The sequence below is a fragment of the Coregonus clupeaformis genome, chromosome 29 (genome assembly GCF_020615455.1).
Source record: "Coregonus clupeaformis isolate EN_2021a chromosome 29, ASM2061545v1, whole genome shotgun sequence".
Taxonomy (NCBI): Eukaryota; Metazoa; Chordata; class Actinopteri; order Salmoniformes; family Salmonidae; genus Coregonus; species Coregonus clupeaformis.
The window spans coordinates 23,983,263-24,053,938 of NC_059220.1; the positions used below are offsets into that span (position 1 = coordinate 23,983,263).

Genomic DNA, 70,676 nt, shown 5'->3' on the forward strand with positions numbered 1-70,676 from the left:
CGCTTTGTGCACGGGGTCATTATCATGCTGAAACAGGAAAGGGCCCAAACTGTTGCCAGAAAGTTGGAAGCACAGAATCGTCTAGAATGTCATTGTATGCTGTAGTGTTAAGATTTCCCTTCACTGTAACTCCTCCGACACATTGGTGTGGCTGGCTTCCGGGTTAAGCGGGCGTTAAGAAGCGCGGTTTGGCGGTTTCGGAGGACGCATGACTCGACCTTCACCTCCCGAGCCCGTTGGGGAGTTGCAGCGATGAGACAAGATCAAAATTGGGGAGTATATATAAAAATATATATACAAATATAACCACTTACACTGAGCTCTTCAGTAAGGCCATTCTACTGCCAATGTTTGTCTAGGAGATTGCATGTCTGTGTGCTCGATTTTTATACACCTGTCAGCAACGGTTATGGCTGAAATAGCCAAATCCACTCATTTGAAAGGGTGTCCACATACTTTGGTATATATATATATATATATATATATATATATATATATATATATATATATAGTGAATAAGAGGGAGGGATATGAGAGAAAGCGAGAGAGAGAGAGACTAAGAGATCGAGATGGTGGTGGTGAGAGTAAAGTAGATTCCTCTGGGTGTTCTCTATGAGGGGTGGCTGTTTCCAGTATGCAGTCCTGTCAGGCCTGAGCTATGCAGAGTTCAACCTTCCCTTTACAGCAGCTTAAGAGTCTGTTCCTGTGCACAAGTGCAGCCACAGAATATATATTTGGCACAATCAAAACAAAACGTCTCTTTATTTTAAAGTAGAAAGCTTGAAAATCAAGGTCCATCTTACCGGTAATATGACAATCTTCTACGGTGGTTTGGTGGATTAGTATTTAAAAACAAGAGAGCTCAGTCAATATATGTTTGAGCTTCTTTGCATTGCAGAAAAGGGCAAAATTCAGGTAGCCCAACTGTGAAGGCGGTGGTCTTTCTTGGCCTCTAAGATGGACAAACAAGCAAAAGGTGCTACTGCAGATGAGAATGAAAGACTAAGTCTGAGAGCAAAGAAGGTTGGCTAAATTCATCCAGGTTGGCTGAATTCTGTTTCCATGGTGAATCTTGTGAAATCATAGGGCGTGGTGATTGGATGGACGGACAGAGGGCTGGACGGTGACCCGTTGACCGGGCCATTAGCTGAAGTGGCGTCCCAGTCTGGCCTGGCGGTAGTCCACTCTCAGCTGGACGAAGGCGTGCAGAAGGTTCCGGTCCAGGTTGGTGAGCTGCTCGCCAGAGCAGACCTGTTTGAGGTTGTCGGGGGCAACCACCAGTAGGTTACACAAGGCGTGGAGCGTGTCAAAGAGCTGCAGCACCAAAGGAACCTGGGGGACAGACAGTCAACCATACACAGAACTTTTACAACATGTTAATCCAAGCCAGTATGCTAGCTAGCATTAATTCAGTAGCATTACTAGCTCTTAATAATATGATGTAAACTGTTGCTACAGTTGTAATGCCTGTGTGTGACCTGTGTGTGACCTCTCACCTGGAAGTCCTTGGCACTTTTGCGGTACTCTGCCACGTCGCAGATGGCTAGCATGCCTCCCATGGAGCTGTAGCTGTACTGCTGCAGGTGCTCGTGGATGAGGCGGTGGAAGCGCACGCCCAGTTCTGTCAGCACTGTGTCCACGTTCTTACCGTCCATGGACTTCCGCACTCGCTCCACCTGCCGACTCACGTACACACACACCTTGGAGCAGGCCTGGGGAGCACAGGGAGGAAGGGGGATCAGACCGTGTAGGTTGGGAGTCACAGGTCGAGTGAAACATAATGGCACTGATTTCTTACTTTTAAAAACTCATCCGACTACAGGATAATAGCGGATGATATTGCCACTCCTATTTGCCATATCTTCAATTTAAGCCTACTAGAAAGTGTGTGCCCTCAGGCCTGGAGGGAAGCGAAAGTCATTCCGCTACCTAAGAATAGTAAAGCCCCCTTTACTGGCTCAAATAGCCAACCAATCAGCCTGTTACCAACCCTTAGTAACGTTTTGGAAAAAATTGTTTGACCAGATACAATGCTATTTTACAGTAAACAAATTGACAACATACTTTCAGCACGCTTATAGGGAAGGACATTCAACAAGCACAGCACTTACAAATGACTGATTGGCTGAGAGAAATTGATGATAAAAAGATTGTAGGGGCTGTTTTGTTAGACTTCAGTGCAGCTTTTGACATTATCGATCATAGTCTGTTGCTGGAAAAACGTATGTGTTATGGCTTTACATCCCCTGCTATATTGTGGATAAAAGGTTACCTGTCTAACATAACACAGAGGGTGTTCTTTAATGGAAGCCTCTCCAACATAATCCAGGTAGAATCAGGAATTCCCCCGGGCAGCTGTCTACGCCCCTTTTTTCAATCTTTACTAACGACATGACGCTGGCTTTGAGTATGTATGTGGATGACTCAACACTATACACGTCAGCGACTGATATGACTGCAACACTTAAAGAGCTGCAGTTAGTTTCAGAATGGGTGGCAAGGAATAAATTAGGACTAAATATTTCACAAAGCATTGTATTTGGGACAAATCATTCACTAAACCTCAACTAAATCTTGTAATAAATAATGTGGAAATTGAGTTTAGTTGATGTGACTAAACTGCTTGGAGTAACCCTGGATTGTAAACTGTCATGGTCAAAACATATTGATACAACAGTAGCTAAGATTGGGAGAAGTCTGTCCATAATAAAGCGCTGCTCTACCTTCTTAACAGCACTATCAACAAGGCAGGTCCTACAGGCTCTAGTTTTGTCGCACCTGGACTAAGGTTCAGTCGTGTGGTCAGGTGCCACAAAGAGGGACTTAGGAAAATTGCAATTGGCTCAGAACAGGGCAGCACAGCTGGCCCTTGGATGTACACAGAGAGCAAACATTAATATGCATGTCAATCTCTCCTGGCTCAAAGTGGAGGAGAGATTGACTTCATCACTACTTGTATTTGTGAGAGTTATTGACATGTTGAAAGCACCGAGCTGTCTGTTTAAAGGACTAGCACACAGCTCAGACACCCATGCATACCCCACAAGACATTCCACCAGAGGTCTCTTCACAGTCCCAAAGTTCAGAACAGACTATGGAAGGCGCACAGTACTACATAGAGCCATGACTACATGGAACTCTATTCCACATCAGGTAACTGATACAAGCAGTAAAATCAGACTTAAAAAACAGATAAAAATACACCTTATGGAACAGTGCGGACTGTGAAGCAACACAAACAGTCACAGACACATGCTAACATACGCATTATACACACACGCACATATGGATTTTGTGTTGTAGATATGTGGTACAGGAGTAGGGGCCTGAGGGCACACACTTAGTGTGTTGTGAAATCTGTTATGAATGTATTGTAATGTTTTAAAATTGTAAAACTGCCTTAATTTTGCCGGACCCCAGGAAGAGTAGCTGCTGCCTTGGCAGCAGCTAATGGGGATCCATAATAAATACAAATACAAATAGAGACCAGGGGTGGAGGTTGGATGCAATGCACTCCTTACTGTGGTGCACTGGATCATGACATTGTTCTCGTCTTCAGGCCTGAAGTCTGTCTTCTTCTGTTCCGTAGCTAGGATTTGCTTCATCTGTCCCACCATGCAGTTCAGCGTTCTGCAGAGGACAACACCATGACAACCACCCCTAACACACTAATAGAATACATTCACTAATTTCCCATGATGTTGTTAACATTAAAACACTGTAGTTTACTGACCTGTCTATGCCTGTGTCCAGTTTCACCTCCATCTGTTCAATCACCTCCTTCTTCTTGTGCAGGCACTCTGTCAGTTTGGGTGAAGAGCTGGTGGAGAGAGAAGGTCCATGAAAGGTCAAAGGTAATAAAAACACAGAACAACTGTATCTGGAAAACATGAAGCTTGCTACAGAGTTGCTACCTTTTAGTGTATAATAACAGTAACTGGAGGTTATCAAACCATATGAGGCAATAATAGTGTACAGTATGGGAAGGGTGGATAGGTGTGATTGACAGGTCAGGCCCTATGCTAACCTGATGAGAGGCATGAGGTGGTCGTTGAACTGCTTATCAAACAGGTGGAAGATGGTGTTGGCCTGCTGAACTACATCCAGGAAGTAAAGGTTGGCATTCTTGGCATCAGCTGATGGAATGGCTGTAGAGAGAGAAGAGAGAGAGAAACAAACACTTTCCATTTAAAAAGGCACAAGAGAAGATTCATACAGTGGGGAAAAAAAGTATTTAGTCAGCCACCAATTGTGCAAGTTCTCCCACTTAAAAAGATGAGAGAGGCCTGTAATTTTCATCATAGGTACACGTCAACTATGACAGACAAAATGAGGGGGAAAAAATCCAGATAATCACATTGTAGGATTTTTAATGAATTTATTTGCAAATTATGGTTGAAAATAAGTATTTGGTCAATAACAAAAGTTTCTCAATACTTTGTTATATACCCTTTGTTGGCAATGACACAGGTCAAACGTTTTCTGTAAGTCTTCACAAGGTTTTCACACACTGTTGCTGGTATTTTGGCCCATTCCTCCATGCAGATCTCCTCTAGAGCAGTGATGTTTTGGGGCTGTCGCTGGGCAACACGGACTTTCAACTCCCTCCAAAGATTTTCTATGGGGTTGAGATCTGGAGACTGGCTAGGCCACTCCAGGACCTTGAAATGCTTCTTACGAAGCCACTCCTTCGTTGCCCGGGCGGTGTGTTTGGGATCATTGTCATGCTGAAAGACCCAGCCACGTTTCATCTTCAATGCCCTTGCTGATGGAAGGAGGTTTTCACTCAAAATCTCACGATACATGGCCCCATTAATTCTTTCCTTTACACGGATCAGTCGTCCTGGTCCCTTTGCAGAAAAACAGCCCCAAAGCATGATGTTTCCACCCCCATGCTTCACAGTAGGTATGGTGTTCTTTGGATGCAACTCAGCATTCTTTGTCCTCCAAACACGACGAGTTGAGTTTTTACCAAAAAGTTCTATTTTGGTTTCATCTGACCATATGACATTCTCCCAATCCTCTTCTGGATCATCCAAATGCACTCTAGCAAACTTCAGACGGGCCTGGACATGTACTGGCTTAAGCAGGGGGACACGTCTGGCACTGCAGGATTTGAGTCCCTGGCGGCGTAGTGTGTTACTGATGGTAGGCTTTGTTACTTTGGTCCCAGCTCTCTGCAGGTCATTCACTAGGTCCCCCCGTGTGGTTCTGGGATTTTTGCTCACCGTTCTTGTGATCATTTTGACCCCACGGGGTGAGATCTTGCGTGGAGCCCCAGATCGAGGGAGATTATCAGTGGTCTTGTATGTCTTCCATTTCCTAATAATTGCTCCCACAGTTGATTTCTTCAAACCAAGCTGCTTACCTATTGCAGATTCAGTCTTCCCAGCCAGGTGCAGGTCTACAATTTTGTTTCTGGTGTCCTTTGACAGCTCTTTGGTCTTGGCCATAGTGTGGTTTGGAGTGTGACTGTTTGAGGCTGTGGACAGGTGTCTTTTATACTGATAACAAGTTCAAACAGGTGCCATTAATACAGGTAACGAGTGGAGGACAGAGGAGCCTCTTAAAGAAGAAGTTACAGGTCTGTGAGAGCCAGAAATCTTGCTTGTTTGTAGGTGACCAAATACTTATTTTCCACCATAATTTGCAAATAAATTCATAAAAAATCCTACAATGTGATTTTCTGGATTTTTTTTCTCAATTTGTCTGTCATAGTTGACGTGTACCTATGATGAAAATTACAGGCCTCTCTCATCTTTTTAAGTGGGAGAACTTGCACAATTGGTGGCTGACTAAATACTTTTTTCCCCCACTGTATAACACCCACACATAAAAAGGATTTATCCAGGCCTCCTGTAGCTCAGTTGGTAGAGCATGGCGCTTGCACCGCCAGGGTTGTGGGTTCGATTCCCATAGGGGGGCCAGTATGAAAAATGTATGCACTCACTAACTGTAAGTCGCTCTGGACAAGAGCGTCTGCTAAATGACTAAAATGTAAAAATGTAAAAGGTTTTGCAACCTTTACTGTGTTAGTGACAGTTAGTGAGAGTTGTGAGTACCAGAGAGGCCGATCTCCAGTGCGTAGTCAATGTGGTCCACACACAGGTGCTCCACCAGCAGCAGGAAGATGGAGAAGGCGTTCTTGGGCAGGTCCGAGGGATCTGAGAGCTGGTTCACAACACACAGAGACAGGACCTGATTTACTGTCAGCGCTCTACAGGGATTTACTGCAAAGGCCTCATTTTATGATCACGGTGACCAAAAGGATACTGTTATTATAATTCAGTACAGACTGTGACATCAATGCATTCAGTGTTATTGTCTCTCCTGTAGGGGGCAGCGTAGCAGCCTCACCCTGTTGCACCTCTCAAAGGCATGGCGTGTCTCCTGCAGTAGGTTGACCACCACCTCCTGGGACAGGAAGGTCTCCCCGTGGGTGTCGATGCTGGGCCCCAGTGGCAGGTTGGTGCGCTGTCTGATCCGCTCCTTCAGCTCCTGGATACTGGGGGGAATAGGACAGAGAGGGTTACATTGAGGGAGTTTGATAAAGTGCACCGGGCTATGGCCCGTGACGTGAACGGAGGAGTGCCCTTCTCAAATCGAAGAGAAATCTGCGCCGCTCTGTCATGTCGTCAACAAGGCAGCATGGTGCATCATTCAGAAATATACAACATATTTTTTCCATAAAATATGTTTCAATTTTCAAACTAGTTTTAATTGGGAAGGCAGATAAAGCCTTTTCATCAAAAGCAATCATGTTTGCGTGTGAAAACACAGAATCCTACTCATTACTCCAAGTGCCTAACCTACGCCACTTTAGTTTTGAGCAGACTATGCCGTGGGCCAGAACGGGGCACCTGGCTCACGCCCGGGAGGCAGCCCGGTTGTAAAACGAATGCAATCAACACTAACCCGCTTCACCTGGGGCATACCCGGGTCATTAATAGAACTCCCTCACGATTACGCCATTAAGGAAAAGGGAGGAGTCTGAACTCAAAGACAGGACCTTGATATGATGAGTGGAGAGATGAGGGACATACTATTTAAATCCATTTAACTATTTAATACAACTGAGGTCTGACCCCAAGGATGACAAAGAAGTTCAGGGTAAAGGGAGAAGACTAGGGAGAGGGTCAGGTGGCTCTGGGGTAGAGGTTGTCAGTCACTTCCTACCTGCCCCCACCCAGTGGGCGTTTCTGGTGGTTCTTGGAGTCGTAGTAGCGCTGCAGGATCATGGCGCTGCGCGTGCGGAGATAATCTTTCTCCATTTCAATGTAGCTCTCCAGATAGGTGGAGAAGATGTTCTTGATGAGCTTGGACAGGAACGTGTGTTTGTCTGAGCCCAGGTTGAACTCTGTCAGCTTGGCAGCCAAGGCCGTCGTTCTAGAGACACAGGGTTACCAATGGTCAGACCGGAGGGTATGAGGTATTAAAGGCCAAGTGCAGTCAAGAACTTGATTTTCCTGTATTATATATATTTCCACACTGAGGTTGGAATAATACTGTGAAATTGTGAAAATTATGATAATTCCCTTTTAGTGTAAGAGCTGTTTGAAAAGATTGCCTGAAATTTCATCCTTTTGTGGTGGGATGGAGTTTTGCCCTGCCTGTTGACATCACCAGGTGGTAAATTAGTTAATAGACCAATAAGAAAGAGAGTTCCAAACCTCTCTGCCAATAACAGCTAGTTTTCAGTTTTCCCCTCCCTACTCAGACCACTCCCAGACAGTCCTAGCAAAATTCTTGCTTGAGAAATGTATCTTTGTTAAGAAGCTATTTCTGTTTATTTTTTACCATTTTAATTGAAAGCAATCACAGTAAGGTACTTAATGTTACCCAAAAATGATTTGGTATTGAGATAAAAACGCCTGCATTGGACCTTTACGAGTGAGAGGTCAAAGGTGAACAGACATATTACCTGGTGTAGAGGTCGTAGAGGTTTTTGAGGTATTGTTCTATGTCAGAGTGGCGGGTCTCGTCCAGTTTCTCTTTCACGTGAGCCTGGAAACACAAAGCTGCTCAGTCAGTCCAACAGAACTGGGTCAGTGAAGATATTGTCTGGCAACACTAGTGGCAGACATTGTCCACTGTACCTGTAGTTTGTTCTCAAAGATGTTCTGGATGAGTTTGGCCATGACGGTTTCTGGGCTCTGGAAGACCTCTCCCACCTGCTTGTTGACTCGCTGGCAGAGGAGGGCCGTGTCTTCAAACACATCACTACGCATGTACGCCCCCTGAACTCACGCAGAGAGTTAATTACAGACCTCAGGACTAAGACTTGTGGTGAGACTACAACAGAAGCACTCAGGTACTCTATACTGAGCTGTTATAAAGGGTTCAAGTGAACACTGCACACTCACCTCCTGACATTGCTTGATATAAACATCTACACAATGTGCATAGCCCTGTAGGAAACAAAGACATGTCACAATCACACCTGCATCACTACCACAATCCAACATCTCCAAAGAATAACAACAAACTGTATCCATGGTTGCATAGATGCTGCATGAGATACAAGTGCATATTTGTAAGTTACAATATTCACTACTACTGCTACACATACACAGCTCAAAAAATAACATTAATCTTTCTTTAATATGGAGACATATCAAAACGTGTCCAGTGTCTGTGGGTCACCTTGAAGTGTAAGAGGACCGCGGCGACCTCCCGCATGCGTCCAATCTCGCCCCTACGCTGGGCTGCTGTGAACTCCTGGATCAGCTGGCGCTCCAGGTCATGGTATTTACCTAGACCCACACACTCAGATTTAGTTGCCTTTCTTAGCATGGCAGTGCTATCATTTGTTGATCAATCAGCAACAAAGGTCATTGTGAATGCAACCACTCACTTGCAATCTTGGCCTTGACATCTGCAAACCTGTTAGAGGACAAGGATAGAGGCGTTCATCAGAGGATATCGGAGATTAAAAAGACTCAAACCCAAAATTATGTCAATGTAATCTTGTATAATGTGTGATATTTGTAGTTCCTCTGACTTGAAGTGAAATGTTTTCTCTCCCTCAGAAACAATAGTTAATGCAACATAACATTTACAAAACTAGTCTGGTTGGGCTAGAGGCACAGAGTAGCAGCACCTATACTGTTTACATTGTACCACAGAGCTTGTGTAAAGCTGCCTCCAGGACTACTCACCTGTCAAACGGCAGCTCCTGCGCTATGAGATGCAATTTCTGAATGATATCAGCAGCTTCCTTAATCTGGGAGAGGGAGAAATTGGGGGGAACGAGTGGGGGAGGGGAGGGAGAGAGGAACATAAGAAATGGACATCCAAACAGAGAGCAAACCAACAGTAGCAGCATCTCCACATAGGAGATCATGTTAAACGAGCCCTCCTCCACCTCCTCTCGGTACACCATGGAGCTGATAACAAGCAGCCGCTGCACACCTGGCTAACAGCATCCGCAGCAGCCCTGGGTTAGCAGCATATCCAACTCTTTATTGGCATGCCTCCTCTGAATGGGCTGTAATCCCACAGGAGCCTAAATCGCCTTCAATAATCTGTCCGGCCAGGGATATCGCTCAGAAAATGGGCCCTGTCGAGAACCCCCCAATCCCCTCCCCCTGACATACACGCTGGCTGAAAACCCCAGACCTAGTAAAGGCCCGCCGTCCGCAACTCCTCTGTTCCCGCAGATGCCTGCCTCAGCTAACATCATTACTCTGCTCCCATGAGGAGGATCCAGCCTTTCTGCTCTGCAAAGGTTTTCTAAGTATCTGTCCCCCAGCTAAGATTAGCTAAATCCCATGTAAGTAATGTAGCCGTCTCTCTGCAGTCAGGGTTTAGCAGCACTTGTCTCCACGCTGGCGGCCCAACCCTCCCTTTCAGAAGGATTAGCAGAGCCTTCCCCCTTCAGCTATTCACTCGCAGCTTTCCTCTTTCCCCCTCATCTGGAGGTATGCTCAGGAAAAGGGATCTGTCCGATATTCCCACTTCATGCCTCTCCGGAAGCATTCCCATCTCCAGCTCCCGTCTCTGAGATTGATTACAGTTTCCCCACTTGCCACTAAAAGGAATTAATTAAGAGAACCCCAAACTCTTCAAAAACAGCTCTGACAATCCCCTATCAAACTTTTGAGGGTTGATAGTGAGGTTGCTCAGATGGCTTTGAACCCCTATAGGAAACCTAGATAATTAGGTCCAGTTTTCTCCCATAAGAAATATATTTTGATGTGCTTTCCCATGCCACATTTAGCTGTAGTAGGACAAAATGGTGATGACCAAGACCGTCAACAGCAAGAAAAAGGGTCTACCTCACACCTTGCAATTAATTAATGCAATTAAGACACACATGAGCATGTTGACATCCATGGCAGTCAATCCTCTAGCTATTGTCAAGAAGTAAATGCCAGTTGATTAATCCAAATTAGCTCAGGGATCCAACTAAAGGGATCAATTCAACAAATTAAAAGTGTGTGGTTACCTCATAATCCTGTTTATTGACTTATTTCAGTTCTTAACATCTTTCACTGCTGTAGAGGTGTTATTTTCAAGGGTCAATCTCTTTATTTTTTAAAAACATAAAAAAGGTCAATCTCTTTAAGAATACATGAGGGTGGATGGTAGTGTATGTATCCTGACCTTCTCTGGGTTGTTGAAGACGTCACTGCGCAGGTCCCCATCCAGGAACTCATTGAAATAGGTCATAAGACGCTGTGCCTCCACCGCCCTCTGCCTGGGCGTGTTCACGCCCTCCAGCTGGTCGCCAAGGTGACACACCTTGGTGGCCACATAACTGATGTGCTCATCCAACTCCTGGAAGTGCTGGAAGGCTACCTGTATGGAGACAGAGAGTTGTGCAAAAAGAAGTCACATGTTTTGTGACATGATTGATGAATGGGGATAAGTTAATCTTTGCATGATGGCAGTGCTTTCAAAAGTAGCAAGGGTCATAATGCTTTATGGTCCTCTGTAGCTCAGCTGGTAGAGCACGGCGCTTGTAACGCCAAGGTAGTGGGTTCGATCCCCGGGACCACCCATACACAAAAATGTATGCACGCATGACTGTAAGTCGCTTTGGATAAAAGCGTCTGCTAAATGGCATATTATTATTATTATATTCTTTTATATTACACTGAATTCTGAAATTATCTTCAGAAAGTTCCTGTCTACAGGGAAGAATGCTGGGGACTTGAGGTTGTGGTGGGTGGTTTAAGGTCCAGTGGGCCTTAAAGCTGACCTGGTTGCTCCTCTGTAAATCCTGCACTTTGTGGGCAAACTCCTTGGCCTCTCTGTGACACTGGTGTTCCAGCTTCTCCACCCGGCGCTGGATCTTCTCATCCAGCTGCTTCAGCTCCTCTATGTGGTTCTCAAACTCCTCCAGCAGCCTGGGAGGGAAGCAGGACAAGGGCTTTAACAGACTGCAGGCCTACCTCACATTGGTCTAGACCAGGACTGCCCAACCCTGTTCCTGGAGAGCTACCGTCCTGTAAGTTTTTGCTCCAACCCTAATCTAGCACACCTGATTCTAATAATTAGCAGGTTGATCAGATTAATCAGGTTAGTAACACCTGGGGTTGGAGTGAAAACCTCCAGGAACAGGGCTGGGCAACCCTGGTCTAGACACTCCATAGCCATGAGTCCACTTATAAGCTGGCCTTCAACAGTACATTGATCTACAGCAAACAAAGGGTAGACAAAAATGCTTTACTATACTAACATGGGTGATTGACTAATGTAGGGTTAGATTTGTCCTACTAACCCAGTCGTCACCAACCTTCGAGTCAAGATCACTTTCGGAGTCAAAATGCAAGCCAAGATCTACCACTCAGATAAAAAATTAAATAAAAAGTAAGCCTATGCAACATTAACCTAATAAAAACAGTTCTGTAGGAATGAGGTTTGTGCAGTAGGCCTAATACATTATCACAGCATATTGGCTATGCTTGGCCTGCCAATATTGTTCTTCTCAGACCATATTACAGTGAGGGGAAAAAAGTATTTGATCCATTGCTGATTTTGTAAGTTTGCCCACTGACAAAGAAATGATCAGTCTATAATAGGTAGGTTTATTTGAACAGTGAGAGACAGAATAACAACAAAAAAATCCAGAAAAATGCATGTCAAAAATGTTATACCGTATTTTCCGCACTATAAGGCGCACCGGAGTATAAGCCGCAGCAGCTAAATTGAATGATGTGTACATATATAAGCCGCACTGGACTATAAGCCGCAGATGTTTTAATGTTTAATACCTAGGAGGTCTTCTAGTGGCCGTTAGCTGTAAAAATCCATAGATTAGCCGCACCGTTATATAAGCCGCAGGGTCGAAAAATTGGGAAAAAGGCGCGGCTTATAGTCCGAAAATTACGGTAAATTGATTTGCATTTTAATGAGTGAAATAAGTATTTGACCACCTCTCAATCAGAAAGATTTCTGGCTCCCAGGTGTCTTTTATACAGGTAACGAGCTGAGATTAGGAGCACACTCTTAAAGGGAGTGCTCCTAATCTCAGTTTGTTACCTGTATAAAAGACACCTGTCCACAGAAGCAATGAATCAATCAGATTCCAAACTCTCCACCATGGCCAAGACCAAAGAGCTCTCCACGGATGTCAGGGACAAGATTGTAGACCTACACAAGGCTGGAATGGGCTACAAGACCATCGCCAAGCAGCTTGGTGAGAAGGTGACAACAGTTGGTGTGATTATTCACAAATGGAAGAAACACAAAATAACTGTCAATCTGCCTCGGCCTGGGGCTCCATGCAAGATCTCACCTCGTGGAGTTGCAATGATCATGAGAACGGTGAGGAATCAGCCCAGAACTACACGGGAGGATCTTGTCAATGATCTCAAGGCAGCTGGGACCATAGTCACCAATAAAACAATTGGTAACACACTACGCCGTGAAGGACTGAAATCCTGCAGCGCCGCAAGGTCCCCCTGCTCAAGAAAGCACATATACAGGGCTGTCTGAAGTTTGCCAATGAACATCTGAATGATTCAGGGGAGAACTGGGTGAAAGTGTTGTGGTCAGATGAGACAAAAATTGAGCTCTTTGGCATCAACTCAACTCGCCGTGTTTGGAGGAGGAGGAATGCTGCCTATGACCCCAAGAACACCATCCCCACCGTCAAACATGGAGGTGGAAACATTATGCTTTGGGGGTGTTTTTCTGCTAAGGGGACAGGACAACTTCACCGCATCAAAGGGACGATGGACGGGGCCATGTACCATCAAATCTTGTGTGAGAACCTCTTACCCTCAGCCAGGGCATTAAATGGGTCGTGGATGTTTATTCCAGCATGACAATGACCCAAAACACACAGCCAAGGCAACAAAGGAGTGGCTCAAGAAGAAGCACATTAAGGTCCTGGAGTGGCCTAGCCAGTCTCCAGACCTTCCCATAGAAAATCTGTGGAAAAGCTGAAGGTTTGAGTTGCCAAACGTCAGCCTCGAAACCTTAATGACTTGGAGATGATCTGCAAAGAGGAGTGGAACAAAATCCCTCCTGAGATGTGTGCAAACCTGGTGGCCAACTACAAGAAACGTCTGACCTCTGATTGCCAACAAGGGTTTTGCCACCAAGTACTAAGTCATGTTTTGCAGAGGGGTCAAATACTTATTTCCCTCATTAAAATGCAAATCAATTTATAACATTTTTGACATGCGTTTTTCTGGATTTTTGTTGTTGTTATTCTGTCCCTCACTGTTCAAATAAACCTACCATTAAAATTATAGACTGATCATTTCTTTGTCAGTGGGCAAACGTACAAAATCAGCAGGGGATCAAATACTTTTTTCCCTCACTGTATATTTCAAAACTCGAGGTTTGATAACAAAATACACTGCTCAAAAAAATAAAGGGAACACTTAAACAACACATCCTAGATCTGAATGAATGAAATAATCTTATTAAATACTTTTTTCTTTACATAGTTGAATGTGCTGACAACAAAACCACACACAAATTATCAATGGAAATCAAATGTATCAACCCATGGAGGTCTGGATTTGGAGTCACCCTTAAAATTAAAGTGGAAAACCACACTACAGGGTGATCCAACTTTTATGTAATGTCCTTAAAACAAGTCAAAATGAGGCTCAGTAGTGTGTGTGGCCTCCACGTGCCTGTATGACCTCCTTACAACGCCTGGGCATGCTCCTGATGAGGTGGCGGATGGTTTCCTGAGGGATCTCCTCCCAGACCTGGACTAAAGCATCCGCCAACTCCTGGACAGTCTGTGGTGCAACGTGGCATTGGTGGATGGAGCGAGACATGATGTCCCAGATGTGCTCATTGGATTCAGGTCTGGGGAACGGGCGGGCCAGTCCATAGCATCAATGTCTTCCTCTTGCAGGAACTGCTGACACACTCCAGCCACATGAGGTCTAGCATTGTCTTGCATTAGGAGGAACCCAGGGCCAACCGCACCAGCATATGGTCTCACAAGGGGTCTGAGGATCTCATCTCGGTACCTAATGGCAGTCAGGCTACCTCTGGCGAGCCCAAAGAAATGCCACCCCACACCATGACTGACCCACCGCCAAACCGGTCATGCTGGAGGATGTTGCAGGCAGCAGAACGTTCTCCACGGCGTCTCCAGACTCTGTCACGTCTGTCACATGTGCTCAGTGTGAACCTGCTTTCATCTGTGAAGAGCACAGGGCGCAAGTGGCGAATTTGCCAATCTTGGTGTTCTCTGGCAAATGCCAAATGTCCTGCACGGTGTTGGGCTGTAAGCACAACCCCCACCTGTGGACGTCGGGCCCTCATACCACCCTCATGGAGTCTGTTTCTGACCGTTTGAGCAGACATGCACATTTGTGGCCTGCTGGAGGTCATTTTGCAGGGCTCTGGCAGTGCTCCTCCTGCTCCTCTTTGCACAAAGGCGGAGGTAGCGGTCCTGCTGCTGGGTTGTTGCCCTCCTACGGCCTCCTCCACGTCTCCTGATGTACTGGCCTGTCTCCTGGTAGCGCCTCCATGCTCTGGACACTACGCTGACAGACACAGCAAACCTTCTTGCCACAGCTCGCATTGATGTGCCATCCTGGATGAGCTGCACTACCTGAGCCACTTGTGTGGGTTGTAGACTCCGTCTCATGCTACCACTAGAGTGAAAGCACCGCAAGCATTCAAAAGTGACCAAAACATCAGCCAGGAAGCATAGGAACTGAGAAGTGGTCTGTGGTCACCACCTGCAGAACCACTTCTTTATTGGGGGTGTCTTGCTAATTGCCTATCATTTCCACCTGTTGTCTATTCCATTTGCACAACAGCATGTGAAATGCATTGTCAATCAGTGTTGCTTCCTAAGTGGACAGTTTGATTTCACAGAAGTGTGATTGACTTGGAGTTACATTGTGTTGTTTAAGTGTTCCCTTTATTTTTTTGAGCAGTGTAGATCAGTTGTTGTATCACTTGCGAGGCACAGCAGAGCATACATTTACATAATTAGCGTTTTTATTTTACTGGAGTGATGGTGCATGCATCCGATGGTCAGTCTCAGCGGAGGGAGAGAGCAGCAGAGGATCTGCCTCTCATGGTCCCTGCTCTCTCCTTTCCTCCGGTGAGACTGACTAGAGAGAGGGGACATCATATTTCTGCCTCATGCACAAATTCATGTTCTTCCTATGACCAGAGAAAGTGAAATATTCCTCGATATTAAAATAGACACGACGAGCTGCTAATAATAAAAAACGCAGGCCTATCGATACTCATTCATTGCATCTGCAGCGTGAGTGGAAGCAGGGAGAAGCACATTTATGTTTTGTAAAAGGGTTGAATAAAAACAGTGTTGACAGTGCTGAATAAAAACTTAAACATGAACTCACTCATAAAAACAGCAGCTCTTCGCTGTATTCTTTGACAGTCTCTCTCTGGTCATGGTTTTAAAAGTTATGAAATCTCACCTAGGTTAGTATCAAACTTTGTTGTGGGGTTGTGGAAGCTGTAGGCACGGTGATTTTAGCTATCAGACTGGACAGCGCAGTAGGCACACTTGATTTAGCTTTCCTGGTCTGCTGGGTAGGCAGTGTGTCCTTCCAGACAAATGAAATGGTTCAAAATGGGTACACTTTGCCTACCAGGCTTGCAGGGCTTCTGAATCAAATGTACCTACCGCCAACAGAGCAAGACAAAAAAAAATTTAAACATAGGAGCGCAAGGCTTTATCGTTGACTTTTCTACAGAAATGTTTGGTGATCGACTAGGAATGCCTTGAAGATTGCGATCGACCGGTTGGTGACCACTGTACTAACCTTACACTCATTCAGTTAATATTTATACATAGTATTGAGGGCTTAATTCTTGGGTCCCCAGATTTAAGAAGCTCTACAAACTGGGAGCTTCGTCAGCTGCATTTAAAGTAAGGACTGTGGAGCAAATGTTCTAAGTCAGCACCATATTTAACAGACTAGGAAACATCCCAAAATGATGAGTATATAATCTCTTAGCTAATTCCCGCAGCAGTGGCTACAGCTTAGGGACATCTCCCATCCCTTCCTAATGCACATTCATTCCCTTACTGTCAGTTACTGTATGACTCAGAGCTTGGTGGCCTCCCATTACGCACTGCCTCTGAGTTATCTTCACTGGAGGTTTAAATAGAACTTGCTGTATGGTTGGGACTAGAGCTTTAAGAAAGGGGGATAAGGCTGAAACAAAGGTAAGGGTCTTAAAAAGGGAAGCACAAGGACCTGCAAAAAGACAGGGGATTGGCTGCTGGTTGATCAAGATTAGGCTGGTGGTAGGGGTTTGGGTTAGTTAGTGTTTCGACAAGTGGTCAAGAGTCATGATTACGGTAACTTTCAATAAAGCCATGTCTTTAGTACAAGACTACCTTTTGGGGTCGAATGCCTCAGCTCCGCCTTTGGACCCTCCTCCAGGGGTTCTCCAGGCCAACCTCTCTATGTACTCATCTGCATCAAAGGGCTCCTGTGGATCAAGCACACACAGACAGTGTCAATCTCTGTCCTGTCAAGACTTTCTTAGATAAATGGTGAGCATGGGACATGACATTAGCAATATTGGACAATGGCTAGCCGACTAAACTCAACGACTGTATAATTGTGGGCTAATCTCTGGGTGCTGAAATCAGTAGTTTTTTATAAAAACTTAATTTTATGTCATGTCGGAGCTCCAGTCTGCCCACACTAGTCGCTGCTCAACTCCATTGTAAATCGTTGAGTTTAGTCGGCTAGACCATGGCATACATTAACCCTTGTTGTGTCAAATGGTCAATGATTGATTACAGGTGCACTCCAGTAGTTAGCTGGCTACATGGTTTCAATGCTTATAACTAGCAGTTTTGGGGAAGCTACTCTGAACATATAGTTTACCAAGCTACCAATTACTTCACACTGGAAGAAGTTAAGCTACACTAAAACTACCCTTAAGAAAAATATAGTTTACTTAACTAAAGTTACTGTGAAAAAAATACTTCGTGAAAAAATAACATCTAAATCTGAAATGTCATAATACAAATTGCAAGAACAGATCACTGTAGTCAGATGTTAACAGAATGTGTGATTTAGCCTATTTAACACAAAAAGTTAGAATTAGGCACAGTGTTTCAAGTGATAATTAGGCAGGTCTGAGGCCAAAAAAGAAAGGAAATTCTTTCCTACTTCACCCATCTTTTCTTTTTGCAAAAAAGTAGTGTGTAGTTACAGTAACGTTAGTTAGCTACACCAAAACATGGCAAAAAAGTAATAAACTACCAAGATTTGTATTTAGTTCAACCACCACCAAGCTATTGAAAAATGTAATTAAATTACTAGTTGAACTACATTGATAACTAGGGGCGTGAGAAACGACCTAGCCAATGCCACTGTAAACCAGTAATTTAAGCAATAACATAAGACATAGAGCCGCTAGAGGTAACGTTGATAACAATCACAAATCGGAAAGGTACAGCTGAGGGGTATAGTACAAAGCAGCTGCAATGAGTTAGCCAGCTAACTTGTCTAAATGTTCTGAAATAACTTTTTTTTTAAAGATAAGCTTGAAATGGGCATGGTCTCCGACTCAACAACCAAAAATACATGAGTTTAGCTTTCTTAATTAACCAACATAAATCGGTTATTTCTGGTTGTTTATCAACGTTAGCTGTTTAACTCACTGAACCTACTTTGTAGTATACCCCTCTGGTCAACATACATCATGATTGACAAATGATCACATCGTCAACATCTGCCTGCTGGGTGAACACTACAGTAGCTAGCTGGTTAGCTAGCTGTCAGTGCTAGCTGGCTAAAAAGTGGTAACGTAGCTAGCTAATGGACAGCTGGGCAACTTCCTAACCAGCAGATCCGACCAGCTTGCTTACAACTGCACTAGGGTCGGATAGGCTTCATGTGTAGGTTAAGACACCACGGAGCCGGCGCGAGATATGGTTCGGAAAACGTACCTCACTCCTGGGAAATGCATTGTACTCCGAATTGTATCGGTGTAACAGTTGTGATATTGGGACAATTTGGAGTATACCGCATTTATCATCCCTGTTTTGAAGTACGTTTTCCGAGCCTTATCTCGCGCAGGCTCTGCGGTGTCGTAACCTACACAGGAAGCCTATCCGACCCTAGTGCAGCTGTAAGCAAGCGGGTTGGATCTGCTGGCAAGGCAACTTCCTAGCTGAGGCACAATTTCCAATCCTTATAGCTATATATGGCTAGCTAGTTAGCCTAAAATAAGACATTTTACATTTCAACTAACGCTACCCAGCTAAGGTTTAAACATGGGGTTGGCTTGCTCTTACTTCTCCTAGCTAGCTAGCACCAATGTTAGCTAGTCCAAGGCCAAGGGAACATACAGTTTATTTTACCTCGAATAGTTGAGGAGTCGTTGCCATGTTCTACTTAGATCTGCAATGTACAAATTGCAGTTCATACAAACTAACAGTCGGGTATGACAGCCGACTAATTGATCAGCTGGATTTACGTTTTGCCCTTTGTTGATAAATTTAACAGCTCTACTTCCGGGTCGTCACTAGTTTCCACAGCCAAAAAGTCATAGGCCGTATTCGAGAGCGTCAAACCCGTGGTGTATCATGGGTAAATTGTGACTGACTGACTGATCGATAAATAATATTGAGTAGTTATTTAGGCTGCAAGGGGATTTGTAAATCAGTCAGGCTCGACTCGCCTTTAAAGTCGGCTGCAATGTCGAACGTGCCCATTATTATGACTAGACCCCGCCCATTTCTACAATTTAACTTCTTAAAATCTGATTTTAAACCTAACCCTAACGTTACCCACACTGCTAACCTTATGCCTAACCCTAACCTTAAATTAATACCAAAAAGCAACCAAAACAATTCTTGAATTTTTACAATATAGCCAATTGTGACTTTGTGGCTGTGGTAACTACCGACACCCCGGAAGGTACACTGCGTAAACACACATGCGCAAAAGTTTCCTGATTGGTTCAGGCTGTCACATGATTGTAAAAATAGGAAGTTCATGCTGCAACGAAAACAGAACAGAACATCGATGAAAACTCAGTCGTGGAAGTTTAAAATGAGGCAAAATGTTATAATGTCCCCCTTTGTTGGACTACTACTACTAAGATTTTCCTCATAGACCTATCACCGAAGAAACGTGGTTATCATATGTATGCATAACCTGTCAATCATAGGCATTTTTTTCTGGCCAAAATGAGTGTGAGGGCATTGTGGATTATATCTTACGAGAGGGCAGAATCTGTAGCAGTGCGCTTTTCCAGGTTTGTAATGTTTTTCCCTTCCATTGTCTGATTGTACGTAAAACGTTATGTCATCATGTTATATATATATATGTATGTATGTGTGTATATATATGTATATGTTACTTCACACCTGTCCTGTATTGCTGTTTTTGGCTATGTAAATAGTAGGTAAAAGTGTTGGCTTCTTCTCACACAGGCGATACCCAACAGTGGAGAAGCGTGCTAAGTGTATGGCCGGCTCATTGTATGTGTCTGTCCCAGAGGATGGCACTGTGCTCCAGCTCCTACTCACTGAGCTGGGCCTGTCAGACCCTGACAAACCCTACATGGCTCTACGAGATGACTGTCTCCACCAGCAGCGCTCACCAGCCTTGGAGCTCCATGTGGAAGGCCCCAGTGGAGGGGTCCTTTGGCCAGTGTTGGTCATCTCCCAGGGGCCTCTGATCCTGGCCTGTCTAGCCCTGGTGGATGCCCCCGCTGATCCACGGCCTCCTCTGGCCAGCCTGTTCTCTGTCTCCCAGGGCCTCACACTGTTGGCAGGCCTGCAGGCTTTCCTCTGTGGGTCTGGGAGTAAGCCTGACAGAGAGGGGCTCACCTCTCGCCTGGCCATGATGCCCTCTATCCTCCTGCAGGTCTGCCCCCTTGGGACCCCACAGGACATCCCTCAGCCAGGGGCCTCATCAGCATCAGCATTGCCCACTCCTGCAGGGACCCAGAAACAGCCAGCCTGGAAAACAGGGCTTCACCGTGGTCGGGCTGTGGTGAATGTAGCTCTAACGGAGATGGTGCGCTCCATGCAGTATGGAAACCGAAACAGGCAGGATCTCTGGGATGTCTACGGCACAGTGACTTGCAAGGTGAGCACAGTAATACTGTCTATGTCTATGGTAATGTAATGCTAAAGCTTCTTGTTACCTTCTGCTGTCTACTCATTTTCTCAAACCCATTTGTGCTTTTTCCCTTTGCGTCATCAGTGTGAAGTGGAAGGGGTTCTTCCCAATGTGACGGTCACTCTCACCCTGCCACCCAATGGCTCACCACTGATGGATGTCCTGGTCCACCCTTGTGTGTCTTCACTGGATGCCAGTATTCTGACCGCCATCAGTGTTGAGGACTGTGACAGCTCTGCTTTCTCTGGCCCCTACAAGTTCCCCTTCTCCCCTCCCCTTGAGCCTTTCAGGCTCTGCAGCTACACATCTCAGGTACACAAGTCCAGAGCTTGTAAACATAGCTAAATACATGCATTCACTCCTTCATACATTGCTGTCTTCATCTCATGTCAGATTTAATGCTGTATTTTCTCAGGTCCCCGTGCCTCCCATCCTAGGCACCTATCAGCTGAAGGAGGATGACAACCAGTTGCGTATGACTGTGAGTCTCAAACTTCACGAGAGTGTGAGGAACAGCTTTGAGTACTGTGAGGCACATCTGCCGTTCTTTAACAGGTAACCTATGGACATATAAACACAATACATAACATCTCACATTGATGATGCACTTCCTGATGTCAATATAGTAGCTTATTACACATAATCATCACTTGAAATGCAGTGTTTCTGTAATCTTGTAAAGAAACACATCTTGACTTGAGGTTAAGTTTAACCTCTGGTCCTCTGACCCCTGTGTCCTTGCAGGGACCAGATGGGTAGTGTGGATGTGAAAGTGAGCTCAGGACAGCTGGAGGTGTCCAAGGAGAAGAACCTGCTGGTCTGGGTCCTCGGTACGTCTCATTGGTCTGGCGACAACATTTACACTGTGCAATGACCCAGTTTAACACATATTTAAGTTTCAAATACCTTTTGTTTATGGAAAAACAACGTCCCTATTCTGCCCTGCCACTCTTAGGCCAGAAGTTCCCCAAGTCCCTTGAGGTGTCACTAGAGGGCAGTGTGAGTTTTTCAGGGCAGCTCCCAGGACCTACAGATCCTCTCTGCACAGACCTTACAGCCTACATCAAAGTAAGTCAGATTCTTTCTAGACAATGGAGATGCATCTAAAACCAAGCATACCAGAAAACGTTTCCTTAATGTTTTTCAGTTGTACTTCCGAGTGCCAGACTTGACTCTGTCTGGATGCTGTGTGGACCAGCATTCAGTGCAGGTCTATTCCTCTGCAAAACCTCGCATAGTCACATGTGAGTGAGAGATTTGGGTTCTAATGCTAGTTTCATAATTTTCTATTAAAAAATATGTATTTGTAAAGTGTGACGCCTGAATGTGCGCTCTCTCTTCTCTCTGCAGCCCGGGAGCTGTTATCCTCAGAATACTATATCTGGAACTCAACTGGAACTGCACCAGTGTCCTCTGGACACATGATGCTGTAGAATGGAACTGTACAGTATAGACCAGCATCAAGGAAATGACTACTTCGTCCATATGTGGGATGGGCCAAACACATGATGGATCTCCAGAGCACAATATCACTACAGGACAACAGACACTGCTTTGGATTCTGGTGACCAGGTTTGACTCTGTGTAACAGACGCATCTGACATTATGAACCCAATGGTCAAAGTGCTGTAACTGAATGGTTTGTATCTGCTGTTGTTCTGACAGTCTTGGTCTCATCTAAGATGCAAAATGCAGTTTCTCATCCATACTGAACACAGACCAATCAATTTTCTGTGAAAGAATATGCCTTAAAGCTAGAATCCTTAATTGAAACAATAACAAAGTGGCCACCCCACCTCTGTTTTGGTAAAAAGCTGAGGGATGGGCCTGGAGAAATGTAACCACTCCCAAAATCATAGACATAGCTATGGTTGCAAGGACTGACTATCCATGATATCACAATTATAGTTTTAACTATGTTTTGAGGCTATACAGTGCTTTTAAAAAAACATTGTTTACAAACATTGGAGTAAACAAGCGTATATTTTTTGTTCTAATGGGGTACGACCGTTGAACTAAGCTCATGAGTCATTTATAAGTTATATTCTTCAAGAATCAATCGGTATACAAAAATTGATGTAGCTACTAAGGATTCTAGCTTTAAATACAGATAATGGTTATTCAACTGAATCTTAGTAAAGAGTATTATTACTGGAAAGACAAAATATTGAATTATTGCAATTAAATATTGACGTTTATACAATCATGTCTGCATTTGTGTATGTTTGCTGCCAGTTCCTTTATTTTGGAAATGTTTGGCCATCCCACTCCACTGGCAACATCTCTTTAGCGAGAGGGGCCACCCTTGCTCTGACAGTCCCACTTCAGTGCCTCTCCATCAGCCAGATAATTAGCAGCTGGGGCCTTGTCGTCGGCTGGAGCTTAGGTCCTGTGGGAGATGGGGCTTGGGCTGTGAAAGGGTAGGCTGATCTGGGCAGCGTCTGTGGCACAAAGAGCCCGTCAGGAGAACTGGCAGGTCTCGCTGGTCCCCCCTCTGACTGCACTGCCTGTCAGCCAGTGGCCTCTTCAAATACCCAGCCTCTCCAGCCTGAGATGGAGCACTGAACCACCCTCTAAAAAGTTGAGGCCCCCACCACCCCCAGCTGGCCAGATGACTGGCTAATTGGAGAAACACTTGTAAAGAGAAACAGGGTGTGGTGGCCTCCTTAAATATTGCATGACAAAAATCGGTTCATCATAAGGGTCGGATTCAAATCATAATTGCAATTTGGTTAGAGTACAGCTCATCCACACATGACCATGATAAGAAAGTCCTGTCAATTAAAATAAAATGCATAGGCATACATGTACACTACCGGTCAAAAGTTTTAGAACACCTACACATTCAAGGGTTTTTCTTTATTTGTTACTATTTTCTACATTGTAGAATAATAGTGAAGATATCAAAACTATGAAATAACACATATGGAATCATGTAGTAACCAAAAAAGTGTTATACAAATCAAAATATATTTTATATTCTTCAAATAGCCACCCTTTGCATTGATGACAGCTTTGCACACTCTTGGCATTCTCTCAACCAGCTTCACCTGGAATGCTTTTCCAACAGTCTTGAAGGAGTTCCCACATATGCTGGGCACTATATTTTGATTTGTATAACACTTTTATGGTTACTACATGATTCCATATGTGTTATTTCATAGTTTTGATGTCTTCACTATTATTCTACAATGTCGGAAATAGTAAAAATAAAGAAAAACCCTTGAATGAGTAGGTGCTCTAAAACGTTTGACCGGTAGTGTATGTGTCTACAAAACACGTCTTAAGAGTCCCCCTAGACTATTTCCCTGCTCAGACATCTGTGGATGATATTTCTAAGTGTCCTCAACTTAACCAAGCTGTGTTTCCCAAGACATACAAGAGCCTGTCTTTAGTAAGCAAGGTAAACAGTATATTGGTCATATAGACACTGCTAAGTATGTGAACATCTGGTAGTTGAAGGGTTAAAGCAGGGGGAGATTGTGATCCACTTTGAGTGTGTTCCACTGCAGCCAGATTCTTCTGAGTGTTCTATTGTCCAGCACTGGCCTCTCTTGCCCCCCTTGCTGGTGCAATTGCAACATTCTCATGTGAATTTCCACCCAGAAGACTGACCATGACCAATCCTCTGTCAATTGGAACCAATTGCTCACAGGGCATCCTTCACCTTCTTTTTATGTAGCAGTATGCTGTGGCAGACACCAGGACCTCTGAGCCGTCCCTCCCTCCACATTGATTTGGCTTTAAGACCCAGTGTGTGTGTGTGTGTGTGTGTGTACTGAACTGGAAAAGTTTTTTTGAAGGGGCAGACTGCTCCAAAGCTCTTGAGCTTGTCAGCCTGGCTCCTGGAGTCTGTGCAGTCACTGGGTTTGTACTGGCAGACATGGCATTGTTGGTTAAATAAGGCTTGCTAAATGAATGGGCACATTTTAACGAGCCTCTGCTAGAAGCCTTGAACCCACATATCACACAACTAAATTGAGATGCTGCATTTTGGGAGATGTTTTGAAGCAATTGATTTGATACATTGACTTGTTTATCAAATAGTAAGCCTACTAGTTTTATGAACATGCATGGTTTTTCTCTTTTGATCATCTTTGCACTCACCTGTGGAACCCACATAATATTATACAAAACACAAGAAAGGGCGCACCACATTGATTTGCTCACAAAAACAAAAAACTCTTAATTTGTGATCCATTACCAATATATAATGGTATAATATATATGTATATGGCCCAGGGACCAAGACTGATCTACATAGTGATATGTCCTTTTCTTCACACTGTCAAGCATACTACGACACCCAGTGGTAGGGCTAGAGAACATGTTATTGAGTTCTGTCGGTGTGTCGCACTATAAAAATAACTTAATTTGGATTTATAGATATGTCTTATTCTTCATTCAATTATTTCATAACATTTTTAGACTTCTTGTTCTTGACATTACAACAGCACTGTTCCTAAGATTTGTATGCGACTTGTAAGCAAACGGACTTCTATGAGTGTCGTAAAGTTGTTTTTCGCACAGTGCATGCTTTACGGCAGCAATCATTTTGACAGGCAGAAGCTAGCCTAGCAACAAACTTTAGTAGTTATTAGTTAGCTACAGTACATGAGTTGGGTTAGCTACAGAAAAGACATGATATACTTTAGAAACAAAAGATTCGCAACTCGTGGCAACTTTAACCGTCAAAGCAACTTTTTTCGTTCTAGCTAACGTTAGCTGGCTAAACGCACTGTCTGCATGCGAACAATAACGAAATCAACAACAACATGCCAACCATGGGAATAGCTGAAATAGATTCAAGCAGTCTCGACGGGGAGCTAACATGCAGCAAAGAAGTGGTGGTGATGGAGGGAGACAGGGAAGACCTCGGGACGCTGTGTGCTGAAGAAGATTTGGTGGCATCCGCGCTTGCTGCCACTGTCACCTCTCAAGTTATTGTGGAAGAACTGAGAAGGCTTGGGTTATGTTCAAACATAGAGGGAGACGTGGAATACGTACCATACGAGTCTGAACTGCAAATGTCAGACATCAAAAGGCTTATTACCAAGGACTTGTCAGAGCCTTATTCGATTTATACATATAGGTATTTCATTCATAACTGGCCTCAACTCTGCTTCCTGGTACGTAGAGCTATAAAGTTGTTAGCTAACGTTAGCTGATTAAACTCAACTCCACGATTTACGATGGAGTTGAGTGGCGACTCGTTTAGGCGAACTGGAGCTCCGACATCACATAAAATAACAATGTCGTTTGTAATTGCGGATAATTCTTTACTTTGGGTGCTGAAATCGGTACAAAAAACAACAACAAAAAACGTCATTTTATGTGACGTCGGATCTCCAGTCCGCCCACACTAGTAACAGCTCAACTCCATCTTTAATCGTGGCGTTTAGTTTAATCGGCTATAAAGTTGTATGTGTTTATTAACTGATCATGTACAGTAGCTTGCCACTACCAGGCTATGCTCAGGGCTGAATATGGTGTGTTTTTGCAGGGCTGGAGCAAAAGCCTACACATCTGCCAGCCAGTAGATAATTAGCTGTTTTACCTCTCTGTGCTACAGGCGATGGTGGATAAGGATTGTGTTGGTGCCATTGTGTGCAAACTGGATATGCACAAGAAGATTCACCGTGGCTACATTGCCATGCTGGCTGTGGACTCCAGATACCGGAGGAAAGGCATTGGTAAGTGGGCATTAGGAGGATCTCCAAGACTGTGGAGTTATCATACTGTTTCATGTTTACCTCTAACCTGTCATCACTCCTGTCATTTCAGGTACATATCTAGTCAAAAAGGCTATCTATGCTATGATGGATGAGGACTGTGATGAGGTATGTTTTTTTTTTACATAATCATCTACCCTGGAAGACATTAGGCAAGTGTGGCCAGACGTCCCCGATTTCCAGGGACAGTCCCTGATTTTGGTAGCCTGTCCCCAGCTAAAGCTGTACCAGAAAATATCCCTGATTAGTCCTCAGAAAGAAAAAAGCAACTCTGAAGTTAAATTGGGGCTGATATTTCAATAATCAAATGCTGTATCCAATCAGATTTGCATGTAAAAATGATGTCAATGCCTTTACCAAACTCATTTGCTCCTGAGGCTTTGCGCACGGACCTTTTATGAGAACGTTTGACCAGTGATACAGAGACTGGACTCTGTTTATCATGTATCCTTGTGCTTTATTAGAAATGCCAAGTCACTCACCCACCATTGCACCTTGTACCAAATGGTGGGTTGGACCTCACTTTATATGCGCAGAAAGCTACGTACATTTGTATGTGTTCATCTACAAAGCCCTTTTGGGTAAACTCCCTCTTTACCTCTGTAGTCTGGTCTCCTTCACCACCATCAGTTACCATACCCAGTCTGTTAGGTGGTTGCTACTTCAAGTTCCCAGGACATTTACAGTATTAGGCAAGACTGCCTTCTCGTCTTGTGCACCAGAGGCATGGAATAGTCTACAATCCATGCTTATCTAGATATGTTAGTGCCACTGAATGAATTTAAAATGTTGATGGGAGACTCTGTTACAGAGTAGTATAAATGCTTTTTTTTAGGCTGGATCATGTTGTTGTATTGTTGTATGTTCTAATTCTGTAATGTATTGATTGTCTGCCTTCTTGGCCAGGTCTCCCTTGAAAAAGACTGGGTCTCAATGGGCTTTTCCTGGTTAAATAAAGGTTAAATAAAAAAAATATGAACACACCATACCCATGGCCAGAAAGTGCATGCAACAGCATAAGCTACCAAACTTGGGTGATTAAAAAATGACTAGCTAGGCTAAGATTAAGAAAACTGTTGAGGGGTAATACATTTCTGTGTTAAGTATTTGAAAGGACTATAGCGAAAATTGATTGTTAAATATAGTTCAATTACATTTTTAGTTTCGAGCAGTATCCCCCCCCCCCCCACACAAAAATCATTCACCTTGCATTAGGCCACATTTTAACTAGAAGATAACAGGCCACACTCTTTACCATAAACAGTGACAGGTTTAAGCTTGATTCTAATCTCATTCCACCAATGCACATTTGAAACTGAAAATGCCATTGAATACCATGTTGTTGTATAGTATTCAGAATTGAGATAGAGGTAACAATCTCTTACAAATTACTTGATTTTGTTGACTTTAACAGGTGGTGCTGGAGACTGAGATCACCAACCAATCAGCCCAGAAACTGTATGAGAACCTGGGCTTTGTGAGGGACAAGAGGCTCTTCCAATACTATTTAAATGGAGTGGATGCTCTACGGCTCAAACTGTGGCTCCGGTAGCAATGCAGTCAGTGTCTCTGGCCTATTTCTCCCAGTCTCAGGAACAAACGTCCTCCCTACAAGGGAAACATCAAAGCCACAGAAAATCCAGCAAGATCATGAAGGGAAATTGGAGACACGTACCACAGTTTTCTTTGGTGGATTGGGAATACTTTTGGCATTTTAGTGGCCAGTGGAAATGAACTGAAAATAACACACCCTAGCCCTTGACCTGTACCAAACTAAATCAATTACAAACAAAAAAACAGCTTGCCTCTGTCCTTTTGTTTTTTTATTAGAGGACTAAAAACAAGTTGGGAAGAAGAGTAAGACTATGCAAACTGAATGTCTTCATAAAGCCATTTATAGGGGCTATACAGCCTAAATGTTTCAGAAGTCATAGGAAAAGAGGATACCGCTCACTCGATTCAAGAACAAAATGCAGCTGTCCCTTGTCTTGTTGTGTGTTCACCACTGTGGCCCCAGGTGTGTGGTAGCTGGCCAGTTCTACTCTGTCTCTCTAGTCCTGCTAAGAGCTTCCATCAGGGTTTTCATAAAGGTGGAGAGGATTTCTGCAATAAGCAATTTCCTGTTAGGGTAAAAGGAGCCTTGAAGTACAATAGATATTTTCAATGTTGAAGGGAATTGGGGAACATAAGAGCTCTTCAATGTGCTTCTCATTAAACAAAATATCAATCCCAAAGATAATTTTGAAAATACATGATCTTTGAAGCTAAATTAAACGGTCATTGAGGGAAATAAGTTTGTACCATTTGTACGTACCCATTTTTGGCTCGGTACCATTGAGTCTAGAGGTCTTGAAGACGTCAAACAAAACATGGTCAGATATATTTTATGGCCTCTGTGGGGCTTCTTTCAAAAGTATATCGCAAGACACCTTTCAATTTAAGATGGACAAAGTATTTGGTAATTCATTATTGGGATTGTACTTTTTGGTGGGGTCAGTATTTTATCTGTCCATTTTCGATTGTTTTATAGATTAACAACGTTAAAGCGACTTTGGATCCTTGAAAAGCACTATATAAATGCCATGTATTATTAATCATGACGGACATAAAATCGAAAAGCCAAATGTATTTTAATGTGCTTTCTCACCTTCTGAACATTATGCTGGTGTTGTGTCAAGCTCATTTTAGTCCTTTCCACACCTGTAGTATCACTATCATCCCTAGAGGGCGCCACACACTTTCTTCAAACAGGCTGGAATAATCATACACACTGATTCACTGTCATAAACACATTTATTTGTTATGGAAAACAGATTTGTTCCCATAATGAGACTTACTTTAACCACAGCTGCTATTCTAATGAAGCAATCCTATGAATACATTCAGGTGATAGTTTAACACTGGTGGTGGACACATTTTCTGAAATACTTTGGTTATGACAAACCAATATTTTAGTTTGCCATGTCGTCATACAGTAAAAATGCTAACAGTTTAAAAGATAAACTAGCTACAATTTCTGCTTTTCAAAATGAAGTGACCATCAATAGACCATTAGCATTTCGCAAACTGAGATTGGAGATCTGGTCTAATCCAGATTAGTACACCTCACAAACAGCTCCTAGTCCATGTCAGGTTCCCAAATCCCTCTCTCCCCATGACAAAGACCTCTAATGCCTTCTCTCAGAGGCCACCTACTAGCCCTCTCACTATCTCCCAAAGAGCTCAAGTGTTTGGGAATTGGATCTCTTTGTTTCTCTGTCTTCCAGTCCAGCATCCAAGGTAAGGTTTTCCTCATGGTCAGTCCACCATCTGTCTCCCCTGCCACTCTGTCTGTGAGAGTATTGGTTTTCCAGTGAGGACTCCTGAGGCCTCCCCAAGCCAGGTCTCTGTTGATCAGCTCCTCATCCCGACAAAGGCACTGTGGTGGTCCAGGCTGGGACTGCTGGCTCTCTCCCTGCTCCAGGGGAAGGGGGCTTGGTTGGAGGATCTCCTTGAGGTCAAGGCTCTCTCCTGTCATCTCATCCCAAAATATGTCCTTTTGGGTTGGCCTGTTCAGCAAATGCAGTCTCTGTATCCCTTTGCTGCTAGGTCCTCCAACTACAAAGGCCAAGGGAGCAACACAATAATAAAGTAAGTAAAGTACACAATCTATTTAAGTACTAGAGCCCTGTGGATTGTACGCATAACTTAGAACATGTTCAAGTTGGTGGTAAAAAAAATGTTAGCCTGGCTGAAGCGACTCACGTGGTACACATCGAGGGAGAGCTGTGACACTGCAGTCAGGAAGACTGAGTTTGGTGTCAGCCAGATTAACAAAATGTATCCAGTCTCACCATTATCTGTGTAGATGGTCCTCTCGTGGACCCACTGCTCTCGGACTCGTCTCTGGTGGGCTCTCCGTCTCCGCTGGGCCTGTTGACTGAGGACCATCTGTGCCTCCAGGAGTCCTCCCTACACAACCCAACCCACACAGCCAGCGAGACCATGCCATGCATGAGTCACCACCAAATGGTTGTTTAAAATATAATATAGTCAGTCACATATCATGTATACACATAATGCATCAATGATATGCTACAGAAAAAAATTTTGATCCCTAGATCATGCCCTATGCAATGAAACATCAAAATGTACAAATTATGTTATATACAGTATGTCGGTTTGTGAGGGACTGTGTGCACGCACGTGTGTGTTTGCCTGGTAGTGGGGGTTTTCCTGTTCCCTGTACCCTGAAAGCGGATCCCATTGAGGGCCAGTCAGGGCTGTAGACCACCCCACTTTCCACTCCACCAACGCTTTAATCAGGCCCACTGGGACAGGAGGGGCCCAGGCTCACAGCTCACCAGCTGTCTACCTATCTATCGCTCTTGCTCTCTCTGGTAAATTACCTCCCATAACAACATTCCTGACTAAATCAAATCCCATGTAATTGTTTTGAAGACTGAGGAACATAAGCATGTACAGTGCATTCAGAAAGAATTCATACCCCTTGACTTTTTCCAGATTTTGTTGTGTTACAGCCTGAATTTAAAATTGATTACATTTACAGTGGGGGAAAAAAGTATTTAGTCAGCCACCAATTATGCAAGTTCTCCCACTTAAAAAGATGAGAGAGGCCTGTAATTTTCATCATAGGTACACATCAACTATGACAGACGAATGGAGAGAAAAAAATTCCAGAAAATCACATTGTAGGATTTTTTATGAATTTATTTGCAAATGATGGTGGAAAATAAGTATTTGGTCACCTACAAACAAGCAAGATTTCTGGCTCTCACAGACCTGTAACTTATTCTTTAAGAGGCTCCTCTGTCCTCCACTCGTTACCTGTATTAATGGCACCTGTTTGAACTTGTTATCAGTATAAAAGACACCTGTCCACAACCTCAAACAGTCACACTCCAAACTCCACTATGGCCAAGACCAAAGAGCTGTCAAAGGACACCAGAAACAAAATTGTAGACCTGCACCAGGCTGGGAAGACTGAATCTGCAATAGGTAAGCAGCTTGGTTTGAAGAAATCAACTGTGGGAGCAATTATTAGGAAATGGAAGACATACAAGACCACTGATAATCTCCCTCGATCTGGGGCTCCACGCAAGATCTCACCCCGTGGGGTCAAAATGATCACAAGAACGGTGAGCAAAAATCCCAGAACCACACGGGGGGACCTAGTGAATGACCTGCAGAGAGCTGGGACCAAAGTAACAAAGCCTACCATCAGTAACACACTACGCCGCCAGGGACTCAAATCCTGCAGTGCCAGACGTGTCCCCCTGCTTAAGCCTGTACATGTCCAGGCCCGTCTGAAGTTTGCTAGAGTGCATTTGGATGATCCAGAAGAGGATTGGGAGAATGTCATATGGTCAGATGAAACCAAAACATAACTTTTTGGTAAAAACTCAACTCGTCGTGTTTGGAGGACAAAGAATGCTGAGTTGCATCCAAAGAATACCATACCTACTGTGAAGCATGGGGGTGGAAACATCATGCTTTGGGGCTGTTTTTCTGCAAAGGGACCAGGACGACTGATCCGTGTAAAGGAAAGAATGAATGAATGGGGCCATGTATCGTGAGACCTCCTTCCATCAGCAAGGGCATTGAAGATGAAACGTGGCTGGGTCTTTCAGCATGACAATGATCCCAAACACACCGCCCGGGCAACGAAGGAGTGGCTTCGTAAGAAGCATTTCAAGGTCCTGGAGTGGCCTAGCCAGTTTCCAGATCTCAACCCCATAGAAAATCTTTGGAGGGAGTTGAAAGTCCGTGTTGCCCAGCGACAGCCCCAAAACATCACTGCTCTAGAGGAGAGCTGCATGGAGGAATGGGCCAAAATACCAGCAACAGTGTGTGAAAACCTTGTGAAGACTTACAGAAAACGTTTGACCTGTGTCATTGCCAACAAAGGGTATATAACAAAGTATTGAGAAACTTTTGTTATTGACCAAATACTTATTTTCCACCATCATTTGCAAATAAATTCATTAAAAATCCTACAATGTGATTTTCTGGATATTTTTTTCTCATTTTGTCTGTCATAGTTGACGTGTACCTATGATGAAAATTACAGGCCTCTCTCATCTTTTTAAGTGGGAGAACTTGCACAATTGGTGGCTGACTAAATACTTTTTTCCCCCACTGTACATTTTGTGTCACTGATTTACATACAATACCCCATAAAATCAAAGTGGAATTAAGTTAAATTTTTACAAATGAATAAAAAAAATTAAAAGCTGAAATCTAAGTCAGTAAGTATTCAACCTCTTTGTTATGGCAAGCCTAAATAACTTCAGGTGTAAAAATGTGCTTAACAAGTCACATAAGTTGCATGGACTAACTCTGTGTGCAATAATAGTGTTGAACATGATTTGTGAATAACTACCCCATCTCTGTACCCCACAAATACAATTATCTGTAATGTCCCTCAGTCCAGCAGTGAATTTCAAGCACAGATTCAATGAAAAAGACCAGGGAGGTTTTCCAATGCCTCACAAAGAAGTTAAAAAAACAACAACAACAGACATTGAATATCCATTTGAGCATGGTGAAGTTATTAATTACACTTTGGATGGTGTATCAATACACCCAGTCACTACAGAGACCACTCTTCATATTTTCAAGCTTGGTTGTGGCTGCATCTTGTTATTGGTATGCTTGTCATCGGCAAGGACTAGGGAGTTTTTAGGATAAAAAGAAAAGGAATAGAGCTAAGCACAGGCAAAATCTTAGAGTGAGACAAATCCACCTTTCAGCAGGACAATAACCTAAAACGCAAGGCCAAATATACACTGGAGTTAGTTACCAAGACGACATTGAATTTCCCTGAGTGGCCTAGTTAGTTTTAACTTAAATCAGCTTGAAAATCTATGGCAAGACTTGAAAATGGCTGTCTAGCAAACCAACTTGACAGAGCTTGAAGAATTTTTTAAAGAATAATGGGCAAATATTGTACAATCTAGGTTTGCAAAGCTCTTAGAGACTTACCCAGAAAGACTCACAAATGTAATCATTCACAAATGTAATCACTGCCAAAGGTGATTATAACATCTGTTGACTCAGGGGGTTGAATACTTATCTAATCAAGGTATATTCATGTTTTATTTTCCATTAGGATATTTTTTTGTTGTTGAATTTTTCTTCCACTTTGACATTGCAGAGTATTTTGTGTAGATCGTGGACAATAAATTATAATTCAATTCATTTTAATCCCACTTTGTAACACAACAAAATGTGGAGAAAGGGGTGTGAATACTTTATGAAGGCATTGGAAATCCATTACACTATCTATCTGCACCTTTGGATGGCAGCTGGTGCCACCGTGTGCCCCAAACACAAGCATAAGGTAATTTAAACAGCTTCAAAATTGACCAAGGCTTTGTATACATGTCAACACACAGGCATACACAGAGACAAAATGGCACTGATGTTTTTGTATGTTTTTTTTTTTTACCATGGCCATGTGATTGGCAGTAACCTTGAGGCCTGTGCTAAGAGGGGCCAGCGGTTGCAACGTCTGAGGAGAGAGAATGATGGGAGGTCTGCGTGAGTACACATACAGTTGAAGTCGGAAGTTTATATACACTTAGGTTGGAATCATTAAAACTAGTTTTTCAACCACTCCACAAATTTCTTGTTAACAAACTATAGTTTTGGCAAGTCGGTTAGGACATCTACTTTGTGCATAACACAAGTAATTTTTCCAACAATTGTTTACAGACAGATTATTTCACTTATAATTCACTGTATCTCAATTCCAGTGGGTCAGAAGTTTACATAAACTAAGTTGACTGTGCCTTTAAACAGCTTAGAAAATTCCAGAAAATGATGGCATGGCTTTAGAAGTACTTTGGTGCGAAAAGTGCAAATCAATCCCAGAACAACAGCAAAGGACCTTGTGAAGATGCTGGAGGAAACAGGTACAAAAGTATCTATATCCACAGTATAACAAGTCCTATATCGACATAACCTGAAAGGCCGCTCAGCAAGGAAGAAGCCACTGCTCCAAAACCGCCATAAAAAAGCCAGACTACGGTTTGGACATGGGGACAAAGATCGTACTTTTTGGAGAAATGTCCTCTGGTCTGTTTGGCCATAATGACCATCGTTATGTTTGGAGGAAAAAGGGGGATGGCTTGCAAGCCGAAGAACACCATCCCAACCATGAAGGACGGGGGTGGCAGCATCATGCTGTGGGGGTGCTTTGCTGCAGGAGGGACTGGTGCACTTCACAAAATATATGGCATTATGAGGAAGGAAAATTATATGGATATATTGAAGCAACATCTCAAGACATCAGTCAGGAAGTTAAAGCTTGGTCGCAAATGGCTCTTCCAAATGGACAATGACCCCAAACATACTTCCAAAGTTGTGGCAAAATGGCTTAAGGACAACAAAGTCAAGGTATTGGAGTGGCCATCACAAAGCCCCGACCTCAATCCTATAGAAAATGTGTGGGCAGAACTGAAAAAGCGTGTGTGAGCAAGGAGGCCTACAAACCTGACTCAGTTACACCAGCTCTGTCAGGAGGAATGGGCCAAAATTCACCCAACTTATTGTGGGAAGCTTGTGGAAGGCTACCTGAAACGTTTGACCCAAGTTAAACAATTTAAAGGCAATGCTACCAAATACTAATTGAGTGTATGTAAACTTCTGACCCACTGGGAATGTGATGAAAGAACTAAAAGCTGAAATAAATAATTCTCTCTACTATTATTCTGACATTTCACATTCTTAAAATAAAGTGGTGATCCTAACTGACCTAAGACAGGGAATTTCTACTAGGATTAAATGTCAGGAATTGTGAAAAACTGAGTTTAAATGTATTTGGCTAAGGTGTATGTAAACTTCCAACTTCAACTGTACATCACAACAACAGTCAATGCAATGATACAGCCACTTCTCCCCCAATATAGAGTCCTAGACACTATATTAGAATACAATTTATTTCACATAGAGATAGGAAAATAACAAAGTAGGAATTTAGGAACACTTGAACAAAAATGCTTGTGACAGTTTGTAGTAAAATGGTAGTGAAAGCTATACTGTTCTGACCTGTAGTCTTCGTGGTGGATGAGAATGAATGATGCTTGGTCCCCAAATGTTGCTTTGACTCTGTGGGAGGCTGCTTGCTACATATGATGATTCTTACACACATGCATATACACACATAGACACACAAGACAGTTAAGCCTTCATGATGATGACAACCAAATTGTGAGAAAAAAATTATGTTTGTATACTGACCTGTAGATAGTGGTGGGAAGCTTGCAGGGTTTTCCAGTTTCAGTGGGGGCAGCTGGGTAGTCCTCCTATGTCCTAGGGGCCCATGCTGTGGCTCCAGTGGGGTTGGCACAGCAGGGATGGTCCATTGTGAGGTGGGATGACTGGCCTGCTGGTCCTGGTCTCCCTCTGGCTGACTGTGACACGGGGCCACCTGACTCAGCCTGGACCTGGAGCCAGTAGAGCCCATAGTCCACCACTAGCCCTCTGCTATGGCCGTCAGGCTGCTATGCTAGGCTTTTGCTTTTAGCGAAAGTCTGTTGATCAGTCAAGCAATCGCACTCTAATTTGGGTTTGTTAATATTATGAAATCTGGATGGTCTAAATTACTTTCAGTGTTGAAATCAAAGGAACTTGTCTCACCTCACTTGTTTTTGAGTCCTCAGGTTCTCTCTTCGCTTGGCTGTATGTGGTGTCCTATGCTCCGCCACGGCTGCTACGGTTCTTGATGTACTGTAGTTGACTTTTCTTTTTTGATAAATTAGCATAGCCCTTTGGTATGACACCATTAGTTATATAATAACTTCCCTAGTTAGTTATGGTGGCATACATCTCTGTTATCCTTTTGTTATTTATATATCAATCAATCAAAGTGTGCTTCAAATCCTGCCACTGGCAACATAAGCATTTGTCCCCTGAAACCCTCTCTCTGTATGTTACAGCTGTACAAGTACAGTAAACAGTTTTAGTTGTGGTTAAAATGGAAGGTATGTGCCCCATCCCTGTCTTTATACTTCTCATTTTTCATTATAATGAGCTGTGTTTCTATGACAACTCTCCCTACAGGTTACTTTGTAACTCCAAGTTAATGCTTGAAAGACCCTGCTCTTTTTCTAGCCCCATACCTCCTCCCATCCACACTCCAAACTGTCCAGGCATGGGTAGAGAGAGAGTGTGTGTGTGGAGGTGTGGGGGTTGAGGTGGGTGATCATTTACAGAATCTGCCTCAACAACATACACTCTACTTTCACAGTTTCCAACAAGGGAAGTAATTCACAGCAGGACATAGAAATAAAGGTAAAAGTTGGAGCATTACTTTTCAAATGATGAAGAGAGTTCGGACTACCTGCATAACATGGAGATGCTGTATTTTGTTCTGTCTCAGTATGTGGATGTGCAAATCATCAGTAATGAGGATTTAAACCCCTCCTTACATTCCTCCACCTCCTCCTCTTTCTCGCTCATTTGGTTTAATGGGGTAACAGCCACAACAGTCTGTCTGTGAATCTGTCACTTCAGCAAATGCTTCATTAGAGGGCATGTCTCACTGACAGCATACCAGTCACCACAGCACTGACTGGGGACTGAGCTCTGAGTCTCACAGCCTCAGAGGAGAACAGATTATTTCCAACAAACACACTCCACTTCGTATCCAGGAATAAAGCAATTCAAGTGCCCTGTAATGAATTTAGTTATTCCATCTTTCATATTGGTTTCATTCTATTGATATCCCACTGAAAGGCTGTTGTGCCTGGTGTGCCCCCCTGCTGCTGTTTTTACGGTTCCTCTGTCACGGTCTGGCTGTGGAGGAGCTGTGTGTTCTACCTGCAGATGAATCAGTGCTAGGCTGCTGCTGGGCCATAAAAGCCTTCATGTAATTACCAGAGATATCTGTGGAAGTGAGCAGGGGGGAGCTGAGAGAGGAATGAATGACAGAGGAGAGTCTGTCATCCCTGCAGAATTAGTTAAATACATTATTACCAAGACTGGATGAATCACACTCCATGCTGCTGGATATGTTTGGAACTAAGACAAATCAGGGCAGAAGACATGGTAGTGACATGCCCTACCTGGCTGTGAAAGCAGGCATTAGGTGTGGTTCACAACCTTCTAGACCTCATTATAAAAAGTACTGGTATAGTTGATCTAAAGAAGGCAGTATATTCTCAGGCCTGTGTGAGCAGTTCTACTGAGCAGTTAGTTATACAGTGAGGGAAAAAAGTATTTGATCCCCTGCTGATTTTGTACATTTGCCCGCTGACAAAGAAATGATCAGTCTATCATTTTAATGGTAGGTTTATTTGAACAGTGAGAGACAGAATAACAACAAAAAAATCCAGAAAAACGCATGTCAAAAATGTTATAAATTGATATGCATTTTAATTAGGGAAATAAGTATTTGACCCCCTCTCAATTAGAAAGATTTCTGGCTCCCAGGTGTCTTTTATACAGGTAACGAGCTGAGATTAGGAGCACACTCTTAAAGGGAGTGGTCCTAATTTCAGCTTGTTACCTGTATAAAAGACACCTGTCCACAGAAGCAATCAATCAATCAGATTCCAAACTCTCCACCATGGCCAAGACCAAAGAGCTCTCCAAGGATGTCAGGGACAAGATTGTAGACCTACACAAGGCTGGAATGGGCTACAAGACCATCGCCAAGCAGCTTGGTGAGAAGGTGACAACAGTTGGTGCGATTATTCGCAAATGGAAGAAACACAAAATAACTGTCAATCTCCCTCAGCCTGGGGCTCCATGCAAGATCTCATCTCGTGGAGTTGCAATGATCATGAGAACGGTGAGGAATCAGCCCAGAACTACACGGGAGGATCTTGTCAATGATCTCAAGGCAGCTGGGACCATAGTCACCAAGAAAACAATTGGTAACACACTACGCCGTGAAGGACTGAAATCCTGCAGTGCCCGCAAGGTCACACTGTTTAAGAAAGCACATATACATGCCCGTCTGAAGTTTGCCAATGCACATCTGAATGATTCAGAGGAGAACTGGGTGAAAGTGTTGTGGTCAGATGAGACCAAAATGGAGCTCTTTGGCATCAACTCAACTCGCCGTGTTTGGAGGAGGAGGAATGCTGCCTATGACCCCAAGAACACCATCCCCACCGTCAAACATGGAGGTGGAAACATTATGCTTTGGGGGTGTTTTTCTGCTAAGGGGACCTGACAACTTCACCGCATCAAAGGTACGATGAACGGGGCCATGTACCGTCAAATCTTGGGTGAGAACCTCCTTCCCTCAGCCAAGGCATTGAAAATGGGTCGTATATGGGTATTCCAGCATGACAAAACACATGGCCAAGGCAACAAAGGAGTGGCTTAAGAAGAAGCACATTAAGGTCCTGGAGTGGCCTAGCCAGTCTCCAGACCTTAATCCCATAGAAAATCTGTGGAGGGAGCTGAAGGTTCGAGTTGCCAAACGTCAGCCTCGAAACCTTAATGACTTGGAGAAGATCTTCAAAGAGGAGTGGGACAAAATCCCTCCTGAGATGTGTGCAAACCTGGTGGCCAACTACAAGAAACGTCTGACCTCTGTGATTGCCAACAAGGGTTTTGCCACCAAGTACTAAGTCATGTTTTGCAGAGGGGTCAAATACTTATTTCCCTCATTAAAATGCAAATCAATTGATAACATTTTTTACATGCGTTTTTCTGGATTTTTTTTGTTGTTATTCTGTCTCTCACTGTTCAAATAAACCTACCATTAAAATGATAGACTGATCATTTCTTTGTCAGTGGGCAAACGTACAAAATCAGCAGGGGATCAAATACTTTTTTCCCTCACTGTACATATAAACATGAACCTGCTGTCTGTGTGCGATGTGCGTGGTCCATGCAGAGGTGATGTTATAGGATGATCTGAAGGCCCTGGCTTTATGGAGAGAGAGAGAGAGACCTCAGAAGCTCTGCTCTGTCGAATGTGGACCTGATCCACTTCCGTGGCTATTGATAACTGAAATATCCATTTACAGCCATCTCAATAATTTTCCTGTCTTGAACATAGCATGTTTTTAAAAGTTGTGAACATGTGTTTATAAGACGATCTGATCAAGAAGCTATTGGTCTTTAATTGTATTTTATTAAAAATGAAAAAGAGCCTGTATCTTAAGCATATTTTTCCCAACCCATTCCTGTATATAACACTATATAAGAAGTCAAATGTAAATACTCTATTGATACACCTCTGAGTAAATTTAATAAATGCAGATAAGATTGAGCCAAACTGGCCCTGTCAATATTTATATTCACAGAATACAGTCCGTGGAGCAGGTTCAAGGTTGGGCTTACGTGGTTTAGGGGCGTACGATGGGGCAAGACTGGGTCAGCACCATAGTCATCCCTCCACGTTTCCCAGATGGGACATGTAGAACCGTGCGAGGATGGGTGTTGGTGATGGGACGGGGCATTGGAGGGTCATGGGAGCTGACAGGGTCGGGGTCATGCCATAGGGATTGAGACGGCGCCATTGGCTCGGCTGCGGCTGTGCGTGTGGATGCTGGAATCGGTCAGCTCCTCGCTATGCTCCTCAGACTTCTTGTCTGCAAATGTGGCGAGGAAGCGCAGTGTGACGGAGTCCCACTCCTCAGGAAGCAGCAGTAGCAGGAAGCCCAGGCAGATGATGCAGGTGGCAGCCAAATGCACCACACTGAAGATCACCTCATGTTTCAACACATCTACCACTAGGGAGGGAGGGAGGAAAGGAAGGAGGTACGGAGCGAGAGAGAGAGAGATGTTTTGATTAATTAAGCAGAAGTGAGATATAAGAAGAGAGAGGGAGAAAGACGGAGAGAGATGTTCTGATTAATTACATAAAGTAACAGAAACAGCAGGACACAAGTGGGGGGATGAACTGAACTGCAGGGGGATATATGTAGCTTAACAATGCAGTTTACAATCAGCACAAGTGGGCCACTACATTTTCTCTCTGCTCTATAGGTCTACACCCCTGCACCGTGCCAAGCTGTAGTAACCCACTGACCTTCATACAGTCCACTGTGGTTAAGGAAAATAACTTGTCTGCAGGCATTTAGTGTCGCCTTGGCAACCTGATCCTCCCTTAGTGACGGATAGTTGCTGCGTCTATGAAGGCACATTGATGATTGGGTTTCCGAGGTGAGAGAGTCAGACTTGCTGTGTAATCTGTTTGTTGCGGGGGCCTCAAGTGCTGACATTTGGATACAATACCTCTGCATGCATTAGAATAAAGAGGCCTTTACACATATTTCAGAGATGCACGTACACACATGCACACACAAACACATACCTGCATTGCCGGGCACACTGAGCAGTGTCCCTATAGAGATGAGGATGGGGTACGTAAGCACCACACCAAGATTAACCAGGATATTGAACACTGGAAGAGAAATGACAACGTTAACACAAATATCGTTCCTAGTATGATCAAATAGTGTGTGTGCGTGTGTCCACTCACCCAGCCAGAGCCCGGCCAGGCCACACAGGTATCCCCAGGGCAGCGAGGACAGAGAGCCCCAGTGCTCCACTTTGGTGAAGTAGAGGATGAGGGGGATGAAGGAGATGAAGATGAGATTGAAGATGCCCATGGTGGAGAGAAAGTGAGCCACCTCACCCAGGTTGGCACTGCCTAGGAACATCTTAAACAGCACCTGCAGCAGAGGAAACAATGTCCAGATATGTTATACTGATGGAACTCTATGTAAAACTAATTAAGAATACTAAGTATTTCAGTATAAACAGGCACCTGCTTAGTAAACTAACCTTGTAGAGAGCCGATGTGGACGCGGAGCCCACAGCCAAGGCCACGCCTATGATGGAGTCCCCATGGAAACCATCTGCGTAAGCCATCATGACGATGCCTGTGATGGCCATTATGGCTGCCACAATCTGCAGGTAGGGATGAGGGAGGTAAACCAATCAACCTTAATACTTGTACCTACTTCCACACCCTTGTATGATTCATTGGATAGCTGTGTGACCAAGCCCAATGAAGTAATAGTAGTGATAGAGTACTGACCCGTACACCCATGAAGCGGTCCTTCAGGACGATCCAGGACAGTAGGAAGACGAAGGCCTTGTGGCAGCAGTAGAGGGCTGAGACGTCAGTGGCGGTCAGCTTCCTCAGGGCCAGCAGGTACAGGTAGTTAGTCAGGGTCCACAGGATGGAGAAGGGAGCTGTCCTCTTCAGGAACAGCTTGAGGGTCATCCCATCCTCCCCGAAAAGCCTGCTGCACTCTCTGACGAATGGAATTAAAGAGAGGAAATACGGGATAGTTGTTGGTAAGAGCACTTATCAAAGGGATTAGTCCTATACACATGAGGAAATGTGAGAGTGGGAATTACACCATTTTGGATGGAAGTCAAAACCGTTCTTCCGGCTGAGAGGCAATGCTTCATTGAAATGAGCAGACACCACCATTATTACACTGGCCATTTCTCATGGTTGCGGTCAATATCCCCATTCACACGCCTGAGTGCCAATGGTAATTAGAGGAGGGGTGTGTAATATAAACAACGTCAAACAGCACTGGAGGAGATCAAACCCACTGAATACTGAACAAACAGCATTTTACAAATCTGATAACTACTGCAGCTCCCATAAACACTTCTGGGTGTCACAACTGATTCAATACCCTGGAATTATAGTCTATGGAGTCTATGGTTTCTCAATGAGCTACCTAGCCTGTGCAACCTTGTATAAGCTCTTCCCCACTGTCATGATAAATCACCTGAATCTCTGTATAGACGTCTGCTTGTCCCGGGTGGTGACCACATGGCCTCCGTAGTACAGAGGGAAGAGGAGGATGTTCCAGTTGGTGCTGAACCAGGAGACGAAGAAGGGGCAGGAGAAGGACTTGAAGGTGAGCTGGACCAGCTGAGTGGTTCCCACCCAAGAGAAGGAGACACATAGGACCAATAGGAGGCCCCCCAGCACCTTCAGCACTGCGTTAACACACGTCTGGTATGATGTCCCTTCTTCACTGGCCTCACTGCCTGGTGTGTCCGCATGAGAATCAGAACCCTCCTCTCCTGTGGGGGTAAACACATCCATAGTTAAAGTATGGAGGGATATGTACTATAGGCTTGTGGCATCACAAGAGGCATTGGTGTAGGTGTGGCTGAATAGCAGACGCTTCAGCACCATGGACAGTGTCATAAGCTTCAGCACCATAGACAGTGGCACCCCATTCAGCACCATAGACAGTGGCACCCCATTCAGCACCATAGACAGTGGCACCCCATTCAGCACCATAGACAGTGGCACCCTATTCAGCACCATAGACAGTGGCACCCCATTCAGCACCATAGACAGTGGCACCCCATTCAGCACAATGAACAGCAATACTCTGGACAAAGAGCCATAAGCATGTGTTTTCAGTATTTGTTTTTACAGTGTGTGGTTGATAGCAACAGATCAATTTGAATGTTCCATTTTCACAATAAAACACTTAGCACTTGACAATAAAACTGATGTGGAACAGCTTTCACAAAGACATTTAGAGTGGATTGTTCCATAAAGGCCAATGCGTTCCAAGTTCCATTCTATGACATTATCCTGGCTGCCTCACTGAGGTATGTAAGCAAGTATTGATCATTCGTCCTTCATGAGCAGTCAGTCCTCCAGTTTGAATTACCTGCTATAAAGGCACTAAGGCAAAGCTTTGATCAAAATGTGTTGTCTTAGCATGCTGGTTGCTGGTTGCCCATGTCAGAAATAGCACCATAGAGTCATTATACAACACAGGGGATTTGGTCCTAACATAGACATGTATTCAGACATGCACAGAAACCTGACTCCCAAAAACGATCCACATTATGAATGTGTCAGCCCAATCACGTGTCATCCGTCTCTAGAAAGACATGACAACCTTGTCAATTGTGGCAGCCTGTTTCTTATCATGCTTTCTATCGCTCTCTAAAGAAACTACAGGATTGATAGTTTAGAGGTCTGGCTATTGTAGAATAAGACTCTTCAAAAATACCTTTTAGAGCACTGAGCAAGATGTTCCACTAGGACTTTCCCTAGTGGACATAGCAGGGGCCACTACGGTAGACTGCTGACATCTTTACAACCACAAGAAAACATTATTAAAAGTTTAACAGACCTGCCTTTTTGTTTTTGCTTGCGACTGTAAAGAGAATAGATTAGCAAAGCTCTGATTGTGCATTTCTGTATTCAGTGGCTTCAGTGCAGACTGGGTGGTTTTTGGACTGGTGCAGTGTGCGCAGGGAGACTGGGAGCAAGGAGAACCCTAAAGCTAACTGTGAACACACACATCAAACCCACTACTACAGAGAACCAGGAATCGAGAACAGAAATGTAAGGACTTATATTGAATGTTATTCCTTGCAGCAGTCATTTTGCAGTCAAAGCAGAATAATATTGGTTGGTGCATTGCCTTAATGGATTATGGGTGTGAATGGGGTGTGTATCACTGAGATGATGTGCGGCTGTTTCCGGAGAGATCCAGGATCCGTTATATAGGCCTCCACAGCGTGATCAACTTACACCAGGGCAGGAATAAAATATGGCATGTACTGGGTGTTTGCTGCGCACTCAGCCTGCTGGTTCAGAACTATGGGTCCAGCCCAGCCATTTCCACCATGGCTATAGACATTACATTACAGTACAGCAGGAAGCAGCAGCCTCTACTTGGAGCTTTGAGGAGGGCCATTAGCAGTGCTCAAAACAATATGAGTACAATCAGTGCCTTTAAGTTATCCAATAAAAACCCTAATGTGCATTATTAGGTATCGAACCTCTGCTCCCAGAGAGAAAACGAACTATTTGTTCAGAGCAGTCTTCCGTTACCCAAAAAATCCACTCAAGACTATAAAAGTGTGCCACTATGATTCATACCTTAGAGTTCAATGTGTCAAATCGGAGGGCCTGTTGTCTGGACCTCTGGCAGTCTCTATGGGGGTGCCACAGGGTTCAATTCTCGGGCCGACTCTATTCTCTGTGTATATCAATGATGTCGCTCTTGCTGCTGGTGACTCTCAGATCCACCTCTACGCAGACAACACCATTTTGTATACATCTGGCCCTTCATTGGACACTGTGTTAACAAACCTCCAAACAAGCTTCAATGCCATACAACACTCCTTCCGTAGCCTCCAACTTCTCTTAAACGCTAGTAAAACTAAATGCATGCTCTTCAATCGAACACTGCTTACACCCGCCTGCCCGACTAGAATCACTACTCTCGGCGGGTCTGACTTAGAATATGTGGACAACTACAAATACCTAGGTGTCTGGTTAGACCATAAACTCTCCTTCCAGACTCACATTAAGCATCTCCAATCCAAAGTTAAATCTAGAATCGGCTTCCTATTTCGCAACAAAGCCTCCTTCACTCATGCTGCTAAACATGCCCTCGTAAAACTGACTATCCTACCGATCCTTGACTTCGGCGATGTCATTTACAAAATAGCTTCCAACACTCAACTCAGCAAATTGGATGTAGTCTATCACAGTGCCATCCGTTTTGTCACCAAAGCCCCATATACTACCTACCATTGTGACCTGTACGCGCTCGTTGGCTGGCCCTCACTACATATTCATCGCCAAACCCACTGGCTCCAGGTCATCTATAAATCACTTCTAGGCAAATCCCCGCCTTATCTTAGCTCATTGGTCACCATAGCAACACCCACCCATAGTATGCGTTCCAGCAGGTATATCTCACTGGTCATCCCCAAAGCCAACACCTCCTTTGGTCGCCATTCCTTCCAGTTCTCTGCTGCAAATGACTGGAACGAACTGCAAAAATCTCTGAAGCTGGACACACTTATCTCCCTCACTATCTTTAAGCATCAGTTGTCAGAGCAGCTTACCGATCACTGCACCTGTACACAGCCCATCTGTAATTAGCCCACCCACCCAACTACCTCATCCCCATATTGTTATTTACATTGTTATTTATTTTGCTCATTTGCACTCCAGTATCTCTTTTTGCACATCATCTTCTGCACATCTATCACTCCAGTGTTAATACTAAATTATAATTGTAATTATATTGCACTATGGCCTATTTATTGCCTTACCTCCATAACTTACTACATTTGCACACACTGTATATACTATTGTGTTATTGACTGTACGTTTTGTTTATTCCATATGTAACTCTGTGTTGTTGTTGTTTTTACCGCACTGCTTTGCTTTATCTTGGCCAGGTCGCAGTTGTAAATGAGAACTTGTTCTCAACTGGCTTACCTGGGTAAATAAATGTGAAATAAATAAATAAATAAAATAAAAAATACCTTGACTCTTCCCCTTAGGTTCTCTAAAACAGAAAGCAGAGTGTAATGAAATGGAATATGCATGAGATGAAACTCTTTCAAATCGGTTTTTATTTAAAGATAACAAGGGTAACATTAATTGCTGGCTTAACATGTCATAGATGCTTAAAAGTGTGTGTGCTGGGTTCTGTTAGACTTTAAAGCCTTAGAAGTAGAAGAAAGACGTCGGCAGCACATCCAGAATGAAAATGTCCTTGAAACCCAAGACACTTTATGCTGTCTGACCCTAAGTTACAATAATGCTGCTAGTCAGTACCCATTCCTACAAAAGCTTAAGTGTGGACAGAAACTTCATGATGACAAAACCAAACAGTAACACCATTCAACAGCAAACATACACCTACAGTTCCTTTATAATATTAGTTGAGCATTGCATCTCTCCAAAGAGTGCCCTTCCAGCGACACAAAAAGACAATGCTGGACTAACAGACAATGCTGGACAATGCTGATTATGAAGACAGACAATGCATTAGAATCAGTTCCAGTCAGTGTTGTTTGACTTCTTTCTTCAAAGGATCATTTTGATATGGAAATTGTATCTCTGTCCCACTTTGCTCCATGGTTACTGTGGCAATTCAAAAGGTTAAATAGGGGGTGCTTATATTTGTCCTGTTTCACACATGTACAAGTGTGTAACCTTAACACGTGAATGGTGAAATGGAAATGTGTTTTTTGCATATCCCACTCCCCATGAGAGTGGGGTCACAGCATTGGATCAGCCATGATTGACCGCAACCCGGGTGCATTGCTCAAGGGCAGATTGACAGATTTTTTACCTAGTCAGCTCGGGGATTAAAACTAGCAACCTTTTGGTTACTGGCTCAATGTGCTAACCGCTAGGCTACCTGCCCCCCAATAAGATACAGTAGCTAACTTTCACTGGCATTTGGAACTCTGTCAATTTGGCTTGGGATCTTGGCATACAGTGCAGAGTTTAATATTGCAGAGTTTTATATTGGATGAAAATGTCCCCACCAATACATCCAGGAAATGTAAGACTTGTAACATAATTTTTATGAGCGAGTCTGGATGTAGATGTTGTATGCTGAGCTACATTTCTTTGTCCTCCTCTCTCTGCGGTTCATTGACCATTCAAAGACCTTGCCCATACTGAGAGGACATAATTCACTGTACAGTACTGTAGTGGGTGCTGGGTGCAGAGAGTGACACATTGTAGGCTTGCTAGCATCCTGTTTCCCCAGGCACAAGCACCACATTTTTATCCATTGCCAGGATGCGGATATTAAAACAAAACTATAATTCCACATTCCACCTCATTAATGCTGAAGTATTGGCTACATTTGAGCTTCTGTAACATACAATATGGTATGGCACAGTGAAAAATAACTTATCAAAAACTAAAAAGGAAACCTACAGTATCTCACAAGCTGTAGTCTGGACACTTGACTGCATCATATGGCTGAGGTCTTGCAAAGGACAGGAATATCTCTAAGCAATGCTGTTTAGTAGGCCTTTCTCTAGCTACCTATGCATCCTGTTATATACTGTATTAAGCCCAAAGCTATGTTTTGAGTTGACTCATAAGCAAAGGTGAGAAATGAAAACAACATTGATGTTCCTACACGGCCTGCAGTGGTATACAGGGGTCAGGAAGTGCATTTATTCCATACCAGGTGAGACGAAAAGACATGGATTAATTGAGGATTAAGTGTATCTTTTGTTAATCTCTGCAAAATAGACACAAAGGCAATGGATGATATAGAACTCAAATCCTTAGAAACAGGACAGTGTATGGCTGTGGAGAGGCCTGTACCATTTAAAGGATGTTGTACCCATGTCCCTCTCTAAATGGGTTTTGCCTAAAACTAATCATGTACAAAACAGGTAAGCAAGAAGGAACAGATGTGAGAACAGCCAAGCCGTCAGCCTGTTTGGGTATGTCAACATCAGTGGTGTGGCACAAATTACAACTTGAACACAACTAAACACACGCTGTGATATCGCAATCCCTGTCGATAAGTTCTGTATCCCCTCCCAAAGAATGGGGAAGAGTAAAGGCATTGAAGTTTCTCATAGTTCTGTAATACATTGTCATTCAAGTGAAAATATTGAAATAATCCTAACAGTTGATTGGTAAAATAATCATTCATCTGATTGTGTATGATTGTGAATAATCACAAGATAATGAAGAGCATTATAGTCTACTTGATAACTTTATATTGTTTATATAATTTTCATGCCATTGTGACATTTCATTTCATAGACTTAACAAGAAGCCCAGTATGCACTATTCTGTGGAGGGAAAATAGTGTGCTCTTTACATAACCATAGAAGGCCCAGAGCACACAATTATACTAGGACTGGACACATCCTAATTTGTTTTAGTTACCTTAACTCTCCCTCCCTTCTTCCTCCCTTTCTTTCTCTATCTCTCTCATACTCTGCCCTTTAGGGTTGATTTTAATGAGCCATGTAATGACCACTTAACACTAAGGCCTATTACACAAAAATTAATATGTAAAAACAGCTAAACTGCCAGAGTCGTTTAGCTATAGGCATTAATAGTGCCCAAAGATGGTAATCACCACGCATATCCCTGCTCTTATAGAAGGGTTTGATGAGTTTCCAATGTTGCCCATCTTAGACACACAGACACGCATGCATACGCAAACACACAAATGTTCACACACATGGGCTTCCGAGTGGCACAGCGGTCTAAGGCACTGCATCTCAGTGCTTGAGGCGTCACTACAGACCCCCTGGTTCAATTCCAGGCTGTATCACAACCGGCCGTGATTGGGAGTACCATAGGGCGGCGCACAATTGGCCCAGCGTCGTCCGGGTTTGGCCGATGTAGGCCGTCATTGTAAATAAGAATTTGTTCTTAACTGACTTGCCTAGTTAAATAAAGGTTAAATAAAAAATAAATAAATAAATAAACATGTCCAAGACATGGCGCCTAGGGCGAGACTCCATCCCTTTTTCCCTGTCCCCTACCCCCAGTCAGGAGTCTTTACCTTCGGAGATGGAGCAGGTGAGGACCTGGGAGCTGTAGGAGCTGAGAGGAGCCACTCTGGCTGAGTGCTTCTTCATCCTCCAGTAGGGGCAGAGCCAACAGTCCCTCCCTGAGATGTGTGTATGTTATTTGTCCGCCTGGCTAGGCTGCTGCTACGCTCCTCCTGCAATCCCTCTGCATCCCCAGGCTTCAGGCTCATCCACAGGTGGCTTGCTTTAGCTCTCTATCTGCCTCTTCTTTCTAAATGTCAATTGATGTTTATCTTCTTCTATCTTCTTCTTTAGTTCTGTCTCTCCATCCTTCTCAATCAGTTAAGCTGACTCCCTCACTGTCTCTGCCTCCTTCTCAATCAGTTGAGCTGTCTCCCTCACTGTCTCTCCCTCCTTCTCAATCAGTTGAGCTGTCTCCCTCGCTGTCTCTCCCTCCTTCTCAATCAGTTGAGCTGTCTCCCTCACTGTTGCTCCATCCTTCTCAATCAGTTGAGCTGACTCCCTCACGGTCTCTCCCTCCTTCTCAATCAGTTGAGCTGTATCCCTCACTGTCTCTCCCTCCTTCTCAATCAGTTGAGCTGACTACTGAGTGGAGACTACTGTTGCGCTGTCATGCCGTGATCCAACGCTACACTGTCTCCAAGGTAGACTGAGATTCAAGTGTGTGGCACTGTGCATTCACTCCCTTAATCTCTTTCCTTTAATTCCCCCTCCTCCTCCCTTGCTTTCCCCTCCTCTTCGTTTGCTGTGCAAATCAGCTGCTTTGTTTGGAAGGTAACCAAGCAGCCACAGTTAATTATGCTGTGTCAGCTACTGCCCCCCCCCTCCTCTGCTGGCACTCTCCTACTTCACTACTCCTTCAGTCTTAGATTATTTATAGAGGTCCTGTCCTGTTGTCTGTGCCACTGCAACACTAATGAATTTAACTGAGAAGGGGAAGGGACTTACCTAAGTCCACACCACCCCTAATTCCTCACTCATCCTGGACTCACTCAACCTGGGGTAGACGTAACAGAGTAAAACTCCAATTAGTATGATATGTTAAGTTTAGTATGTTATGTATTCATTTGTGGATACCCATCATCCATTTCGAATGACATGTTACAAATTGCAATTTGTACAATATGTTACGAATAGAGTACCACAGTACTGTAGCAATGAATACATTGGCTAAAATGGCTACCCGGACTATTTCCTTCTTAATTTTATTTTATTTTATTTTTTACTTCAGTTTACTTAATAAATATTTTCTTAACACTTATTTTTCTTAAAACTGCATTGTTGGTTGAGGGCTTGTAGGTAAGCATTTCACTGTAAGGTCACCGTATTCGGCGCATGTGACAAATACAATTTAATTGGATTTAAATTGTGCAAGTTTTAAATTGACACAATACCTGTTAGCAAAGGTGTCAGCTAGAGAGGATGTGCAGGAGTTTGCAGGAATTTGTAGTCTTGCATGATGTCTACTTTGATGCTAATTAGCATTTCTTCGAATCTGAGAGTAAATAGAGCTGAAAATATCGATAAAAGTCACCTTGTCCGAGAGAGATTTACATGGTATCAAAATGTCATGCCAGGGTAAGCCTACACGAAACACAGCCCTTATTTTAAGTGTTTCTAAAATCCCCTATGGGAAAAATGTATGGTGGAAAAACGATTGGAACCATTTCCCTGTTTGACCGCTAGGTTTTATGGGTATTATGAGGCTCTATTGCAATTCCTACAATTTGTTTTTGCCTTAAATAACCTTCTGTCTTATGAAATAATACCAAGCATAACATATCATACTCATTTGAGTGTCCCGGATCTACATTTACTATGTTACGTCTAGTCTATGAGACCAGGCTGCCTCAATACACCTCACGACAGGGAGATCTGCTGCAGTACGAGCTCCCAGAGTCTAGATGAGAAGGAGAAGCGAGTCTGGCTGCACATCCTCTCTCCAACACCCTCACTTTCAGCCCACTTCATGGTGCTCTGTCATGCCCACAGAAAGGGGGCTGGAGAGAGCAGGGACCAGATACAAAAACTGTAGCTACAAAGTATTATCATAGGGAAAAACAGGGTATCAGAAATTAAAATGTTTTACTCCCTGTTCAACCTATTGTTTTTGATTGAGGAGAGTTCCCACTGCCTAACTATTTTAGTAAGCTCATCCTGCACAGGTGAGGAGAAACACCACCTGTAGGTATCCCAGTATGCCCCAGCAGAGGCGTGAGCACATGGCATACCCATGGCCCATGTGAGTGTGGTCAGGAGTTTCCATCTCACAGTGCCATCTCTCCCAGTCATCCTGCCTCTCTCTGCGGTTTTTATAATCAAAGATTGTAATGGGCCTCGCCGTCACTTCGGCCTATACATCAATAGCATACAACAGCATTCATGCGGTGAGACACAGAACAGAGGTTCAGCACCCCTTTAATATATATCCCCCACCCTGCATACTCTCATGCCAGTAAAATCAAAGCCGACCGGGGATGAGAGTTATGTATTGCTCAAGGGAGCAACAGCAGTATTTCACCAGAAATATGAACAACAGTACAGTGAACCAGTGTTGCAGCACCTTCCCATTGTGTAGCCCTGATTACAGTTACCAGGAAACCAGCTGTCCCTGCGTTTTTGCAATCATGTGTACTCCAGCCTCTCTCTGTCACTATATCAGTGTCACTCTGACCCCCCTCCCCGCTCTCCTGTCTCACCTCTCCAAATCTCATCAGTCAGAATCCTGGCAAGGCTACAGAGAGCATGGCAGATCACAGTGCTTCACTGTTCCTTAAAGTCTGAGAGTGAGTGGGGCAGGGCAGTGGAGACTGGAGAGCTGGCTCCCCAACTTGCACATAACATTCTTAGAGCTTGGTGAGAGCGTGGTTTTCCTAAGGTTATTTTGCTTACAACCTTCCCCACAACTTTCTGGGAATGGTGCAGGATAGTTGCTTGGCTTTGGAACATTCTCAGCACATTTAAAGTTGCAATATGTAACTGTTAGGGCGACCCGACCAAATTCACATAAAAATGTGAGTAAAGAGATCGGTCATTCTCATTGAAAGCAAGTCTAAGAAGGTGTTCTATGTGCACTATTTCTATGCTTCCCGTACACCAGCTTCAGACAGCTGAAAATACTAAATTTTTGGTTATGGAAAATATATTTCACAGCGGTTTAGATGTTACAATGACTCTCTACACTATACTTGCTTGTTTTGTCACATAAACTGAAATAAGGCGAACTATTCAAATGTTTGCAACCAGGAAATAGGAGAGTGATTTCTGCATAGTGTACTTTTAAGGAACTTGACAATTTTTTAAAATATTTTTTCTTGGTATTTCATTACTTTAACAGAACGTTTCCTAAAAGTTCAAACATGGTTACGTTTCATTTCATATTTCTTAATGTTCTAGGAATGTTCTCCAACTGGTTTGACATTGGGAATGTTCTCAAATAGTTCAGAGAACGTTAAGAAACAGCGTTCTTCTGTGGGAATTTCAGTACTTCAGCATAATGTTTCCTACAGGTTTCCTCATTGTTCTATTTAAAGTCATGTTCTGAAATTGTTCCGAGAATGTTAAGAAGACTTTCCATCAAAACCACAAGAAAACTTTAGTAACGTTCAGAGAACGTTCTAAGAATGTTATTTTAAAAAACATACATTCCTTTCAGCATCAACAAAACTCTTTCTATCTTCTGTCTTGTTATGTGTGTTCAGGTGTGTTGCAGCGCCCACTAATTGGCCACACATGATCTTAATGAGTGCTTGTTTCCTTTGAAATGCGGTCTGTTTGAATAGACTAAAATGAACAGCTTTGAATTAGTAAAAAAAACATGGCATGCTAGCTCTATCTTGGTGGCACAGTGGACTAATTCCATAGATACAGAAGAGAATAGGTTTAAATCCCATTGACTCCGTGCCACAATAAAACATTTATGTGTTTGATTAATGCCTGAGCAAATGAATTTCCATGGGTCCTATCTGTGCTTAGAATTCAAAACAGTTAAACTAAGCTAGCATTGTTTTTAAAAGTCTTATTGTTCTCAGAACGTTATTTAATTACCTTCAAATAACCTATAATTTCTGCTCTCAGAATGTTAATAAAACCTCCCAGGAAAACTTTCAGGGAACCATGGTAAAACATTCTCAGAACCTCCCTGCAACCTCTAAATTAATGTCACCAAAACACATGAAGTTTTCACTTCTGTTCTCAGAATGTTTAAAAAACGTTCTGTTTTACCAGTATGGAAAATTATGGCTTTGTTCTCAGAACAAATGGGAAACCAAAAACGTACATTCCCACAAGGAATCAAATATGATAGCTGGGTCTGGCTGCACCTTGTGCTTGTTTGATGGGTTGTAAAAGAGAAGACACCGTCATGCTGTTGATGTAAGGTTGGGTACAGTACAGTACAGTACAGTATGTAAGCAGAGAATGGGATGGATGGTGGTGGGAGGTTGGAATGGTTCCCTTCCCTGAGGAAGGGGGCTAAGGGGGGCTAGACTTAAAATAGCCCCACTCAACCACAGTGGAGCCAGCAGCTAGACGGGGAGGGGAAAGAAAGGCAGATAGTCAGCACATTTTGCCCAAGGATGCTAAATCAGTTTGCACTGAGAGTTTAGGGGATTGATATAGAGCCATGGTATGGAGACCAAACTCAGGTTTACTAGATCATGAAAGGCTGAAAAGGTGATTATCCCACCCAAACAAACAAACACATACAGACAAATCCACAATTATACACGCCCACACATGAAAACTCACACTTGATTGCAGCACTGATTGCATAAAAAATGTAATAGTGCTGTTATGATATCTAATCACACAACAATATAACAAGGGGCAAAATGGCCTTCCCAGCCTTCATACACAGTTACCATTTTGGTCATTGTAATTACTGTACTAAACAACTGAAAACCATCCATCCATATCTAACTGATCCTCATACATTCATCTGTGTGTTGTTTGTTTTCAGCCACTTGTTAGGTTGGCAGAGTAGAGCAACAACAGCAGCTGGTGAGATGGAACATCTGGCGTGACTCTTAGTCCTAGTGCTGGGATGGGATGACCATAAGGACTGGGACAAGCCCTCTCACTCTGTGTTCCAATGACACACATCTCCACCTCAGACTGACCAAACACATCCCCCTTCATCACAACCCCACAGACCCCCGACCAGGGTTTATCCATGGCCAACACAGTGCTGCTGTTGCATCTTGGACCAGGGCACAGGTCCCCAAAAAAACTCAGCACTCCTCCATAGCAACGGTGTTGCTCCAGTGTGCTCTGGCCCAGTACACTGACGCAGTCGCCCCATTCAGGGCCTTTGTCATTCAGATTATCCCGTGTCCCACTGCCACCGTACAGCCCTTTGTCTTTATGCATCTCTCTGTTAATCAGTACATCTCAGAGATGAGCAGGAAAAGGACAAGAGGACAGAGAGGACAGAGAGGAGAGAGGTGTAATAGTATTCTGACTACCCATATGATTATAACAAAGCATATAATTTGTATCTACATTGTTCTTAAACATATTAAATCATTACAGGACTATACAAAATAGTGTGAGTTTTGTGAAGTTAAGATTGATGATTAAAACCAATGCCCATCACCTGTCGGTGAAGAAATCTCGAGTCTTAAGAGGAGGACATCTAGTGGGCATAAGGGAGAGTAGCAGACTAGGAGCATTAGTTAGGATCATTACCGATTATTTTCTGTAAGATGTAACTGTAACTGTGTATCAATATAACTCTGGTCACCTTAAGTATTTGTTAACTAATGCAAATAAGGAGCACCATATGCCATAAATATGCCCATGTTATGTGCATTCAGTGGTTCTTCTAGGGAGATAAAGAATGTCAGAGCGGGTGTGATTTAAGGAGCTCTCCATGTTGATTTATACATGCAAGTAGTAATAAGGCTAATTACACTTCCAGTCACAGCTCCCCTTTAACTAGCTGTAATTTCATTGGAGGACTGAGGGAGACTTTATGCTGAGGTTCAGATAAACCACAAGTGGGAACTATGAGACTGCTGGAGGGACTGGCTGTACTGAAAAGGTACTATGCTGCTGTTTGGAGAAAGCTAAGGAAAATACTGACCACAGGAGAGAGGGGGCAATGCATGGTAACCCCCACCTCTAACAGTAAAGGTAAATTAAGGATGGTATAGCAGATATATGCATTTCCTCCATCAGTTTTATACTGTGCTATACTGTTGCTAAATTCTCACAAACACTGAGAATATGTGGTCAAACTCACTTTTAAGAAGATGCAGTGTATGCTGAGTTAGCCTTAATCACCTATCCTAAGCACCTAGATTCCTGCTTTGCCTCCCATGTTTGTATGTTTGCTATATTGGCACACACACAGGATTCTTTAAAATATTTTGAAGAAATATTGTACCCATTACATTGTAGGGCTTTTACCAATGATGTATGTAAACCCTGGATTGCTGATGCTATGTATTGGCCAGTGAGAGCCTTTGAAGCCACCGGTCGGCCATATTGGCACTCCTCAGAAGGAGCAGCCCTCAATAGGAATTAATGGAATTCTACAGTTTTTCTGATGTATATTTGTTGTTGTAGTGGGGACAGTAACATTAGAACTTTCAAAAAATTATACTTTAAGAATAATGTTTTTATATATTATTTTTTGGGGGGCCCATCACACCCCACAGTTTGGAAACCACTGATCTATAGTATATTCAAATCATTGGTTTTTACCCACTCTCAAGAGAGCTGAGGGCTAGTGGTTCAAGAGAAAGCCCACATCCCATTAGACGCTAGTTAAAAATAGCAGGCTGAGAGAGGGAGGCTGGGAGTGGGACAAGGGAAAGTAAGTGCAGACATAGGCCTACATGAAGATTGTCTGAGTGAAAATGTAATTAAATTCACCTGCTGCTAGTAGGTTGACTACCAGCCCATACAAATATGTTCAACATAGCGGTTTGTTCTGTCATATTTTGATGTCAACAAGCACTGATATGGAACATTATTTAGGGATGGGAACATCTTAAATGATTCAATAGAAACATGAATGTGTTGTCTGTATGTGCTGTCTGGGAAGACTTTTAGCGCTATAAGTAACATAGTGTGCCTTGTCATATTTGTTCTGAGAACACTCCAGTCTCTGGCGTTTCCAAACAGAGTTCTTATTCCAATGTCAACGTTAATGTGAGCTGCCAGCCTAGCCTGGTGCTGAGTGACGTTGCCAAGGCCTTTCATTTCACTTCCTCTCTACTCTGCCAGTCTGCCCAGTGGGGTGCCAGTGCCAGCCAGCTCCATCTCATCACTTCACAGGCATGATACTGTACACCACGAACTACACAATATTATACTAATGCTTGTTCAAGGGACACTGATAGGCAATTTGGCTGAGCAGGGCCAATGACGAGTCCCCAGAATTGATCTGAGAACTAGGGCTGGGGTAAGAGGGAGCTATGTTATTTGTACAACTTCAAAGCAATACTCCAACTTGAGTCAGTTTTGCAATTATCTTATCACTTAATGTCAGCAAAACATTTACATTTTTGGTCATATCCCTGTGATCACAACCACCATGTGAACTTTAGCCAACACCCTTTCTGAAAATGTTGTCCATGATCCTCCTTGGAGGCATATATTAATTCACTGCAGATGGCAACAAAAGCATAATGTCAACAGAAAATGGCCAAAAATATAATTACCCAATGGCATTGGCAAGATTAAACAAATGTTCTATATCTGTGCTATTTTTGCTTCATCCCAACAGCAACCTTTTTTAAAATGATATGCAACATTTCAAGAGAATTCAAAATTGGAACAAAAACTGACGAACAAGTGGCAGGCAGCCCTCAGACATCAACATCATAGAGACTAGATGTGTCTCACACATCAAATAAAGCAATCTTCTTTGTGAGACCCACATCTGGTTTGTCATAAGAAGTGTAATAAGAAAGTGACTGCGGGTGCTCTTCCCCTCCACACTGAAAACACCTGCTCCTTGCACCTGTAATTTCATCACAGATGGCATCCTATCCATTCATTTTCCTTGGCTATATTACCAAAGAGTTCATTATGCCACTGTTGGTTTAGAGAGGGCTCTCTCTCTCATCTTATTAGATGGGACAGGTGGGAATATGTCCATTTAAACATGGTTGATTAGATTCCCAGTTAGACTATTGAAAGTGATGCCAAGAAGCAAAGATAATAAAGCCATATAATTAGAGAGAGATAAATGCTCCTCCCCAGATGCAGCTACTGCTACAGGAGAGGAACCCAGAGAGTCAGTGAGGTATCCAACACTATAAGTTATGGTGCTCTCATGGAATATCATTCCTTGAGCAGATATACCATAGAAATCAAGTTCTATTTGAATTTTTTTGGTGGGCCCACTCTTTCATGGTATGCTCATCTTCCAGAGTGGCTTTAACAGTGTGAAAGAAAATATCTTATCAATTCAGACATTCTCTAGCTATGCTGAAAGTTATTTCCCCCTCTGCCCGGAAAGCTGATTACCTCGTATGACTGAATAAGATCTCAAAACATATTGTATGATACACTAAAGCCTGGTAAAGACTTGTTATTCACCCAGAGTGATACTGTGTGTCACTGACTTCCATTGCTCTTTAGGTCTGAGTAACTTCACAACTAATTAATTTAGATGAGCTTTTATATAACATCTAGGAAATGCAAAGGAGCTTGTGTGACAAGTCAAATTAAATTCAGTAGTGTCTTTTTCAGAGTTTGAAACACAACAGGCTCAGGGACACTGAATCTTTGATCTTTTTCTCTGACATCTTCAACAAGAGTATTAGATCTTCCTTACATTTACTCCCACATATACTACAATGAATAGGATTTCTGACCACTATAGCATTTTATGTGAAGAATACTGGCCTTAATCTCATATAGATTCTCTATATGCTATATGTAATGTTCATTATAAACGAGTGCTCTGGCTCTGCTATGTTCTTTATACAGTAATAGCTATTGCTGGCAGTAATTGCATTGTGGAGTGCCAAAGGGTTTTCTTTCTTCCTGCTGTCATTGATGAAGGGGATGTATATGGTGATTTTGCCACTTTGCAGAGCTCCTAGATTGAGATCCCTCGTGAACAACCCATATAATCAATCTCAGATCATCTCAACCCATGATTTCCCCACAGCAAACATAGATTTATTACAAATCAATCCAAGTAAGGGTGTCCCAGGTATACTGCTTGCAGCTTCTTCTAGCACTGTGAGGTGGCAAGAAAACCAAAGTATATTATATCCAATGAATCCTGCAATGCATGCACAATGCACAATGGTGGGGGTGTCTACTAGAAAATATGTATTATTTTAATAGGGTGCCAACTATTAACATGACCAGCAACAAACAATTCAATAGGCATCCAACATCTAATACACTCCTCAACATCTGTTGACTCCTCCTCATTTAGATTGTTAAATGATTAAGTAAACACTACAGTACAAACAATTTACAGTCATGGTAACAGGCACAATGGTTTGCATAGACATCAAGTCACTATACAATGTGTAATAAATATGTCTGAGGCTATGCATCCCATTACGATATTGCATTGAGACTGACTGTCTGTGTCTCAGACCAAAAGTCAATAGGGATGTGAGGAGAACTTTAGCCATAGCTAAAGCTGTGTCAGCGACTGTCACCTTAGAATGAAAAACAAATGCCCTCTTCTGACATTATACAAACCTCCGTGATTGACAGAACAGTAGAAACCAGTAGAATAACCATAGAAAATCACATGTCCCATCAATCACTGTATTTCATTTTGTGAGTGAAGATAATGTTTTGGCCTATTCCTGCAATCCCCTAAAAATGGTTAACATGAATTTAATATGTGGAAGCGAAGCTTATTTTCCCCTCTATAATATGCTGGTCACACATAGGCTACTACTATCCGTTCCATTGTTTCTACCTGGATGGAGAGATAGTGAAAATGTTTACGTTTCGTTTAGTTGACTTTTAGGCTGGCTACTGTAGGCTACTTTATTTTCTGACTGTTTAAAAAAATATGTATATCGTTTTCATGACTTACTTCTGTGACTGGAGTAGCCCGGGTAATAGCCGTAATAACCAGTGATCCGCAGAATTCTATCCTCAATGTCTTGCACACCGTTGTCTGTCACTTTGGAGGGGTCCCGGAAGAGAAGTTGGCTGTCACCCGCTTTGTCCGGTAGGTGCGTGTTCAACGGTTCTAGCCGAAAGCAGGGCTGGTCCCCTCCACTTTCAGCACCTTTGGTACTGATCATCGTCCGAACGGAAGGGAAGGATTCGGGTGTTCCGCGCTCACCATTCGGGTGTTCCGCGCTCACCATGCGAAAGATAGTATCAATGGCATCAATCAACAGCTATGGAAGGACATTCACATTTCACATTCCATAACACTGTGCGCAAGGTTATTGGAACTTGGTGAGCGTGACAGACATCGTACACCAGGTGGCGTTCCATAACGCTGTGCGCAAGGTTATTGGAACTTGGCGAGCGTGACAGACATCGTACACCAGGTGGCGTGTCACTATCGCATCAAAATTCAGGTGTAGTATGCTAGACTGGTCCGATCCCAAATGGACCCCAAACCCTACACCTATACAATTTTGGAAATCTGAGAGTGTTTGACAGGTGCAATCAATATGGTAATAGATCCATGCGTTGCCCTTTTAATAGCCTACATGGTAGTTTAACCATATTGCTTATAGCCTACCATTCAAATCATCTCAGTGTATAGGCATAGGGTCTAAGGGTCGGTTTGGGATTGGATCTCGATATCTCTCTCTTTTAGAAGATTTCCACTAGATAGCACAGCCACGAAGTCAAAATGTGAAAATAACAATAATTTCATACCTCGATTACATTGAGACACGATCACATATGTCATTCTTTTAATTTGTGGGAATACTTGGGAACAGATTTCCTAAATGAAAGTCATTTTTAGCTGAATTCCTGGTCTTTTTTTTCCTAATCTTTGCTTTAACTATCCCTGGCCTACAGTACCAGTCAAAAGTTTGGACACACCTATTCATTCAAGGGTTTTTCTTTATTTTTTTTACTATTTTCTACATTGTAGAATAATAGTGAAGACATCAAAACTATGAAATAACACATATGGAATCATGTACTAACCAAAAAAGTGTAAAACAAATAAGAAATATATTTGAGATTTGAGATTCTTCAAATAGCCACCATTTGCCTTGATGACAGCTTTGCACACTCTTGGCATTCTCTCAACCAGCTTCACCTGGAATGCTTTTCCAACAGTCTTGTTTAACACTTTTTTGTTTACTACATGATTCCATATGTGTTATTTGATAGTTTTGATGTCTTCACTATTATTCTACAATGTAAAAAATAGTAAAAAATAAAGAAAAACCCTTGAATGAGTAGGTGTGTCCAAACTTTTGACTGGTGGTGTATGTTCATGTAAAATACCTTCTCATATTGTAGGCCTAATACCCTCAACTACCTTTGTCCTGCCACAAATCAACAACAACAATACCCCCTTTTCCCTCAATGAACTGTATTTGCAGAATCCATTCAGTGCTCCCTGTAGGCTCACTAGTTTTCCACACTGCACATATGCTGTACTTTAAAGGTCCAATGCAGCCGTGTTTTTATTTCAATATCAAATCATTTCTGGGTAAGAATTAAGTACCATACTGTGATTGTTTTCAATTAAAATAGTCCAAAATAAACAAAAATAGCTTATAGCAAAGAGCAATTTCTCAAGGAATTTTTTTGCTAGGACTGTCTGGAAGTGGTTTGAGTGGGGAGGGGAAAACTGAAAAGTAGCTGTTATTGACAGAGAGTTTTGGATCTCTCTTTCTTATTGGTCTATGAACTCATTTACCGCATGGTGATTTAACCATGGTTGGCCAAAACGCCTTCCAACCTAAACAGGCTGAAATTTCAGGCACTCTTTTCAAACAGCTCTTACATTAAAAAGGGTATTATCATAATTTCACAATTTCATAGTGTTGAAATATATATATATAAAACACAGGAAAATCACGTTTTTGATTGCACTGAGCCTGTAATACTTAATAGGTGATGTTTATATTTAGTGTTTTCACTATGCATGAGGCTTGGCAGGCAGGTCAGCCGTGATACATGTCAGTATTCAACGTCCATCAATGTCTGAGGACGTCGGGAGATGATGTGGAAACCAGCCACTAGGGGCAACAGTGAGAACTGTTACCTTCAAGTAGGTTTTGGTTTTGCTAAGGCATTGTGGACTGGGATGGAGGATGGGCGTAAGCATCTGCCTCTGGTTCAAAAACAACTTTCTATCCCTGGATTCAAACATGCAACCTGTCCACCTGATAAGACCAATAAGACCAATAAGAAAGAAGTCCAAACCTCTCTGTCAATAACAGCTACTTTTCAGTTTTTCCCTCCCCACTCAAACCACTCCCAGACAGTCCTAGCAAAATTCTTGCTTGAGAAATTGTTCTTTGCTAAGAAGCTATTTCAGTTTCATTTTGACCATTTTAATTCAAAACAATCACAGTAAGGTACTTAATTGTTACCCCAAAATGATTTGATATTGAGATAAAAACAGCTGCATTGGACCTTTAAAGTACATCATATGTGCAGTGTGGAAAACTAGTGAGCCTACAGGGAGCACTGAATGGATTCTGCAAATACAGTTTATTGAAGGGAAAGTGGGTATTGTTGTTGTTGATTTGTGGCAGGACAAAGGTAGTTGTCAGGTTATTAGACCTACATCAGGAGAAGGTATTTTACATGAACATAGGCCAGGGATCATTAAAGCATGCAGTTTACAATAGAATAACTTACAGGGTTAGTAGTCATACTCTCTATTATGGGAACTATAAGCAACCCAAAACGTTTTAAATTCAAATCTGAGGTAAAACCCCCAACAATCTATTTTCTCCTGCTGGCTGAGGGAGCGCCAGAGGTTCCAGGGCTGACGTTGGAAAGAAGGGAAGCTCCTCTTGACGGGATCCCCCAGTTTGTGGATGCTGCCCAAAAAGTGCTTACTATTGGACTTCAAATCCAAGAACACAAGCTGCAGTATTTCAATGTCTTTCTGATTCGCCTCTGTCCAAGTCCTCAGCACTTTGTGTGAAATTGATTTCTAGTGTGGAGAATTTGCACCCCTGTTGGCATTGTTGTGCAGACACTCGCTGAGTTGTGATGATCCCCCTGGGTGCCAGCAGTGTTTCATCTCCCTCTCTTACTTACTAAACCAATCTCTACCTCATGTTCTATTGTCTCTGGTTGTTTTTCTCCAGAAGAGTTATCTCCCCACTACCTGGCAGGGACATGATAGCTTCATGGCTGCAGCAACATAGAGATGCCAGTGCCCAGAAGTGTTTTCCCCAAAGGCTTTGTGAGCTTTGTTTCTGTGATTTTTTATTGGCCACCAGAGTCCAGTCTTCACAAACTACAGTGCAAAAAAAAGTTAGTAACTCTAGATAAATTGTAGGCCTGTGGTGAGTGTGAGGCAGAATTTAAAAATGGAGTTCTGGAATGTCAAAATCCTAAAGAGATCCTATTTTGTGATCTGAACACTTTTGGTGTACATCTACAGCTCAATTGTCTGTAGTGTCCTCCTGGTTGTCCTTAGCCTGTTTATTTATTTATACCCATCAATGTTGTATGTACCCCCCAAAACGCTCGCAGATCGAGTAACCTACATTATGAGATTATTATGGACAAAAAAAAAGACTTATTTTTATTTGTCAAACGGCAGCCAAGCATCGATGATCATGTCACCAGAATAAGACCCTCGAAATTGATTGGAAAAAAGGATCAAGCTCATGACCTGGCACTTTCACCACCCTGTGAAGTTCATCATAACTTATTTCATCTGTAGCCTAATAAACGTCATGCTTTCCCGACGAGTTGTAGTGGGAGGACCACACAACATGTCATCGCGTGACTCCAAGTTTACTTTGATATGATGGTTAATATATAAATATTTGCGCATAAAAGCGTTTCCACCGACATTTCTCACATAATTAATTTTACCGACATAAAAAGATCCCACCTTCTCTAGCGTATTTAGTTTTGTCGACATTTGGAAAGTTTACCGACAAATGTTCTGTTTACATCCGGCCTGTCATAATTTTTTTGAATGATATGTAGGCCTACTTTATGTACATAAAAAGGTTTGAGTTCTTGTCGCCGGAGAAGATGGCTGCCATTTTACAGCCCTCTAACCAATTCTACTATTATGTGTGTTTTTTGGCGTTATTTGTAATTTATTCTGTACATAATGTTTCTGCCACTGTCTGTTATGACCAAAAAGAGCTTCTGGATATCAGGACAGCGATTACTCACCTCGTATTGGACTAAGATTTTTTCTTCAACGATTCGGACGCAAAGGATATCCTACAGACACCCGACAAGGCCCAAATCCCCGTCATTTGCATGAGAAAGTGACTGAGATATCGTGGACGTAGGTCGGGGTGCCTTGTAAGGATCCGACGGCGAGCGAGTAAACTGCCTCTTCCATCAATCCTATTAGCCAATGTTCAATCATTTGAAAATAAGGTAGATGACCTAAGATTACGGTTATCCTACCAACGGGACATTAAAAACTGTAATATCTTATGTTTCACTGAGTCGTGGCTGAACGACGACATTGATAACATACAGCTGGCGGGATATACGCTACATCGTCAGGATAGAACGGCTGACTCCGGTAAGACAAGGGGTGGCGGTCTGTGTATATTTGTAAACAACAGCTGGTGCAAAAAATCTAATACTAAGTCTCAAGATTTTGCTCGCCTGAGGTAGATTATCTCATGATAAGCTGTAGACCATACTATTTACCAAGATAGTTTTCTTCTATATTTTTCGTAGCTGTCTATATACCACCACAAACCAATGCTGGCACTAAGACTGCACTCAATGAGCTGTATAACGCCATATGTAAACAGGAAAACGCTCATCCAGAGGCAGCGCTCCTAGTGGCCGGGGACTTTAATGCAGGGAAACTTAAATCCATTCTACCTAATTTCTACAAGCATGTTAAATGTGCAACCAGAGGAAAAAAAACTCTAGACCACCTTTACTCCACACATAGAGACGCATACAACGCGCTCCCTCGCCCTCCATTTGGCAAATCTGACCATAACTCTATCCTCCTCATTCCTGCTTATAAGCAAAAACTAAAGCAGGAAGCACCAGTCACTCGGTTAATAAAAAAGTGGTCAGATGATGCAGATGCTAAGCTACAGAACTGTTTTGCTAGCACAGACTGGAATATGTTCCGGGATTCTTCAGATAGCATTGAGGAGTATGCCACATCAGTCACTGGCTTCATCAATAAGTGCATCGATGATGTCGTCCCCACAGTGACCGTACGTACATACCCCAACCAGAAGCCATGGATTACTGGCAACATCCGCACTGAACTAAAGGCTAGAGCTGCCGCTTTCAAGGAGCGGGACTCTAACCCGGACGCTTATAAGAAATCCCGCAATGCCCTCTGATGAACCATCAAACAGGCAAAGAGTCAATACAGGACTAAGATTGAATCGTACTACACCGGCTCTGATGCTTGTCGGATGTGGCAGGGCTTGAAAACTATTACAGACTACAAAGGGAAGCACAGCCGCAAGCTGCCCAGTGACACAAGCCTACCAGATGAGCTAAATCACTTCTATGCTCGCTTCGAGGCAAGCAACACTGAAGCATGCATGAGAGCACCAGCTGTTCCGGATAACTATGTGATCACACTCTCCGTAGCCGATGTGAGTAAGACTTTTAAGCAGGTCAACATTCACAAGGCCAGATGGATTACCAGGACGTGTACTCCGAGCATGTGCTGACCAACTGGCAAGTGTCTTCACTGACATTTTCAACATGTCCCTGACTAAGTCTGTAATAAGTCTGTAATATCAACATATTTCAAGCAGACCACCATAGTCCCTGTGCAGAAGGACACTAAGATAACCTGCCTAAATGACTACCGACCCGTAGCACTCACGTCTGTAGCCATGAAGTGCTTTGAAAGGCTGGTCATGGCTCACATCAACACCATTATCCCAGAAACCCTAGACCCACTCCAATTTGCATACCGCCCCAACAGATCCACAGATGATGCAATCTCTATTGCTCTCCACACTGCCCTTTCCCACCTGGACAAGAGGAACACCTACGTGAGAATACTATTCATTGACTACAGCTCAGCGTTCAACACCATAGTGACCTCAAAGCTCATCACTAAGCTAAGGATCCTGGGACTAAACACTTCCCTCTGCAACTGGATCCTGGACTTCCTGACGGGCCGCCCCCAGGTGGTAAGGGTAGGTAACAACACATCTGCCATGCTGATCCTCAACACGGGGGCCCCTCAGGGGTGCGTACTCCCTGTTCACCCATGACTGCATGGCCAGGCACGACTCCAACACCATCATTAAGTTAGCAGACGACACAACAGTGGTAGGCCTGATCACCGACAACGATGAGACAGCCTATAGGGAGGAGGTCAGAGACCTGGCCGTGTGGTGCCAGGATAACAACCTCTCCCTCAACGTGATCAAGACAAAGGAGATGATTGTGGACTACAGGAAAAAAAGAGGACTGAGCACGCCCCCATTCTCATCGACAGGGCTGTAGTGGAACAGGTTGAGAGCTTCAAGTTCCTTGGTGTCCACATCACCAACAAACTATCATGGTCCAAACACACCAAGACTGTCATGAAGAGGACATGACAAAGCCTATTCCCCCTCAGGAGACTGAAAAGATTTGGCATGGGTCCTCAGATCCTCAAAAAGTTCTACAGCTGCACCATCGAGAGCATCCTGACTGGTTGCATCACCACCTGGTATGGCAACTGCTTGGCCTCCGACCGCAAGGCACTACAGAAGGTAGTGCGTACGGCCCAGTACATCACTGGGGCCAAGCTTCCTGCCATCCAGGACCTCTATACCAGGCGGTGTCAGAGGAAGACCCTCAAAATTGTGAAAGACTCCAGCCACCCTAGTCATAGACTGTTCTCTCTGCTACCGCATGGCAAGCGGTACCGGAACGACAAGTCTAGGTCCAAAAGGCTTCTCAACAGCTACTACCCCCAAGCCATAAGACTCCTGAACAGCTAATCATGGCTACCCGGACTATTTGCACTGCCCCCCCACCCCCACCCCATCTTTTTACGCTGCTGCTATTCTGTTAATTATTTATGCATAGTCACTTTAACTCTACCCACATGTACATATTACCTCAACTACCTCAACTAGCCGGTGCCCCCGCACATTGACTCTGCACCGGTACCCCCCTGTATATAGCCTCCCTACTGTTATTTTATTTTACTTCTGCTCTTTTTTTCTCAACACTTTTTTGTTGTTGTTTTATTGTACTATTTAATTAAAAAATAAATGCATTGTTGGTCAAGGGCTGTACGTAAGCATTTCACGGTAATGTCTACAGCTGTTGTATTCGGCGCATGTGGCAAATACAATTTGATTTGATTTGATTTGGATGGGGACCTGTTTATTCATAATATTATGTATTCATAATAAATAAATTGTCGAATCTGTGATATGACACCCTCAGTAATAAGGAGGACATGAGGACGTAGGGATAAAGATGCATTCTGACACTTCTACATCCTCCTGCTCAGTATTAGCATTCTCAGCCTGACATCTTGTCTCTGTGAAGATGACTGTAGTTAATGTTTCTCAGGCACAGCTAACCCATGTGGTCTCTGGTTTTATTAGTCTTGTCAATGAATCTGAACTCTGTGTTATAGGGCCTACTCTTCTTGCCCTACGATCAATTGAAGTCATTAGCATTCTGACCCTGTATCCCCCACCCTATTCTAATGAGGTATCGTGTCATCATCAGAGGAGGTTACATGACAGCAGTGTTAGTTGATGCTTATTATCAGTAATGTGTTTTTCAGGCGGTTGGACAGCTAATGCCTATAAATAGGCCAATTACACTGGTAAGCTTCTATTTTTAGCTTCTGGTTTTTGATGTGGTATTAAAAGAGAGGCTGGATTTGATGGGGCAGTCAGACCTGCTGTATAATCAAAGTTTAGATTGACATAACCTGAGTGTACAAAACATTAGGAACACCTTCCTAATATTGAGTTGCACCCCCTTTTGCCCTCAGAACAGCCTCAGTTCGTCGGGGCATGGATTCTACAAGGTGTCGAAAGGGTTCCACAGGGATGCTGGCCCATGTTGACTCCAATGCTTCCCACAGTTGTCACGGTTTACTAAGCCAGAACCCAGAAGCAGACCAGGACAAGGTAAATTGAAACAAAGGTGAGTGTTTATTTAATAGATCCACGAGTGAGGCTGAATAATCCAGGGAACAGAGCGGGTGGCGTGGATGGGTTGTTGAGGGTGCAGTGGTAGGTCCAGTAATGGCTCGGCAGCCGCCGACCATCAGGCAGAGGTTGGGTGAAGGTTCCGGGTGAGTGACTGCAGATAGAACAAAACGGAGGTAAGTATACAGCAAGTCAAAAAGGTGCAAAACAACAAAACTAACGCTAGAAGTTCCAAGGCTGATACACGGACAAACATACTGTTCATGGCTAACGATCCGGCAGGGAATGGATGTTAGGACAGAGCCTAAGAAGGGTGATGATCAGGACCAGGTGTGCAGATTGCTGATGGGATGCAGGTGCGGAAATCAAGAGAGCTCCCGCCTAGCAACGTTGCCCGGCAACCAGGCAGGGAGCGTTCCAGAACCCTCGGGAAACTGGAGATCCCGAGCAGAAAAACTAATACCCAGACAGAAACCGACTCAGACTGCAGGGATCGTTACAGTACCCCCCTCCGACGAACGCCACCGGGCGGACTCCCGGAGCGCCAGGATGGAGGCGGTAGAAGTCACGAATGAGGTCAGCATCTAGGATCTGTCGCCGCGGAATCCAACTCCTCTCTTCAGGACCATACCCCTCCCAGTCCACGAGATACTGGAAACCCCGGCCCCGCCGTCTGGAATCCATGATGCGTCGCACCGTGTAGGCAGGACCACCTCCGATCATCCGAGGAGGAGGAGGAGGAGGCGGAGGAGGCAACAGAGGACTGAGGAGAACAGGCTTGAGGCAGGAGACATGAAAGGTGGGATGGACTCTGAGCGTCCTCGGTAGTTTGAGTCGAACTGCCACCGGATTGATCACCTTCTCCACCACAAACGGACCAATGAACTTCGGTAACAACTTCCTAGACTCAGTCCGTAAAGGAAGATCCCGTGTGGCCAACCAGACCCTATCTCCGATGGTATAGGTGGGAGCGGGGATCCGGCGACGATTCGCCTGGAGCTGATACCGGTCCGAAACTCCTAAGGAGTGCCTTTCTGGCCCGATGCCAGGTCCGGTGGCAACGACGAATATGGGCCTGAACAGAGGGCACTGAGAGCTCCTTCTCCTGAGAAGGGAACAAGGGAGGTTGGTAGCCATACAGGCACTGGAAGGGAGACATCCCAGTGGCAGATGTAGGGAGAGTATTGTGGGCATACTCAACCCAAGGCAACTGAGAGACCCAGGAGGTGGGGTTGGAGGAGACAAGGCAGCGTAGCGTGGATTCCATCTTCTGGTTGGCTCTCTCCGCCTGACCATTAGATTGGGGGTGAAAACCAGATGTGAGGCTGACTGTAGCTCCAATGGCCAAACAGAAGGACTTCCAGACAGCAGAGGTAAACTGAGGGCCACGGTCGGAAACGATATCACTGGGCAAACCGTGGACCCTGAAAACCTCCCTAACCAGGATCTCGGACGTCTCCGAGGCAGAGGGAAGCTTGGCAATAGGCACAAAGTGGGCGAACTTGCTGAATCTGTCCACGATAGTCAGAACGACCGTGTTTCCCTCAGAAGCGGGCAACCCAGTGACAAAGTCCAGGGCCAGATGCGACCATGGTCGCCGGGGAATAGGAAGGGGGTGAAGTAGTCCAGAGCTGGGCCGATTGGTACTCTTATTCTGCGCACACACTGGACAGGCAGCAACATAACCCCGAGTATCCTCGGCCATGGCAGGCCACCAAAAACGTCTGCGAAGAAACGCCATCGTCCGAGCCACGCCAGGGTGACAAGCCATCTTGCTGGCGTGGGACCATTTGAGGACAGCAGGACGAACCGACTCAGGCACAAACAACTGACCGGGTGGACCGTTACCGGGACCGGGCTGCGTCCGAAGGGCCGCCATCACCTCCTCCTCAATCTTCCACCTAACAGCTCCCACGACGCAGTTCCGGGGGAGAATTGTCTCGGTCTTGGACCCACTCTCCTCCGTCTTGGAGAACATCCGGGACAAGGCGTCCGCCTTGCCGTTCTTAGATCCAGGTCGGAACGTCAGGGAAAAAATTGAATCGTCCGAAAAACAACGCCCACCTGGCCTGACGGGAGTTGGAGACGTCTAGCCGATTGCACGTAAGCAAGATTCTTGTGGTCAGTCCAGACAATAAACGGTTGCTCCGCCCCCTCCAACCAGTGGCGCCACTCCTCCAAGGCAAGTTTCACCGCGAGAAGCTCCCGGTTACCCACATCGTAATTCCTCTCCGCAGGCGAAAGGCGACGAGAGTAGTAGGCGCAGGGATGGAGTTTACTGTCCGTGGAGCCTCGCTGCGACAGGATGGCGCCAACTCCCACATCAGACGCGTCCACCTCAACGACGAACTGACGGGCCGTGTCCGGTTGAGAGAGAATCGGTGCGTTGGTGAATCGCCTCTTCAAATCCAGAAACGCTCGATCCGCCTCCGGATTCCACTTGAAGATCCTGATACTGGAAGTCAAGGCAGTTAACGGAGCGGCCACACGGCTGTAATCCCGGATGAATCTGCGGTAGAAATTCGCAAACCCCAAAAATCTCTGGAGCTGCAATCTCGTACCGGGCTGGGCCCATTCCAGAACCGCTCTAACCTTCTCCTGGTCCATCCTAATCTCTCCCCTGGAGATGATGTACCCGAGAAAGGATGTCGTGTGGGCGTGAAACTCGCACTTCTCGGCCTTCACGAACAGGCGATTCTCCAACAATCGCTGCAGAACCTGCCGGACATGCTGAACGTGGTCGGAAGGTTCCTTCGAGAAGATCAGAATGTCATCCAGGTAAACAAACACAAAGAGACCGATCATATCTCTCAGGACGTCGTTCACCATACTCTGGAATACCGCTGGAGCATTGGTCAGTCCAAACGGCATCACCTGATACTCGAAGTGACCCATCGGTGTATTGAAACCCGTCAACCACTCGTCCCCCTCTCTGATCCGGACCATGTGATACGCATTGCGTAGGTCTAGCTTGGTGAACACCGTAGCACCCTGTAAGGAGTCGAAGGCAGAACTCATCAAGGGCAGGGGGATACTTGTTCTTGACCGTGATGTCATTCAACCCCCGATAATCAATACACGGTCGAAGAGAGCCATCCTTCTTACCCACAAAGAAGAATCCTGCCCCCAGGGGTGATGACGAGGGACGAACGAGACCAGCAGCTAGGGACTCCTTGATGTAGGTCTCCAAAGCCTCACGTTCAGGTCGGGAGATACTGTATAACCTTCCCTTGGGGTAGACAGCTCCAGGGAACAGGTTGATGGCACAATCATATGGTCGGTGGGGAGGGAGTGACAGAGCCTTCTGCTTACTGAACACTTCCCCCAAATCGTGATATGTCTCGGGAACCAGGGACAAATCTGGGGGTTTAGCCTCAATCACCTGACTGGGAACCGAATGGGGACAGGCAGTCTTGAGACAGTTAGCATGACAATCAAGGCTCCAACTCGTTACCTTGCCCGTCACCCAATCGAACGTGGGATTGTGTTCCTTCAGCCAGGGGTATCCAAGGACCAGAGGAACATGGGAAGACGGCAGAATGAAGAATGAAATCATCTCCGAATGATTCCCCGACAACAGCATCTTAACCGGTTCAGTCCTCATCGTGATACGTGCCAGACTACTGCCGTTCAGAGTGGTCGCTTCAATGGCTTCCGGCAATTGCTCCTTGGAAAGCCCCAGCTGTTCCACCAACTCGGCATCAAGAAAGCTTCCATCGGCACCTGAATCGATAAAAGCGTTAATCGCTAAGCTCTGATTCCTGTTCATAAGGGTAGCCGGGAAACGGGGTCTGACAGAGGTATTGAGAGGTCGAAACTGGCTCGCTAAAAGTCCTCCCAACTTTAGCGAGCCGCGCAGTTTGACGACCGCCGGGAACAGG

The 70,676-nt window shown here is 43.9% G+C and overlaps 5 protein-coding genes across 7 annotated transcripts; 2 read left to right on the forward strand and 3 right to left on the reverse strand.

Moving 5' to 3' along the window:
• Nucleotides 1-496: 496 nt before the first annotated feature.
• On the reverse strand, nt 497-19,107 carry exoc5 (exocyst complex component 5). 2 transcript variants are annotated; one of them, XM_041855110.2, is made up of 18 exons: nt 18,791-19,107; nt 16,808-16,902; nt 11,204-11,351; nt 10,606-10,800; nt 9,159-9,223; nt 8,855-8,883; nt 8,644-8,753; nt 8,364-8,408; nt 8,097-8,237; nt 7,922-8,004; nt 7,177-7,386; nt 6,358-6,505; nt 6,063-6,171; nt 4,028-4,148; nt 3,734-3,820; nt 3,522-3,630; nt 1,497-1,712; nt 497-1,332 (listed from the first exon to the last, which is right to left on the reverse strand). In XM_041855110.2, exons 1-18 carry the CDS (start codon nt 18,815-18,817, stop codon nt 1,144-1,146), a joined length of 2,127 nt encoding a protein of 708 aa, XP_041711044.2. In that variant the 5' UTR covers nt 18,818-19,107; the 3' UTR covers nt 497-1,143. The 2 variants fall into 2 exon arrangements, with proteins under 2 accessions (XP_041711044.2, XP_041711045.2); XM_041855111.2 differs by lacking the exon at nt 18,791-19,107 and adding an exon at nt 18,098-18,158.
• A 276-nt stretch (nt 19,108-19,383) lies between these two features.
• ap5m1 (adaptor related protein complex 5 subunit mu 1) lies at nt 19,384-22,767 on the forward strand. The gene is made up of 8 exons (XM_041854283.2): nt 19,384-19,689; nt 19,868-20,528; nt 20,646-20,873; nt 20,977-21,116; nt 21,306-21,391; nt 21,517-21,629; nt 21,709-21,805; nt 21,912-22,767. The coding sequence occupies exons 1-8, from the start codon at nt 19,622-19,624 to the stop codon at nt 21,992-21,994; spliced, it is 1,476 nt and encodes a 491-aa protein (XP_041710217.1). The 5' UTR covers nt 19,384-19,621; the 3' UTR covers nt 21,995-22,767.
• Nucleotides 22,768-25,079: 2,312 nt separating this feature from the next.
• On the forward strand, nt 25,080-28,082 carry naa30 (N-alpha-acetyltransferase 30, NatC catalytic subunit). Its single transcript, XM_041855112.2, has 4 exons — nt 25,080-25,690; nt 26,134-26,254; nt 26,346-26,401; nt 27,708-28,082. Exons 1-4 carry the CDS (start codon nt 25,337-25,339, stop codon nt 27,843-27,845), a joined length of 669 nt encoding a protein of 222 aa, XP_041711046.1. The 5' UTR covers nt 25,080-25,336; the 3' UTR covers nt 27,846-28,082.
• Nucleotides 28,083-29,081: 999 nt separating this feature from the next.
• Nucleotides 29,082-35,814, reverse strand: LOC121544356. The gene is made up of 5 exons (XM_041854284.1): nt 35,537-35,814; nt 35,345-35,436; nt 33,744-33,806; nt 30,127-30,244; nt 29,082-29,890 (listed from the first exon to the last, which is right to left on the reverse strand). Exons 1-5 carry the CDS (start codon nt 35,760-35,762, stop codon nt 29,412-29,414), a joined length of 978 nt encoding a protein of 325 aa, XP_041710218.1. The 5' UTR covers nt 35,763-35,814; the 3' UTR covers nt 29,082-29,411.
• A 3,600-nt stretch (nt 35,815-39,414) lies between these two features.
• On the reverse strand, nt 39,415-58,899 carry slc35f4 (solute carrier family 35 member F4). Of its 2 annotated transcripts, none has more exons than XM_045209007.1 (7): nt 58,584-58,899; nt 42,016-42,316; nt 41,304-41,523; nt 41,048-41,173; nt 40,743-40,935; nt 40,575-40,664; nt 39,415-39,990 (listed from the first exon to the last, which is right to left on the reverse strand). In XM_045209007.1, the coding sequence occupies exons 1-7, from the start codon at nt 58,861-58,863 to the stop codon at nt 39,749-39,751; spliced, it is 1,452 nt and encodes a 483-aa protein (XP_045064942.1). In that variant the 5' UTR covers nt 58,864-58,899; the 3' UTR covers nt 39,415-39,748. The 2 variants fall into 2 exon arrangements, with proteins under 2 accessions (XP_045064942.1, XP_041710219.2); XM_041854285.2 differs by lacking the exon at nt 58,584-58,899 and adding an exon at nt 48,568-49,105.
• Between the last annotated feature and the right edge of the window lie 11,777 nt (nt 58,900-70,676).

Bases quoted from the DNA above. Each gene is read 5' to 3' on its own strand.
- exoc5 (XM_041855110.2), bottom strand. From the start codon at position 18,817: ATGGCAACGACTCCTCAACTATTCGAG. The intron at 11,352-16,807 runs GTAGTCTTGTAC...CTTCCCTCCCAG, and splicing joins GAGGCATTCGACCCCAAAAG to GCTGCTGGAGGAGTTTGAGA. The intron at 8,238-8,363 runs GTGAGTGTGCAG...GCGTGAGTTCAG, and splicing joins ATATCAAGCAATGTCAGGAG to GGGGCGTACATGCGTAGTGA.
- ap5m1 (XM_041854283.2), top strand. From the start codon at position 19,622: ATGAGTGTGAGGGCATTGTGGATTATATCTTACGAGAGGGCAGAATCT. The intron at 20,874-20,976 runs GTACACAAGTCC...GTATTTTCTCAG, and splicing joins TCTGCAGCTACACATCTCAG to GTCCCCGTGCCTCCCATCCT. The intron at 21,630-21,708 runs GTAAGTCAGATT...AATGTTTTTCAG, and splicing joins ACCTTACAGCCTACATCAAA to TTGTACTTCCGAGTGCCAGA.
- naa30 (XM_041855112.2), top strand. From the start codon at position 25,337: ATGCCAACCATGGGAATAGCTGAAATAGATTCAAGCAGTCTCGACGGG. The intron at 25,691-26,133 runs GTACGTAGAGCT...TCTGTGCTACAG, and splicing joins GGCCTCAACTCTGCTTCCTG to GCGATGGTGGATAAGGATTG. The intron at 26,402-27,707 runs GTATGTTTTTTT...TGACTTTAACAG, and splicing joins TGGATGAGGACTGTGATGAG to GTGGTGCTGGAGACTGAGAT.
- LOC121544356 (XM_041854284.1), bottom strand. From the start codon at position 35,762: ATGGGCTCTACTGGCTCCAGGTCCAGGCTGAGTCAGGTGGCCCCGTGT. The intron at 33,807-35,344 runs GTCAGAACAGTA...CTCTCTCCTCAG, and splicing joins ATCCACCACGAAGACTACAG to ACGTTGCAACCGCTGGCCCC. The intron at 30,245-33,743 runs GTAAAAAAAAAA...TGGGTTGTGTAG, and splicing joins CTGCCAATCACATGGCCATG to GGAGGACTCCTGGAGGCACA.
- slc35f4 (XM_045209007.1), bottom strand. From the start codon at position 58,863: ATGGTGAGCGCGGAACACCCGAATGGTGAGCGCGGAACACCCGAATCC. The intron at 41,174-41,303 runs GTCAGTACTCTA...CCCTACCTGCAG, and splicing joins ACCGCTTCATGGGTGTACGG to ATTGTGGCAGCCATAATGGC. The intron at 40,936-41,047 runs GTTAGTTTACTA...CCTCTGCTGCAG, and splicing joins CCACATCGGCTCTCTACAAG to GTGCTGTTTAAGATGTTCCT.